The 71,248-nt window shown below is 46.9% G+C and overlaps 4 protein-coding genes and 2 pseudogenes across 8 annotated transcripts in view; 1 reads left to right on the top strand and 5 right to left on the bottom strand.

The window, feature by feature from the left end:
- LOC136520958 (uncharacterized) overlaps nucleotides 1–1,360 on the bottom strand; it is a 4,205-nt gene extending 2,845 nt beyond the window's left edge. For 3 of the 5 annotated variants that reach the window (XM_066514664.1, XM_066514663.1, XM_066514662.1), the window contains exons 1-5: nucleotides 1,188–1,360; nucleotides 976–1,044; nucleotides 633–703; nucleotides 461–563; nucleotides 272–322 (exon numbers count right to left, since the gene is read on the bottom strand). In XM_066514664.1, coding sequence (XP_066370761.1) covers nucleotides 272–322; nucleotides 461–563; nucleotides 633–703; nucleotides 976–1,044; nucleotides 1,188–1,308 — 415 coding nt within the window. In that variant the 5' untranslated portion in view covers nucleotides 1,309–1,360. The remainder of the gene's footprint in view (nucleotides 1–271; nucleotides 323–460; nucleotides 564–632; nucleotides 704–975; nucleotides 1,045–1,187) is intronic. The other 2 variants (XM_066514665.1, XM_066514666.1) reach the window with 2 other exon arrangements.
- A 185-nt stretch (nucleotides 1,361–1,545) lies between these two features.
- LOC136522173 (uncharacterized) lies at nucleotides 1,546–9,701 on the top strand. Its single transcript, XM_066515964.1, has 5 exons — nucleotides 1,546–2,149; nucleotides 2,279–2,695; nucleotides 2,787–3,036; nucleotides 8,918–9,033; nucleotides 9,129–9,701. Exons 1-5 carry the CDS (start codon nucleotides 1,616–1,618, stop codon nucleotides 9,150–9,152), a joined length of 1,341 nt encoding a protein of 446 aa, XP_066372061.1. The 5' UTR covers nucleotides 1,546–1,615; the 3' UTR covers nucleotides 9,153–9,701.
- Nucleotides 9,702–15,445: 5,744 nt separating this feature from the next.
- LOC136523719 (xyloglucan O-acetyltransferase 2-like) lies at nucleotides 15,446–16,831 on the bottom strand (annotated as a pseudogene).
- A 7,201-nt stretch (nucleotides 16,832–24,032) lies between these two features.
- LOC136519957 (xyloglucan O-acetyltransferase 1-like) lies at nucleotides 24,033–25,530 on the bottom strand. The gene has a single exon (XM_066513357.1). It carries the CDS (start codon nucleotides 25,528–25,530, stop codon nucleotides 24,202–24,204), a length of 1,329 nt encoding a protein of 442 aa, XP_066369454.1. The 3' UTR covers nucleotides 24,033–24,201.
- Nucleotides 25,531–43,844: 18,314 nt separating this feature from the next.
- Nucleotides 43,845–45,429, bottom strand: LOC136519797 (xyloglucan O-acetyltransferase 1-like; annotated as a pseudogene).
- A 12,812-nt stretch (nucleotides 45,430–58,241) lies between these two features.
- On the bottom strand, nucleotides 58,242–59,094 carry LOC136522614 (uncharacterized). Its single transcript, XM_066516422.1, has 4 exons — nucleotides 58,927–59,094; nucleotides 58,739–58,831; nucleotides 58,562–58,660; nucleotides 58,242–58,418 (listed from the first exon to the last, which is right to left on the bottom strand). Exons 1-4 carry the CDS (start codon nucleotides 59,092–59,094, stop codon nucleotides 58,242–58,244), a joined length of 537 nt encoding a protein of 178 aa, XP_066372519.1.
- Between the last annotated feature and the right edge of the window lie 12,154 nt (nucleotides 59,095–71,248).

Genomic DNA, 71,248 nt, shown 5'->3' on the forward strand with positions numbered 1-71,248 from the left:
GAGCTCTCTGCACTAGGTACGCCCTTTTTTTTTAATCAAGTAATAAGGATCATAACTGGAATCACACTTCCACAAAGTACTGAATTTGTGATTCCAGCCAAGTTTTCTTATTTCTAGCTGGGACATCTCAAACAAATCTATTTGTCGAACAGAAGCAAAAGGATCAAACTACTATACATATTAGGTTGACATGGAACATGGAATTTAATCAATGACTACAATGTGAGGCAAACAATTTTACCAAATTAAACTCTAAAGGAGAGAAAAGTACCTGTAACAAAAATCCTTCTAGCAACTCGAGCTAGTGCTAAACCTACTAAACCTGACAAACATTGCTAAGTTAGGAAAAGATAACGTAGTGGACTTGTACAGAGAGCTTTAGTAAATATCAAACAAAGCAAGGAACTATCATTCTAGAAACCCATATCCACTAATTTCATGTCAAACCGTCAATTATCACCTGTTCCAGCACCCGTCTCAATGGCAGTAACACCATCAAAGTTGGACGATGAAAAGCTTTTGTGCAAAACAAAGTCACCTAATAGCAAGGCCGCTTTCCAAACCTGCACACGAGTAACAACAATGAATCACACAAGTATATAACAGAAAAGCACCATCCATCTTTTTCCAACCTGAAGCCCAACACTCTTAAGCGAGCTGGTAACACCATGCTGAATAGTGAGCAGATGGCAGTCACTTCTAACTGCAAGCCAAGAAAGCTTAAATGAGAAGCACGCTAATCACAACAACACGACACGTAGCAACGAACAAATGGTGTATCATATTTGTTTCTTCTCCTCCTCCGGTCCAGAACGAGATCCCCATCCTCATCCACGGCGACTGCGTCAGGCGAATCACCTCCTCAACAGAGTAAAACATGTTACCCCAACGAACACATACCCACCAAACTAACCTCTACGACAACACGAACTAACGTAAAGACACATCCACTGATCCACAGTCCCATTCACTTACAAGAACCGCTCGTTGCTGCGGCTAACTCGCTCCCGCCGCCACCAACACCATCGTTGTCCCCAGATGGCCCTGAAAACACCGAATCAAAGTTCAGGAGAGTACAAATCGTGCCATGTCCCGACAATCTCTCCTCCGTTAGCACTAAGAGGCAGTGCAGGGAAGGTGTATGACGAAAAGCGCGCAAAAGAGCGCGTGGCGTGAGGTGCTGGTACCTAGGGGCCGTGAGGAGAAGCTGAAGTGGGAGATATGGAGGCCGGAGAAGTGAGGCGGGCAGCCCAGGTGCACCTCGCTCATCACCTGCTCCTCCTCGGCTCCACCGCCGCCGGCTTCCATCGTGGTCGGCGGTCGGCCCTCGGACGTTTGTCTAAGTCGTCTTCCTCCGTTAGAGAGAAGCCGAGAAGTGATGCAGGCAGCCTGAAAGGTTGGGCCATAAAAATATGGGCCATATTTCTTCATGGGCCCAGCTGTGGGCTTTCCCTCTCTGCGTTAGACAGTCTTTACCCCTCCTCCGAGTCTCCGACTTCCTCCTTCCACCAACCCAACGGCAATCCCCTCCACATCCCCCGCACCCTCCCGCTCACGGGGCCATCGCCACCCCGGGCCATCGCCACCCGTCCACCGCCCTCCCTCAGCAGCGGAGATGGACGAGGAGACCATCGATGCAGCTGCTCGCGCCATCTCCTTTTTGGGCGAGGCGGCTCTCCGCGCCAGCGCCGCCGACCTGGTGACGCGCGCCCGCAGCGTCGCGCTCGCGGCCGAAGGCGCGAACGCCGACCACATCCCGGCTGCCGCGATTGCGCTGAACCAGGTGGAGAGCGGGGGGACGATGCTAGCCGTATCCGGCCTCCGTGGAGCCGCGACCTCGCTGGAGGAGGTGGAGAGCGAGGGGAGGACGCGGGCCGTCTCCGGCCTCCTCGGAGCGGCGACCGCGCTGCAGGCGGTGCTCGGCGTCGGCCTCGACAACCTCCGAGACGCCGCGGCAGATTTGGCGCGTCAGTGCGGCGAACACCGGGAGGCCGCAGCGGCGATAGAGAAGGTGCGCCGCGCCGTGGAGGAGCAGAGCCACCGGAATCGGTCTGCGCCGTGGTGGTTATTCTGGAGGAGTCGGGGACACCGCATTGGGGACGTTGAGCAGGCTCATCTTGCCACCGGGTCCACGCCCACCGCTCTGCAGGTACGCGACCGGTTATTTGGGAAATTCGTGTATTCGATCTGGTCAATTTTTCTCGTCGACAGTTTGGGTTTATGCCCTGTTCTTGGCCTGTTGGGGCTCCTGATGTGTTACCTCTTTCGATGCTAACAGGGCGCCGCGAGGACGGCCATCGACTTCGTGCGCAATGAGGCGGCGAGGCCCGACCATTTGGTAAAGCTAGCCGACGAGATCGTTGTGTCGTCGGATAACCTCGCCGTGCCCCATCAGAGCCTGGTAGCGGCCAGGGACGCGTTGCAGCAAGCGGACAGCCCAAGCAGCGTGAAGGCAGCCGTGAATGGCCTCGAGGCCGCGGCCATGGGTGTGAAAGGAGCAGCCAACTCTCGGCAGATTACCCTCCGTAACCCAGTGGTGCAGTTGGTGGCCGCGTGCCAGGAGTACCTCAAAGCTTATAATGCCATGGCCGCAGTGCAGCACGCTGCTACGGAGCGGGCGCGCCAGAGAGAGAGTGCAGTTGTCCCCGGCCAGAACGCGCCGCCGCCGCCACCAACAGCGCCTGGTCCTGGTCAGGTGAGCCTGCTTTAGTTCTTGGGCGTTGTCTCACCGGCATTCTGCTTGCCATGCGTTTCGCTTTACTAATTGCACTGTATGATTGCTGCAGGGAGACAAGAGGAGGTCCGGTTGGCTGGGGTACGCCTTGTGCGGCTCGCTCACTCTAGCCCCGTACCTGGCAGCCACCAATGGAAATCCAGCTAAGAATCTCGTACTCGTAGGCGATGACAGATGGTACATAAATTTAGCTCTCTCTTTATGGTGGACCACTGTGGCGTCTGGTGCCGTTTGCAGCTCGTATGCGCGATCTTGGATAGAGGTCTGCTATGCACAGCTAGCAGCCCGGGTTGGGATGTACGGTATGTTCTCTGTCTTTGATAGTTCTTTTTTTTGTGTGACCAGCTTGCCTTTCATTTATATTTGAACGGCCTGAGCCTCAGAAAGCATCAAGTCGCGCACACAGGTCGGGGTTTCATGCCACACCTCCGACTGGTTTGTATGCGTGACTTGTTTTGCTAGTACATGAGCTATCTTATTACATGATCGACTAACAAATTTAAACACGAACTCACTAAAGGCAAGCTTCAGCTCATTAATCTCTGTCAGCACCGGATCAAGTAGGGATCGGTGCAGCTCCTTCTTTTCCGACAGTTGAACAAGTTCGAGGCAATCTGTCTCCACCTGAACCCGCTGCAAACCGAGATGACGTGCCAATCTCACTGCATCCCTACAGGCCAAAGGTTCACCCATACCTGCATCAATGAGATTTCCATACCAGATCGCCTGTGCATGAATGAACTCTCCACGATGATCTAGGATAACACATGCAGTCGCCCCGCTGCCTTGATCTGCATAGAAGGCTGCATCTGTATTCAGTTTCAGGCACCCAGGGTCCAGCGGCTTCCACCTTGGCATCTGCTGCACCCTGCCCTGCTGCCCAACCGGTTCCAGGAGATTCCAAAGATCAACAGCCGTATCGCGCGCCCAGATGACTGCCTGTTGCAGGGTTACCGTCTGTTCCCTATGCCTCCTTTTGTTCCTCCTCATCCATAGTGCCCACATTCCGCACAGGATGACCGATCAGTCACGTTCAGAGCAAATATCCAGGAGCAGGTCAGAAGCCCAGGTGACCGAGTTCAGGTTCGGGATTTTCAGTCTGATCGCCTCCCTCACCTGAAGCCAGAACTCTTTTGCCACACTGCATTCTAGTAGCACATGTCTGATGGATTCTTCCGGATCACCACAAATCTCGCAGTAGGCAAGTGGTTCAATGTGCCTTCTGTGTAAGATTTGTTTAGCCGGCAAGAACTCGTGGAGAACCCTCCACCAAAAGACTTTCACCTTGGGCGGTACTGATAATTTCCAAACCGACTTCCATAGTCGATCATCCGATGAGCTCGGTTGGTGGCCAACCATTCCTTCCATTTTCCGGTTATACAGCAACTTGTACGCTGACTTTACAGTGTAGACCCCAAAACATTCCTTCTCCCAGGCCCAAGAGTCAAGTTGACCACGCCCCAAAGGCTGGCGAAGTATGGCCTCAGCATCAATTGGTAAAAACTGCTCTCGCACAAGAGTTTCATTCCATTGTCCGCTCCCTGTAAGCAGTTCAGAAACCATCTCAAGCTGCTGATCGACTCTGGGAGTAATCGCCCTAGCATCAAAGTGCTTGGCTATCCATCTATCTCGCCAAATCCGTGTCGTGTCTCCATTGGCTATCCTTTTGATCAGTCCCATTTGCAACGGTTCCCGGCCCGCCAGGATTGCACGCCAAGTTGAACTGGCACGTTTCTTCCTTGTGGCCAGCATGAAATCCGAATCGTCGAAATACCGCCCTTTTAGGACCCTAGCACAGAGTGAATCCGGTCTCATAATCAGCCGCCATCCTTGCTTGCCAAGCATTGCAAGATTAAAACTTCTGAGATCCCGAAACCCCATGCCCCCTTTGCATTTGGGCATGGTCAGCCGGTCCCAACTCATCCAGTGGAGGTGTTTGTTATCTGCAGAACTCCCCCACCAATAGTTTGCTGTTGCCAATTTGATCTTCTTGCAAATATTCAGAGGCAATAAAAAACAGCTCATCGAATATGTGGGCACAGCTTGAGCAATGGATTTCAGCAACACTTCCCTTCCTGCACAGCTAGCCTCACGCCCACACCAACCTTGAATTTTGCCTTTCACCTGAGTTGGTAGATACTCGAAGGTCCCACTAACATCACGGCCTACCTCCGTTGGGAGACCCAAATACTTCTCAGCAAGAGCCTCTTTATAGATTTGCAAACCATTGCACACCATGTCCCTCATCTGTTGAGAACAATTCTTGCTAAAGAAAATGGCCGACTTCTCTCTATTAACTAGTTGTCCAGAGCCCTTACTATATTTTCTCCAGAATCTCCAGTAATCTGTTGGCCCCTCCATGCGTCGCTTCTGAGAAGACAATGCAGTCATCCACAAAGAGAAGATGCGAAACCCAGGGAGAGTGTATTCCAACTCAAACACCCCTGGAGAGATGCATTGGACCAATCGATTTCAAAAGACAAGAGAGCCCTTCTGAACATAACAGAAATAAATAGGGAGAAATCGGATCCCCCTGTCTAATACCCCGAGTAGGTTTGAAAGACTCAATCAAGGTTCCATTCACTCTAACAGAAAACAATAGTGAAGTAACACATTTCATCGCCAAATCCACAAAGGAAGCATGGAAGCCAAGCTTGAGCATAATGCCCCTCAGGTATTACCATTCCACTCTATCATAATCTTTGGCCATATCTAGTTTGACAGCACATGCCCCGAGTTTGCCCTTCTTCCTCTTCAGATAGTGGATGCACTCATAAGCCACCAAAATATTGTCTGTAATCAACCTGCCAGGTACAAACGCGCTCTGCTCTTCTGCAATAATTTCATCAAAGAATTCCCTCAGTTGTAGTGCCAGTACCTTGGAACAAATTTTATATAGCACATTACAAAGAGAGATCGGTCTGAACTCCTTCATCTCCTGTGGATTCCTTGTCTTTGGTATTAGAACTAATGTCGTTCTATTAAGATTTTCTGGTAAAATTCCACCATTTAAAAACTCCAGCACCCCATCAGTCACATTCGCCCCCAAAAGATCCCAGTGAAGCTGATAGAACCCTGCTGTAAAGCCATCGGGTCTAGGAGCCTTGTTGGCCCCCATCACAAACAGAGCTCTCTCCACTTCCCCAGCTGAGTATGGCCTCAACAATCGGTCATTCATAGTCTCATTAATTTTTCTAGGAACATGCTGCAAAATGAGGTTAGGATCTAAATCATCTTGAGCTGTGAACAAATTCTTATAAAAAGTGGATGCCACTTCCTCAATTTCAGCCTGATCAAGCGCTACCGAACCATCCTCACGTTTGAGAGAAGAAATATTGTTTCGTTTCGCTCTCACCCGTGATTTGGCCTGGAAGAACGCTGTGTTCCGGTCTCCATCTTTCAGCCATTCCATCCTCGACCGCTGTTTTTCCATTATTTCCTCTCTGGACAGCATCTCCGACATCCTACCCATAATTTGAAATTCCCGCCGAGAGGGACCAGAGCCAATAGAACGCCCCCTCTCCTCCTCCAACTCACGCCGAAGGCTGGCCTCCTGCTCCCAGCCTTGGAGACTGGACTGCACTCCTCTCAACTTCGCCTGAACGTCATTCAGAGATGCTGCACCCGAGTGTGGGCTCCAAGCGTCCCTGATATGGGCCATATAGGTTGGATCTCTTTGCCACATATTCTCATATCTAAAATTCTTCTTGCGCCTCCTTCTTGAATTGTGTTCAAGGCATTCCACCACCAAGCAACAATGATCTGACAGTGTATTTTGGACATGCCAGATTTTCACTTGTCGAAAGAGGCTGAGAAAGGACGCATTAGCAAGACCATGATCCAATCTCATCTTGACGTTCCTGTTTCCCTCTTGTCTATTGTCCCATGTGTATGGGAGGCCGATGTAGCCTAGGTCTGTAAAGCCACATACTGACACCGCCTCCCTGAAACCATCCATTTGCCTCTCCGCTCTCCCCACACCGCCAAACTGTTCGCTAGCATGCAGCACCTCATTAAAATCACCAACACAAAGCCACGGTAAGGAAGAGCGAGTATTCAGGAATTTCAAACACTCCCAACTTCTATACCTGAGCTCTCTCTTAGCTTCTCCATAAAAAAGCCTGTAAACCTCCACTTCTCTGCATTAGTTGCCGGATCAGTGATCGAAACATCTATATGCAGTTTATCTAAACTTTGCAGCTTAACAACCAACTCCTCCTTCCAGAGCATCGCGAAGCCACCACCACTCCCTCTAGTTCCAACACCCAGCCCTCTCGTGAAACCAAGCGACCTCAGAAGTCCATCCACTCTGTCCGAAAAGAAACGTGTCTCTGAGAGAAACACGAGAGAAACATGAGCACGGGCCGGTGTAGCTCACAAAGGCTACGAAGATCACGAACTGCCTCGGGCTGCCCTAGGCCCCGGCAGTTCAGGCACAATATTTTCATTGTGCCCGGCGGGGGCTGCAACTCGCAGCCGCCGCCGATCGTGCATTATGTGAAGACGAACCCCTTCTTTGCTTCTTTAAGGTCTCCTCCAAACTCCCCCCACTACTCTCCGTACCACCATCCAGCTGGGTCACCCTTGAGTTTACCTGCCCTGCCGGCACAATGGGACCGACACCCACCTCCGGAGAGTTTAGGTCCGGTGTCTGCAGGGTCGGTGCTATCACCTTCGACTTTCTCTTTCAATGTGGCCGCTGCTCGTCCACGGCCATCTGCTCGTTCACGGCCATGTCAAGTTTCCGATTAGCCTGCCCTTTTGCCCTCTCCACAGTTTCTGCAGCATCCTTCAGTGGCGACTGGACTTCTAGCTCCTCCTCCTCTCTCGGGTTTGAGGAGGAGTGTTCCGATTTGCTGAACTGCGTCCGAGGTGGTCGAGAGCCTGACGACGAACCACTGCCCCATGATTCTGCTACCGCCTCAGCGAAAGACTGCAGCCTCCTCCTCCTCTCTTCAGGCGCTCCTAGTGGTACATCATACGGCAGCTTCCCCAGCTTGTTACGTGGAACCGGGTGCGAGCACTCCACTTCCGAGTGCCCCAAGATGCCACAAGCAAAGCAAAAGAAGGGCAGCCGCTCATATTGTACCCCAAACCATTTAAGATCCTCATTCTTGTTCACCCAAAGTAACACCCCCCTGCGGAGGGGTTTCTCAATCTCAATGGCTACCCGAGCACGTAGGAACGCCCGCTAGCCTTTCCATTTGCATCTACGTCCATCTTGATGCCGATGAGTCCCATCGCCCGGCTCCCCCTCTGTTGGTTCATCCACCCTAGAGGAAGGTTCAGGATCCTCACCTGAATCTCCATACGGTCAAAAACAATTTCAGAAGCACTCAATCTTTCATCATATTGCTGCAAAATCACCGCATGTCTACCCACCATCCATGGGGCGCCTGACAAGACCCTCACCATGTCCATCTTGCTCCCCAGTACGGCAACAAATAAATTATCACTCTTCTCACCAATGGCGCGAAGCTTCAGCCCACAGGGGTTCCCCCATGCCGGTTTCATGGCCGCACGCACCGTATGCACATGAACGGTTGTAGGGGAGAGAACTTTCCCTACCACCGCCAACTCCACCATCGGGATCTCGACATCGCCCTCATCATCACTGAAGTCCAGGACAGCTTCTTCCTCCTCTGTCAAATTCAGCTTCTTCAGGAGATCTGCAATGTTCGGCTTGGAAACTCCATCGCCGGCCACGGTCTCATCTCCCCCTCTTCCACCTCCAGTCGATGCCATAGCGATCAGTCTGGAAGGGAACAAATACGTGATCTGTGAACAAAAGAAGCACAGACACAAGGCAAAGATCCTAAACTACGACCTAAGCGGCGCTTAGACCCTAGTAGGAAATTAGGGTTTGAAAACTCTTTGGTCGTCGGCGCCAAGAGCAGCCAACCGGCGATATGCGGTGGCCGCCGTCAACTGGGGTCGATGGGCGGGGCTTGGACGTCGGAGACCGGAGTGGCCACCGGTGTTGCTGATCTAGTTCGCCGGAGTAGCGTCCTAGATCGGGAGTGGGATCAGGATCGCCCGAGGGAAGCACCGAGTTTCACAGATCGCCTGCATGTCTCGAACCATGGTTTGGTTACCTCGTGAACGCCTCTGTCTTTGATAGTTCTTACTGCTGGCATGTCGCTTATTTAGCTACTCTGACCTGCTTCTCCATGTCCATTGTAGGTATTAACATCTTCGCCATACACTTCTTCTACTGGATGTTGGGCATTGAGGATAGCGATTGCCGTTGCTGTTGTCTGTGGTTTGCCACCGCTTTGCACGTTCTGTTCCTTGTGCTGGTATGTTCCGCAACTACGCTACCATATAATAATACTCATGCTTATATTGGGTTTCCTCTTTGCGATCATAATTATCGGCATACTTTACAATGCAGGCCTGTTGGCGGCGGGACCCTTGAGTCAACGAACCTATTCATGCTATTAGAGATTCGGTTAATTGTAGCCCGCATTTGAAAACATGCTGTTTTCATCATTCAGACTATCATATGCTTGCACATAGAGACTGATACATTTAGCTTTCACATAGAGACTGATACATTTAGCTTTCTCTGGGAATGGTTGTCTCCTCTTGTGCTCTGTTATAGGTTCAACTTTCTCTTGGAATAGGTCTGATTTGGCTGTCCAATTGGCTGCCTTTGCTGTAGTCATGAGTGCTCTGCTAATGATGTTGCCGTGGATTGGCTGGAAGATGTTGCAAATTGACTGGAATGTTGGCAAATTGCTACAAATGAAATGTTGGCATGGGTTGGCTGGAAGATGTTGCAAATTGACCGGAATGTTGGCAAATTGCTACAAATGAAATGTTGGCATGGATTGGCTGGAAGATGTTGCAATTACATGCCTGTACTGGAATGTTGGCAAATTGCTACAAATGAAATTGCTACATCTTCCAGTCAATTTCATTTTCAATATCAGAAATGTAATTGCTACAAATGAAATGTTGGCATGCATGCATACATCAGATTGATAATGTTCTTGTTCAAATGTCTTGAGTGGTAGAAAGGTGTGATCCCTGTTCCTCACCTTATTTCACTATACCATGGCTGATAAGTTCAACTGATGTATACATCCCTTTTATCACTAAACCAGTTCGGCCAACTGGAAGATGTTGCAAACTTGCATTCAACAAAAAGTTAAGACATCACGCAATGATGTAGGCACATTCAGATTTAATTGTATAGCAATAACGCATCACAGAGAGCTACTTTTTAGAATGGTTAGATGGAAGTCTCATAAAATTGGAAAAAACGAATGTACAGCCTATCAGTAGTTTAGTAGATCTACTAAAATAGTAGACATTAAATTATTCAATGGTCTGGTCTCTATATGAAGTCAAAAGTAGCATATACTCAACAAATCTGCCTAGAAACTTCCTTTCTTTGACTAAACAATTCATTGCTGATTTAAGACAAAAAGTGAAGAATTGAAGATACACTACCCTGCAGCAATTTGCCTGCCTAAATCGCTGTCTAAAACCCGTGCAGGCAAGCACATGAAGCAGATAGCGGACATCCCGTCAGTGCGAAAGAAGACAGAGTAGATGAGCATCTGCAGAACGTTCAGCCTCGGGTTTGACACAGCACAACTTCAGGTAACTACATCTCCTCAGTCCTCACGATCGACTATAGTTGGTACATATCCAGTTCCCATCACGCCGAGAGCTATGACGGCACGCGCTATCATCTTATAGGGATCTTGCAATGTAGGATCCTGGTACACGAACCGCGACACAAACACAGAACCCAGCATCATGATGCCCATGACAGTCGTGCAACTCTGCAGAACACACACACGATAAAGGTATGATGAACACATATGGATCCAATAAAGGTATGATGAACACATATGGATCTAGAAAATAAACTGGCATAAATAAAAGGAGTATGCATGCGTGTGGATCCACGAATACAAGAACCCGCCAGTCATCTGGCTAAGAACATCCACCCACGAATTCAAGAACCTGCCAGTCATCTGGCTATACATATACTATTGAGAGAATTGAGAGAGGAAAGGAGTAATAAGCAGAAAATATATGCCGAGGAGCAAGCATACGAGCTTTGGTACCAGCATTGCTATTTTCACGAATCTCCAGGTGGCCTCGCTCATCCCCCGGACGTTTGGTTGTGGTGAGACGTGCTCTCCTTCCTCCAACCTGCGGCAAGCGTCGGCGTCGGCGTCGGCGTGGGCGGCGGTGCGGCGGGCGCCTATCGACGCAAAGATGGGGATGAAGGCGGCCATTGAGGGCGCGCTGGGTGGCAGAAACACGATCCACGGATCCTCTTCCTCGTGGAAGAAGCAAAGCACGGTGCACGAGGGCAAAAATCTTTGCGGGTTTTGCTTGCTTGGAACATCGTGTCTCTATCTAGCACTAGTATATATCTCCATCGCTTGGACGTGTCGTGTCGTACCCGGTTACGATTAAAGGCGTTGCTGCCGACTCGTTTCGGCTGATCATATCGACGTGACAGCATACGCGGACCGACCGACCTATAGGGTGAGCCCCTCAGAAGGCCCACAACGACGGCGAGCTCGCTGAGTTCTGGCTTGGCCGCTTGGAGGCCTGGTGGGTATGCGTATCAGCGTATGGGTATTGGGCCTTCTAGGCTTCTTCCGTCTGGCTGGGCGAAGCCCATTAAGGCCTTAGCCTTAGGAAAAGAAGAAGCAGAGGCGCAGTCGGCAGTTGCGGCGTCGCGCAGAGCGCTGCCCCGACTCCAAGCTAGCCCGCCGCATCGGGCACGGGCAGGCTTGGTCGCTGCGGCTGGCCGTGCCGGCTCCCTCTCCTAATCTATCGCCTCCCGCCCTCCATGAACTGTGGTCACCGGTGTTGCTGATCTAGTTCGCCGGAGTAGCGTCCTAGATCGGGAGTGGGATCAGGATCGCCTCTGGAATCGTCCGAGGGAAGCACCGAGTTTCACAGATCGCCTGCATGTCTCGAACCATGGTTTGGTTACCTCGTGAACGCCTGTCTTTGATAGTTCTTACTGCTAGCATGTCGCTTATTTAGCTACTCTGACCTGCTTCTCCATGTCGATTGTAGGTATTAACATCTTCGTCATACACTTCTACTGGATGTTGGGCATTGAGGATAGCGATTGCCGTTGCTGGTGTCTGTGGTTTGCCACCGCTTTGCACGTTCTGTTCCTTGTGCTGATATGTTCCGCAACTACGCTACCATATAATAATACTCATGCTTATATTGGGTTTCCTCTTTGCGATCATAATTATCGGCATACTTTACAATGCAGGCCTGTTGCCGGCGGGACCCTTAAGTCAACGAACCTATTCATGCTATTAGAGATTCGGCTAATTGTAGCACGCATTTGAAAACATGCTGTTTTCATCATTTGCACATAGAGACCGATACATTTAGCTTTCACATAGAGACTGATACATTTAGCTTTCTCTGGGAATGGTTTTCTCCTCTTGTGCTCTGTTATAGGTTCAACTTTCTCTTGGAATAGGTCTGATTTGGCTGCCCAATTGGCTGCCTTTGCTGTAGTCATGAGTGCTCTGCTAATGATGTTGAATTGACTGGAATGTTGGCAAATTGCTACAAATGAAATGTTGGCATGGGTTGTGAAAGCATCGAGGCCCCTTGTTGGGTTTTGGTGATTAATGATAATACAAGATTACTATGACTAACGTGTATTTTGCAGAGGCAATTAAGTTAGGTCATGGTAATGGACATCGATTGGGCAATCAAGGTGGTCATGCCCCTACGATCACATGTGGAAATGTCTGGGTTTTGGGCATCCGACATCACAACTTGCTCGAAACTTCACAATTTTTTACCATAGCCTCCACATGCGATAACACGACGCCTCGACAAGTTTCGTGATTTTCGGACTTCATTTGCATTTTATATAATTTAAAATCATATTTTCGGCAAGTACCTCGACATGTTATGTCAACGAGATGCTCGAGATTTCATGTGAGTTCCTGGATACGGCCTAAATATACCCTAAATATCATGAGTATCAATTTTTGGATGACCAAAGTCCATTATTCCATGTACCTGCAGTTCAAATTTGAAATATCCCGAAAAATTCGACGAAACGAAATAAACTAATGAAATAAATAAAAAAAGTCAAAATTGCCCCAAATTTTAAAATAAAGTTTGAAATACTGTCACGAGACCCCAGAAAAAAAAATTGGGCCCAAAATAAAAAAAATTTACCGAGTGCCATCGGGGGCACTCGGCAAAGTGGGCTTTGCCGAATGCCGGCCCAGGGGGCACTCGGCAAAGTTGATTTTCAAAAATAAAAAAAATGCCGAGTGCCTGGCGCGGGCACTCGGCAAAATAAGTTTTAAAAAATTAAAAAAAATTGCCAAGTGCCGGCCCAGGGGGCACTCGGCAAAGTTGATTTTCAAAAATAAAAAAAAATTGCCGAATGCCTGGCGCTGGCACTCGGCAAAATAAGTTTTAAAAAATTAAAAAAAAATACCGAGTGCCCAAGGCTTACACTCGGCAAAATATGTTTTTTTTTAAAAAAAATTGCCGAGTGCCTTGGTATGGCACTCGGTAAAATAAGTTTTTAAAAATAAAAAAAATTTGCCGAGTGCCAGCCGTTAGGCGCTCGGCAAAATCTGACGGCAGGTGGCCGCTGTCACGGGCCGGCCACCTTTTGCCGAGTGGGACTTTTGCCGAGTGCCGCGGCACTCGGCAAAGCCAGTTTTGCTGAGAGCCAGGCTTTACCGAGTGCCTGGCACTCGGCAAAGCCACCTTTGCCGAGTGCTTTATTTTGCCGAGTGCGGCACTCAGCAAAATATTGCTTTGCCGAGTGCACCGATAAAAAGCACTCGGTAAAGTCTCAGACGCTTGGCAAAGTACAGTTTTAAGTAGTGTGACTCTTCAAATGATAATTTAAAAAGCGAGTTTAAGAAAGACTTCTAGATATTTAGGTGCTTAGCTTATAAGAACTCGTTGAGCGTCCAAGCAGGCAGAAATGGAGGTGGTTGGAGAACATCTTCTCCTGCACGGCATGCACGAACGGAACGGTCCCAGTTCATGTACTCTCTCCATCACAAAATAGTTATACATCTTTTTTTTTAAAAAAGTTAAGTTTTTTTATGAGTTTGACCGGATATATAAAAATAACTCATATTTACGATGCTTAATAGAAATATTATTATATTAATAGTAGAATATATTTTTAATAAACATATTAGAATATAGAAAAACGTTCGGTGCGTAGTGTATCATTTTTGCACTGCATTTGGGTGCATTTTTAGTCCCTTATTGTCTCAATCATATAGAAACCAGCCCAGCCCATCAGCTCAACAGTCATATCCTCCTATCCACTTGCCTCTCCAATCTTAACCTGCTATCAACATTCTCTACAAGGCTCTCCACCGCAGTGTCCTAATCGTACTCCACCGTGACCATGCTCTGGACGTGAAGCTCCATCGCCGAGCTCGAAGAAACGGAGGGTGGCTCCGCTCCAACCGCCGCCCCATCGCGCCCCCATGGGCGGTCCGCAGCTGCCCCCTGCTCGGTCCGCTCCAAGGCTGCGGTGTCCCTTGGCCGGCCTACCGACGACGCGAGGCTCCATCACCAGGCTTGAAGAAGCAGAGGGCAGCTCCGCTCCAATTGCCGCATTCGATGGCTATCGCGCTCCCTTGGCCGGTTGCTCCGCGCCACCGGTGAACTCTACACGGCGACGAGCCTCCATTCCCAAGCAAAAAGGAGATGTTGCGCTGAAAGCGCATGTTGTAAATATATATTTCAGATATTTCAGAGGTATATTTTTTTATGAAAGTGGAGGAGCCAAAGCCCCTACAGAAATTTTATTAAACAAAAGGTAAAGAGTAGTCCACTACAGAATTTAAGAAACAAAAAAGAGATAAAGAAGAGAAGAACAAGTAAGAAAATTACAGTTTCAGAGGTATATTGTATGTGTTTCGTATCGATGTTGTAAAAGTAGATCGTGATGTTGCACATGTTGCAATGGCTATGAACGTATGTTCCAAGTGTATGTTCCAAATGTTTTATCTGTATCAGATATATATTGCATGTGTTTTCATGTGGATGATGTAAAAGTAGATCTAGATGTTGCATATAACATGCATGTTGTAAGCCTATGTTTCAAATGTTTTAGGTGTTTCGTACGTCTGTTACGAGTGTTTCATCTCGATGTTTTATATGTTTTGCAATGGTTTCAAGTGTTTTCAGGCGTTTTCGCAAGTATTTCACACGCTTGTTTCAAATGTTTTATGTGTCTTTTTTTTTATGTTGCAACTCTGAATGTTTCAAAAGTAAATCGGATGTTGCACTATAAGTGGGAAGCGGCCCACGGCGTAGAGGATGTCTGCGGAGACTGAGATCCCCGTCCTCCGGACCTCCGGTCCGTGCAGCAAGTGTTGCAAGAATCTCAACTTGTCAGTCTCGGAATCACTAAAGTTAATGATCAAGGTCAACTGATCGTAGTCAATCTCGAGCAAGCTGCTCCAAATTAGATCTTATATATACGTGCAAAGATGATAGTCACTGAATCACCTCGTATGGTAATACAAAAATTCGGTTTAATCGTTTCGAGAGTTCCCTTTCAAGTACAAGTATACAAAATTTAACACTAGGATTTGAATGAACAATCCGACCAAAACTTGCTGCCCCACGAGATCAAAACAAACCAGGCCCGGGCCACAATCCAGATTTAATGTGCCACAAGAACCGATCCGTGGTAGTTCACTTTCACCACCTCTTCCTCAGGATCTGCAGCAATATCTCGTTGAAGGTGTCGACCGGGCCGGGCAGGCAGAAGTGGAGTCAGTCGGAATACATTCCCTGCGTCGTCTTACCATTGGCGAACGGGTGGTCGTGCATGTACAGGCCCGGGTGCCCGTCCGGCCGCATGGACGCCAGCTTCGACACGTCCAGCACCTCGATCCTCGTGGCGCTGTCGTTGCCGCTCCTCGCCCTGGCGGCGTTCGCCTCGTCGTAGACGATGTCCCGCACCTCCCTGTACAGCCACTCCATGTCGTTCTCCCCCTCCTTGTACGGCTCCGTCTTGGCGCACGCCGTGGGGTCGTTGGTCGACTTCCCTTCGAAGTGAGACGGCGAGAACGTGGCTAGCACCACGGTCCGTGGCCGCCCGCCGGCGGCGGTGCTCATCAACCGCTCCACCGACGCCCGGTACGCCACGCGCAGCGGCCACGCGTAGCCAACGCCAGTGTAATTCATCTCCGCGGGGGCGTTGTGGGCGCCTATCACCTCGCTGCCGTTGTAATAGATGGCGCCGTTCAGCAGCCAGTGCGCGGCGCCGAGCACCGCGACGTCGATGGTGTCGGCGTCGGCGGCCCACCGGTCGCCGGGCTGGTCGAGGTGCACGTGGTTGTAGGGGACGCGCTCGTCCTCGGCCTTGCCCGTGGCCCTGACGAGGAACGGGTACCAGTAGAAGGACACCCTCACGTCGTAGTCCGGGAACGCGTACCGCCAGAAGTTGTGCTTGCGCGGGCCCGGGCCGGTGTCCCGGTACAGGAGGCGGTACGGGAACGCGGCGCTGAGGAGGCAGATGAGGGACTGCGCCTGGTTCCGCGCCATGGAGTCGCCCACGAACGCCACGTGCTTGCCGCGCACTGCCGAGAGGAACTTTGCGGCGTCGAACGCCGGCAGCGGGCACCCGCCGGCCGGCTGCCACCGCCAGTCGAGGTACCCCGTGTCGGGCCGCCCGTTGCGGATGCAGTCGTGGCTCTCCTTGGCGTTGCACTCGGTTGCGTTGTACCGCCGCGCGTGGCCCGGCGCCCACACCCAGTTCCCCACCGCGTAGTTGCAGCTCCTCTCAGTCTCTTCTGCTGATTGAGGACCTGGACTGCAAATGACAGATCCAAGCGTTCAGACTGTGCACACACGAATGTGAAGATCCGAGCGTTAAGATCACTTACACTGTTGAGACGAAGGAGTAGGTGTTGTTGATGTACTGGAGCAGAGGAGAGAGCGCCGCTCGTTGGGTGCCGGCGGGGGAGCAGCAGAGGAGGTGGAGGAGAGGCAAGGAGAGGAAACCACAGACGAGCCAGGCGCAGGTACGCTCGACGCCTTGTGGCTGTGGGGATCCAGTGGCTGCAGGTACGCTCCTCCCATCTCTCACTAGGAACTAGCCACTGCGCTAAGCTAACTAGCACCAGCAAGGTGGTGGCTGCTTATTAAGGGGTTCCATTGTTCCATGTGTGTGTGTATATATATATTCATTAACCAGCTAAAAAATAAGTTATTCAGTAGCCACCTCTATTTACGATAATTTTATATATTAATTTATGATAATGTCAATATATATTTACGATAGTTGGGTTACTATAACATATATGGATATTTAGCATAATGTTATAGTAAACCACTTAATAAGGAGTTACTATAATCTCGTAAATTAACATAGTAATTATCGTAACTCAAAGTGGCTACAGAATATGTTATTTTATAGCCAGCTACAGGGTTGTGTGTGTGTGTATATATATATATATATATATATATATATATATATATATATATATATATATATATATATGTGTGTGTGTGTGTGTGTGTGTGTGTGTGTAAGAATTGTCTAGTAGACGACCTATGCAAATTAAACAAATTAAGTAAGCGCTAGGACAAGTTTTTTTTTTTTGACAACAGCTAGGACAAGTTAATGGTCTGTCGGTGTGACGGTGTGGAGTTGTATGACCTTCTTCAGATTAAATAAGTAGTAACTAGCTTTAATAACTGGTCTAGGTTGGATGGAGCCTTGTAGTCGTCTCTAAACTCACGGTTTTTTTGGGTTTATCTATAAACTGTGAACTGTAGAAAAATTATTGTGAGTTATGTATTATGAAAAAATTAAATTGTTTGGTCGAGATAATATCAAAACCTACCTCTTCCCTCTATCTCCTTTAACCTATGAAACATCTATATTTCTGGAATGTACCTTCAGGTTCCACCCGTTTGATTGGCGTTCTGTTTTTTTGGCAGCAGAAACACTTTCTAGAAAACTTGACCAAATGCAACCTAAAAGTATGGTTAATAATTTAGCCAACGGCTAGGGGTATACTATTGTTATATATTATACAACCCATTAAGTCCTACCATATAATAGTTGGCTATTGATCTACATAATTCTCTCATAAAGTTTCTCGGGTGCATCAACCAGTTCTTGGTTTTAAGCATACAACCCACTTCTCTTCTCTCTCCTCTATTCATTCTCTTATCCCAAGTTCTCAACAAAAGTACTCCAAGAAACTTGTGTTGAGTATGATGTGGCACCTCATACAATTCACTTAGATCACCTTAGAGCAAATTAAATAATGATCTTATAAGCAAGCTAGTTAGTGTTTTTTCTAAAGTAGAGGAGAGCTTGGTTCTCATGTAAGTAACAAGCTACGCACGGAAGCCAATGTAGTGGTGGGCCTAGACAACAAGCGAATATGAGAAAGAATAGTAAAGAGAATGTGAGACATGAGTAAAAAGTAATGCCATAAAATAATTAAAATCCTTTTTATAGATAAGTAGAAGACAACTGTTGTATAACTTGGCTCTTGTAACTTGATTTATATCTACTAAGCACTTGGTATTATTGTTGAGTTTGCTCTTATTATGCTTGCTCTGGTACATAGCTCTACTTGAGTAAATGCTTCAAGTTTGCGGATAGGAGTTCTAAATGGTTTAGATCGCAAACGTGATACGAGATCGTGCTGGACAACCCTATATATAATGAACAGCCTATTAGCCAATGCCAAAACATATCTATTGGAGCTAGGTTTTTTAATCTTTTCGCTATTGCGCCGCTACCATAGCTTCTCCATCTCAAGCACCTATGTGCACCGACGATTAGGAGAGCATGTATCTAGAACCCTCGTCCTTGTGATACTTGGTTGGGAGAGGATGAATAAGTTTTTTTTTTGTGAAGAAGTGCTCTTCGCATGACTGTACTCTAGACCTCCATGATGGGTTGTCTTCCATCCAAGTCAGGCAGCGTTGCGTGTAACACCCCAAGTGTTAAGCTTGCATAGTTGCACTTGCATTACATGAGCATAAGCATAATCCATTCATTTGCACTCATGAGCATGAAATGATACATTTTCTATTTGTGATTACTTTCATAAAATGCTTAAATTGCCTTGTGAATGCTTAGTGATCATGCTTGTTAATGCAAGTGGTTGTTGTTTGGTCACAAAACAACTTAGACACACTTAGGATGAAAAATGGAACCATATTTGTATTCATGACTTGGTCCAAAATTTGCTTCTAAGTGTTGGTATGACTTGAATGACCTTTTTCATGTTGTTGTTTGACCTATCTTGACTAACTACTTAGAGGGCTTGCATGGCAGTGGAACTTAAATAAAAGTTGTAGTTTAGCTCCTGTAGAACAAACTTTGTTTTATGGTCAAGAGCTGAATCAGTGCCTAGCTTAGTCAAATAGGGCTCACAAAAATCAACTCAATGTTGTTTTTTAAACCAAAAATTTGGCCAAGTCCTAAACTGATTTTCAGTTTTCATGTAGCCAACTTTGGAGCATTCTATTTTGAAAACCATTGGGAATTAGACAAAACTTCTTTAAGCAAACTTATAGTACTCTTGTAGCTCTACACAATGGTGAAATTGGTTTATCAAAACACTGCACAGATTAGGAGATAGAATTGAGGTAAAATTGGGTTTTAGTTGGCTTCGTCAAGCCTGAATCGGCCCTTGCCGATTCAAATCGGCCGCGGCAGTGGCCGACCGCGTCAGGCCGCGTGCACCGCGTGGCGGCCGTACGTCGGCGTCGGGCCCATGCTACCGTGCCAAAAGAGCCAAAGGCCGGGCGCTCGCTCCCTCACGCGCTCACTCTTGCTCTCCCCCTCTCCCAGCTCGCTCTCGCTGCTCTCTCTCGCTCCCGACGCAGAGCAGTTGCAGCAGCGTTGCTATAGTCGAGCTGGCCACCACAACCATAACCGCCGATTCGCCACGCTCACTGCACCACCATATCACCCGCCACCTTCTCGACCTCCTAGCGTAGCCGTTTGAGCCCGGGTGAGCACATTAGAGCCAGTGTGCCATCACCGCGACCACCATTGCCACCGCCGAGCTTGAGCCCACCGTGGCCACGCTCGCCTAGTCCTCTTCCTCTCTTGCTTCTACGTGTTAGAGCTTAGCCATAGGATAGGGAAACTAGAACGGGGCTTGGTTGAGCAATGCCGTCACCTAGCTCACCGGAGCGTCGCAGCACCGCTGTCGTATTCACGCCGCGCCGCTGCCATGCACGAGGTCATGCCTCACTGGCGCCACCACGAGCCCAAATCCTAACCCTAGATCTCTGCTAGGACACCTTAAAGCCGTAACCGAGCTCGTCTAAGCTTGACATGGCCGGAGCGCCACCGTCCAGTGTCATCGAGCCGCCATGAGCGCCACCGCCCTAGCTAGATGCCGTAATAGGTTCAACCACCTACACCATTGGATGCGGGATAAGGAGGGGAAGCCGTTGGGGGTGACCGCGCTGCCGAAAACCTCGCGCGTCGGCGAACTACGGCCGGTCAAACACCGCCCCTGCTTCTATGCCTATGACAGGTGGGGTCACGTTGACCACGGGACCCAGCCGTCAGCGCCTCTAGGTGCAGTGCACCGGGTGTGCTTAGCATTAAACGGGGTTTTGATGTTTTTCTTTAATTGTTTTTCTAGATTTTGTAGCAAACTTGTAAAATTCATATCTAGAGCTAGGAGTGTCCAAATTGAGTGAACCAAATTTTGTTAGCTTCATCTTAGTGAGTACTATCTGTTCAAAACATGAAACTTGGTATTTGCTACAGTTTGGTACATTGTTTAAATTATCTTGTTTATTTCCTATTAATCTTGTAAAATGCATAACTTGAGTAGGGCGATGCTAAAATTGTGATTCCAATTTTGTTGGTCTTGTTTCAACATGCTATAGCTATAAAAAATATTAAACCTATAGTAAGCATGCTTGGAATATGACTTCTTGTTTTAGCTTGATTAAATGCTAGTTTCTTGTGGAATTAATTATGGTAGATTTATGTAACATATGGGCATGAATTAATTTCCACAGCATTCTTGTGTTATGAGGAATGTAAGAAAAATAGGAAATCTGTTGTTTGACACTTTTCACTATGCTCAACCTATTTAAGTTGTTATAAGCCTATGCAACTTGTTATTTTTGTAGAGGTTGCTACACTTATTCAAATGCCATGAAATTTGAACAGTAGACTCTTGGGAGCATGTATAGGCTGCTGTAATTTTCCTAGATTTTTCTGTGCACTGGAAGTAGCAGTTCCAAATTTCACCTTGTTATGCTTATTAAATCAATAAGTGTTTTTAATAAATTGTGTGGGCTTAACCATTATACAATCTAGCATGTTTGTGATGTATATAATCTGATGGTACACTTGGTGGTGTCCAGATTTGATTGGTTGTATGCAGCTAGCTAATTATTGCTCTATAATTCACTTGCATCTAGTTTTTGACTTGTTTGCTTTGTGTGAGCTTGATGCTTGTTGATTTGATGCTTAGGCTAATTAAGGTAAGTTGTTAGCTATAGGTTTTAGGCCTTTTACTGATGATGAACAATTTTACCTTAGGTTGCTAGAACATGGTGAGTGTTTGTTTCTTGAACTAGAGAGGAGATGCACCTACTCAGTAAAATAAAATTAATCTTGTCATCACCTTGCCATTTTGTTGTTAAGAATGAGTATATATATGCATGTATTGCACCCTATCATTCATGTCATCCCTTGTGCATTCTTTATATTTATCTATATACTCATACATATAGGATCAGTGGAGGGAGTGACACCGTTGGAGTCCGAGCTCAAAGGAGAGGAGGCTCCGCAGTAGATCCCACAGCAGGAGGTTCCCGAAGGAGGACAGGTTGAGGAGGAGCTGTGCGAGTGTCCTGATCACAAACCCACGACCTATCTAAAAGGCAAGCCCCAGAGCATTCTAAGTCTCCTATCTTTTATAAATGCCAACTTGAGTACTTTTATGTTTGATACATTAGGTGGTAGGAATTGATTGGAAACACTTGATGCATATGATCTCCTTGTCTAGAAATATATCTTGAAAGCCTATGTAGGTCTAGGATCGAATAAATGCTTAGCCATACCTAGTTCGGTAGAAGTTGGGTGATTTCCTGTCACCAGTGAGCTATAGGTGGATACCTGGTCACGGTTGACTATATTTGGTATCGTGGAAAAGAACCATGTGATGATGTAAATGGAGGTCGAAAGGAGTCTAGGTTGTAGGATGACACTTGTGATTCCGTCGGAGCCGCTTAAGGACCGCATCGTTGTTGGTCCTCGGTCATTTTGAACACAGCCTCTCACTTAGCTGGCCGAATAACTCATTCCGACCGCGAAGCCGAGTAGCTCAACTCAGGCCGGGCTCCGTTCTGTATAAGTGCGCACACTTGAGGTAGTAAGGATGTGCGGGAAGCCAGATGTGAGTCCAAGGGTAGACCAGGCCTGATCGTCCTGGCAGCCTGTCAGTCCTTGAGTGTGTGGCGCTGATCGAACCCATGAAATGAGTCCTGAGTTGTACCAAAGGTGACCCGACGCGACCCTGACGGGGGAAGTGTAGGTTTGTGTTAGGATTTCTGCCCAGCGGATTGCAATCAATTCGAATCATCGTCTCTCCCGGATAGTGAGAAACTTGACTGAGCTTCCTTCTATTGTAGTAAGTTGATGGAAAGTGAAATGGTTATGATTATGATATAATAAATGGCTATGGTTACTAATGTGGTGCTATATATTTATATACAATATGTTTGGCACAAGTTAGTTGCTAATCTAGAGTGAATAGCTATAATTAACTTGATGACCGAATTATAAAATGTGTACCTCAAATAGTGGCTTTTTATGCAAAATGTTGTCAAGCTAGCTCCACTTTTAAAGCCTTGCATAATCCTTGGTGTCACTTTATTTTTGGTTTATGACGGGTAAGTCTAGCTGAGTACATTCATGTACTCAGAGTTTATTCCCACTTGTTGCAGATGGTACTATATATCATGGTTATTGCAAGAACAGCTTCTCTCTAGCGGTGGACGAGGAGTGAGACCGTGGGCACGGTCCTTCTATATTAGTTTGTTCAGGTTGCTTTTGTTGGACTTGATCATGTAACTGGCACGTATCTAAACTGTGTGTGTGAGATGTTTTAAAACTATGTTGCTTTCGCTACTAAATTTGAACTTCGTGTTGTAATAATTATATTTGAACTCCGATGTATATTGAACTACTTGTGAACTTTATGTAACATGTGACATGTATGTTGAATCATGTACAATCATTGTCTGTATGTTGGTTATGAATCGAGGTCCTTCACGACACTCGACGGACTACCGGGTTTATATGGGGCTCAAGTATGACAGTGTGACCGCCCCGGTGGTTGCCATTGTACTTATGCTCTTATAAATTGGTTGGTTATGTGACATCGCGTACCGTCATGTCTGTCGCTAGCTACTTCAAGCTCTTCCTTCACCACTCATCGACAACTTCGTACCACCACAACAATGGTGTCTGCTTCTACAAACGAAAGGTACACACGTTGTGATTTTGATCATGATGCTACTCTTCATGTTATTGTTCAGGCCTTTTTTACATGCTACGCCCTCTGTCCTCAAATATACGGTATCCAAGTAATTTTAGGACATATATGCATATAACTTTTTTTTAATTATCATATTTGGGTTGGTGGTAGACATAAATGGTAGTTATGCATGTGAAGGTTACTTTTTAGAGTGTTTGTTCACCTAGAATCTATTATAATTTGGTACGAATTTTGAACTCTCGATTCCTTATGTTTCTGGATGGAGGGAATAGTATCGGAGATCGTCATGATTTATATTTTGATTTTAATCTTGAAATTGCCTACTGTGTCAACGTTTTCCATTCTTGGAATCCTTTCTTACATACTCCCTCCATCCAAAAAAAAAGTGATGTTCTGTGATTTGAAATTTATCATAGAAAAAATAATGTTATGAGCTTTAGACACCTTTTAGCCCACAGGAAGTCTACGTGCTTCCATGCAGCGCATATTAATTAGGCAAGTAAAGCACGACATCTTTTTTATGCAACAAACAAGGGTATTAAAGATATTTATCTTCTCCACTGATCTGTGTGAAAAATCAATGAAATTAAGGAGGTACTACAGATCAAAAGGACCCTTAAAGTACAGGTCTAAGTGGTGTCCTGCAAAGATTAGAGTAGAAGGTGGTTATTTTACTGGAATCCGTGACTAAATAACTACTTGCAAGCTCAGTCTTCAATGATAGAGATATTCGCGTATAGGGTATTCAGAGCTTCAGACTGCAGCTAATTCTCCAAGCACATCAATTTGTGTCTCGAGAAATTATAGAAACAAAATCACTACTCAACGTACATATCCTCCTATAATAAGCTAAGGTCACGGTTTAGCTTGATTTCTTGGAGAGCTTCTTCCCAAATACAAATTATACAAAGCGTCGCAGAATAACAGAGGGTGTTAGCTTGGTTTTCACCGCCTGTTCCTCAGGATCTGCAGTAATATCTCGTTGAAGGTGTCGACAGGCCCGGGCAGGCAGAAATGGAGGCAGTCGGAGTAAATTTTATCCGGCACGCCGTGCTTGAACGGGTCGCGGTTCATGTACACGCCGGGGTGCCCGTCTGGCCGCATCGTCGCCAGCTTCGTCACGTCCAGCACCTCGATCCTTGTCGCCGCGCCGCTCCTCGCCCTGGCGGCCTCCGCTTCACCGTACACGATGTCCCTGACCTCCTTGCAGACCCAATCCACCTCCTTCTCCCCTTCCTTGTATGGCTCCATCTTCGTGCACGCCGTGGGGCTGTCGGTCGGCCTGCCGTCGAAGTGCGCCGGCGAGAACGTGGCTAGCACCAAGGTCCGGGGACGGCCGCCGCCAGCGGAGCTCAGCCGCTCCACGGCCGTCCGGTACACCATCTTAAGCGGCCACGTGTAGCCAATGCCGGTGTAATTCATCTCCGCGGGGGCGTTGTGCGCGCCTGTCACCTCGCTGCCGTTGTAGTAGATGGCGCCGTTCAGCAGCCAGTGGCCGGCGGCGAGCACGGCGACGTCGATCGTGTCGGCGTCGGCGCCCCACCGGTCGCCGGGCTGGTCGAGGTGCACGTGGTTGTAGGGGACGCTCTCGTCCTCGGCCTTGCCCGTGGCCCTGACGAGGAACGGGTTCCAGTAGAAGGACACCCTCACGTCGTGCGCCGGGAACGCGTACCGCCAGAAGTTATGCTTCTGCTGGTGGCCCTCGTCGCGGTGCAGGAGCCGGCTCGGGAACGCGGCGCTCAGGAGGCAGACCAGGGACTGCGCCTGGTTCCGCGCCATGGAGTCCCCGATGAAGGCCACGTGCTTGCCGCGCGTCGCCGAGAGGAACGCCCCGGCGTCGAACGCCGGCAGCACGCACGACGGTGGCCCCGCCGGCTGCCACCGCCAGTCGAGGTACCCCGTGTCGGGCCGCCCGTTGCGGATGCAGTCGTGACTCTCCTTCACGTCGCACTGGGTGGCGTTGTACCGGCGCGCGTGCCCCGGCGCCCGCACCCACTGCCCCTCCGAGTAGTTGCAGCTCTTCTTTACTCCTTCAGGCACAGATGAGACGAAGGAGTAGGTGTTGTTGATGTAGTTGAGCAGAGGAGAGACGAACGCCGCTCGTTGATTGCCGGCGGGGCTGCAGCAGAGGAGGTGGAGGAGAGCCAACGAGAGGAAGCCGCAGGCGAGCCAAGCGCAGGCGGGTTTGGACAGGAAACAGCCAGGGTTTTTGCTCGACGACGACGACGGCTTATGGCTGTGGGGATCCAGAGGCCGGTACTGGTACGCTCCCATCTCTCTAGGGCTCTAGGCATCTAGGTAGTGCGCCAAGCTCATTGAACTCTGGCAATGGCTGCTGAAACTTTGGCAAGGGCCGGGATTTGTATTGACAAGTTCAATGTGTAATTGTGTATAGGGATGGATTAACCTTGGGAAGAGATTGGGGACCTTCTTGTGTACGACGAGTAGTAGTATACATCATATAGGGATCATTAGCTAAGTGTTGGCTCAAATTAAATAAGTACAAGTGGCGGTTCGTCGGTGTGGTTCGAATCCCGTAAACACATCTTGATAAACAGCTCCTCTTGTGAAAGCTAGATCTAACACGCAACTCCTCATGCCTTCCCTAAACTTTTTCGTCGTGCCAGCAGGCATTGTGTACACACGGGCCTCAAGCCACGAGTATAGCTAAGTTACACATTTTACTTCTTTTACGACCCGAAGCGAGATTTCACAGATAAAAAAAAATGATAATGCTTCGCCATCGGCGTCTGTTCTGTTCGTACCCGGCTCCTCCACTCATCTGCTCTCTCTCTTTTTTTTAAAAAAAAAAAATCTCCACTGCGTTTATCCGCTTGTCTCGGCGTGCACGCATGGCCGCTCATCCGCCTGCCACACTCCATCCCGTCGCGCCCCATTCCCCACCGCGTGCCTGTCCCCCGCGCACGCCGTGTCCTTTCCCCTACCGCGCCGCACCCCATCGCCGGCCGCACCGCGCCACCATTACCCCGGCGCCACAAGGAGGAGGTTGCTGCGGGTCCGGACTACATGTTTCGTGGCCAGCCGAAGACACCGCGACACGAAGAGGAGGCCTGCACACGCTGGCCGTTTGCTCTCGACGTTCCCCGTGGACCCAAGCTTGCTGGCTACCACAGTCTCCCATCAGGTAGGCCTCGGCCACCGACGACACCATGTTTCAAATGTTTCAGTCATTTTAGACTTATGTTTCATCTGAATCTTGCAAAAGTCGATCTGGGATGTTGCATATATTGCAAAGGCAATATACGCATGTTGCAAGCCTATGTTTCATGTGTTTCAGACGTTTGTTTTAAATCTTTCATCTAGATGTTTCAAAAGTTGATCTGGTGTTGCACATGTTGTAATGGCTAACACGCATGTTTCAAATGCATGTTTGAAGTGTTTTATCTGTCTTCAAACGTATGTCGCATATGTTTCGTCTGGATATTTTCAAAGTAGATCAGGTGCTGCATGGCGCCAGTGGCTGGCGGAGAGCGACCTGCCGTAGGGCTTTAGCTCCAACCTCGTGCCTTCCTCACGCGGCGTGCGTCACCCTCACCTTTCCTCTCCCTCTCCTCCCTTCCCTTCCCTCTATCTTGCAGTGGCAGTTCGAGCTTGACTTGAGCAGGTTGTGCATGGGCCGAGGGAGTTGCGCGTGTCAGGTGCAAGCGTAGGAGCTCCTGTCCGACGGACGCTGCCTCCTGGAGTGGGATGGGCACGGGGCGAAGGGATCTGCATGCGTCGTGGTAGGGAACGGGGTACAGCAGGCATGGGTGTCCGGACGTCCGGACGCTAGCACTACCGTAAAAAAATCACGGCATGGTCGGCTGCGCTGACAAGATGAGGCTGAGGCATACAATTAATTCCAAGTCCTTGTGAAGCTTACTTGGCAGTAGAATTCCAAAAGGACTGCTGGTTACCATCGAGGCATGGAAATCGTACATCGCCAGCCCTAGGATTTATGTCTACATAGAGATATACTTTCTTTCCCTATTAAGGGTTGTTTGGCAGAGGGGCTCCTCCAAAACAGCTTTGGCTCCTCTGTTTTTCACTAAGAACGGTTCCTCCTACGAAACTTTTGGTAAGGCATCTCCAGAGAAGCCGGAGCCATAGCCAGGGAGGAGCCCGACCAAATAGGCCCTTATTAGGATCCCTCACCGGCCATCAGTAGCGGAGCGTACTTGCAAAAACAGGGGGGGTCATTTTCAGCTAATATACTGGGCCTCGCTAGCGCTATCAAGCCACATTTTTCATTTAGCTAGTTGGGTCACCAAGGTAAAATCCATTCAGCTATCTCTTCAACATCTCTTGCACTGACTTCGACTCATGTTCATCTTCTGCAACTCTCTAACATTAAAAGTCATCAAACATTACCAGAGCCCAATTTTGTCTTCCTCATTAGGCTTCGCCCCATGTCGACCATCCTTCACTACTAGCCACACCCCGCTGCTTCTTTGTCCTTATAACTATCGACTAGTGCCAGAGCTTGACCATAGAAATAGGGGGGAGGGAGAGGGTAGTTCATAGATATGTGAATTAAACAACAATAAACAGTATTAATTTTACTGTTTAAATAGTGCAAAAATCGCATTGGCAGGGGTGGTGATGGCCCACTTGACCATAACGAAGCTCGGCCCTGCTGTCGACAACGGGGCTGCCCTTCATTCTATCCTCCGTCTCCCCTCCCCACCTCTAAAAAATATCTTTACAAAAAAGCAGTTTTAAAATAGTGATACCTAAAACAACCTGAATTTTGACCAAATTTATATAAAAAGATGATACTAATAAATACTAAATAGTACAATTACAGTCGACAGAATATCGTCGGTAGTCCTCCGAAGGGTATCCCACAAAGATAGATTGATCGGCAGAGAAGCGTGTAATCAAGAACAAAAAGGCAACAGAGACACACGAGTTAGACAGGTTCAGGCCATCAGTATGACGTAATACCCTACTCCTGTGGTCTGTTGGTTTGTATTGGCTATCGTATGATATTGCGTGAGTTTGGAGGGAGTCCCTGCCCGCCTTATATAGTCCGAGGGCAGGGTTACAAGTCGGTTAGATCTGAGAGATAACCAAAAAGTAATAACAGATTACAGGAATCTTGGGGTCATACGTATCCTAACAGATCTCGTAGTATCTTCAGGATATCTTCTCGGTGTCTTGCGGGAGGCGCCGAGCAGAGTCGTGCCCCATAAGGCTTCATCTTATGAGCTGGGCCACCCCTGGGGGCGCAACCCATGTGGTCTGCCGTGGGTATCCAGGGTCGTACCCCCCATAGCTAGTCCCCGAGCGCCTTGTACCCGTTGTGCAATGCCGTCTTAAGCTTGTCCGAGCAGGTGCAAACAAAGCCAAGTAGTCAAACTCATGGTCCGACCACCGTGATGAGTTGTCGAGCAGTTGTCGAGCAGCATGAACCATCGCCGAGCAGCGCGAACCATTGCCGAGCAGCGTTAACCATTGCCGAGCAATGTAACCCAAGTATGGCTTGCCATAAGGGTGTAAGAAGCTCAAGTTCAGAATCAAAAATTTCTTCGCAGTGAACCAAGTGTGCCCACTTAGAGTCCGACCACGAGAAAGGGAGATAGTCTTCTTCAGCTTCAAGAGGCGTGGAGTCTTCCAGTTTAAAGCAAACACATTCACCACAAGATGAAGTGTGCCCACTTAGTCCCCGAGCCTGACAGTAGATGACGTAGTCATATGGTGCCAGGGTCCAAAGTAGTAGAATAGTAGAAGACCAGTCGAGCAGGCAGCTAGCCCCCGAGCATAGCCCCGAAAGGAGAAAAAGCACATTCACCACAAGGTGAAGTATGCCCACTTAGTCCCTGAGCCTGACAGTAGGTGACGTGGTCACGTGGTGCCAGGGTCAGAAACAGCAGTCAACTGAAGAAAAAATCCCAAATGCGGTGAGGAATCGAGACATAATGCTGACGCAGTCCCCGAGCCACAAGAGGAAACCTTGGAGAAAACAAAATCACAGAGAAAACACTGGACTAATGGCTGTACAGTAGTAATTACTGAGTCATAACGGTTGGCGAAGATGTCGGCGAATATTCGGTGAGCCGTAACAAATTGCGGAGATAAATTGGCAATACGGGCCACGGTTGCGTGAAGGACCAGGTAACAGCCCACCTTACTGTTGCGGAGAATTTGGAGAAGCGCAAATCATGGGAACGGTTTCCCAAAAACCCTCAAATGCGAAAAGGTGGGGGAGTGCTTTATAACTGCACCACCGCACCCCATGCTCCCACCTTTCGCCGCAATCTCCACCCAAATACCATTTTGCACATCTCGATCTTCATCCATTTCTATGAGGCATATCTCAGAATCCTCCCCCACTTCAACCTCTTCCGCCACCTGTTCTGGCTGAAGAAGAGAGGTGGCGGTGGTTCCAAGGTAGTCAGCAGAGTGTACCTTCAGCTGCGCGATGGAATGGTGGGCGAGTACCTTACTATGCCGCTGAACACATTGCTAAAGGGGTGGAACGCTAGGTGGTTCTACATGAAGCAGAGCCACCCTGTCATCCGCTGCGACGCCGACCACATCCTAGAGAGACAAAAGAGCTAGTCGAAGATGCCAAGCAGCACTGACATGGAGCAAGTGAGGGAGCTCCTTGGCTTAATAAAGGGCGTGAAGACCAACGGTGGATTAGTGGCGGCGAGCTTTATAGTGCATCACATTTAGGCCTGCAAGGAAAGGGCTCACATGGCCTTTGATTTCAAGGGGGAGACCGACGGTACCCGGGAGAGGACAGAGATGTTGTCGAGGGACGTAGTGCAAGAGCGGGCTACCGAGCTATTCGCTCCATTTGCCTCGTTCAACTTACTAGGGCAGACGAGACCCTTTCACTACAAAAATCTGCCTCCTCGGGTAAATATCTCAATTTTGTGTTCCTGATGCTTTTTATCTTCTGTCGTTGCCGAGCAGTGGACTGGTTCACTTATGTGAAGATCCATTCACAGGAAAGAGCAGTGTACTTCTTGAGCGTGCCGAGGGGTGATTGGCCATAGGCAGTAGATGCCCGGCCACAACGTAGCCTGAGGAGGAATCCATTAGCATCTCATCGTAGAGTCCATCCTCAATGTTGGAAAAATCCAGGGGAAGAGGGCAGCGGCAGACGAGCTGGCCCGAAAGAAGAGAAAGATGGCGGGCGCTGCTCCCCTAAAGTCGGGTGGCATCTCACTTGGTGATGACCAGACCACTCGGACGTGAAGGACCACAGTGTTTGAGTGGTCGGATGACGATGAAGTTCCGGTTGCTCCTCCATCGAGCACAAAGGCGCCTCCATGCAGCACGCACGCGGAGGAATAGTCGATAGGAGGGGAGGAAGTTCCCCAATAGCAGGCGATGGGAGCCCCTGAGCTGCAGGCGAAGGGAGTCCCCGAGCAACAGGCGAGGGGAGTCCCAGAGCGGCGAACAAAGGGAGTCCCCGAGAAGTAGGCGAGGGGATCCCCGAAGCGGTGGGCGGAGGAGAGGCCGACGGTGGAGACCGTGGGACCTCCACCCCACGACGTAGGTGTCGACCCTAAGGCCGCGGCTGTGGGCTCGGGTAGGCAGTGCCGGTTCAGAAAGATCTACCAGAAAAGTGCTACGTAAGTACCCTTGTCTTGGAGTTATTTGGTTGTCATTTCCGTATCCTTTTTTAGCGATTGATGAGCTGGTCTAATGCAGAGCGAGGCGTACGGAGGATCTAGCCCTGCCTGTCCAGACTAACAAGCAGCCGAAGGCTAGCCCTAGGGTGGAGGAGATGCCAGTGGACCCCATCTTAGAGTCCCCGGGTGCTCAGCAGTCGGTAGAGGAGTCAGCCGCCGCTGCTAGCGGACTTGGCAGCAGTGAACAGTTGGCATCGACAACGGATGGCTCAGCGACGATGCCCGGGGCAACGGCGGAAACCGCTGGGTCTTCAGCGGCTAGTGCAGGAGATGCCGATGCTGCACCTGAGTCTAGGGCGGTGAAGCCAATGGCACCCGAGGAGTGACCAGCCCCTCCCGAGGCGTCGCAGGGCGTGGTCGGACCCGCTATCCGGCCACGGAGCCCCCCGGTGGTGCCTCCAGTCATGGCGGAGGAGGACGAGGTTGAAGAGATCGAATGCGAGGAATCTCGACCCCAGGCTGTTCAAATTCTCCACAGACGCGGCGACAAGGTGATGGTTGTTGAGGAGGAGGACACCACTAGGGAGCTGAAAAGACTAGAGTGTGCCCTTGCTGGAGTGATGAAACAAATCAAGGTTCGTACTACATCTGTAATGTTCATCTTTGACGTTGGATATTGGTCTTCTTCATGATCTTGGTGTTTATGCAGGGGATAACTTGGACTGTTAAGCAGCGGTGCCAGCTGATAAAGAGGATGGAGCCCCTCACTGAGGAAAACAAAAAACTCAAAGAGGCGATGAACCTTATGGAGAGAAACATCCAGAGGGCCCAGCACGAGCGAGACCTTGTGGAGTCCAATGTGCGGGACCTAGAATACTAGAAGGGCATCCTGTTTGAGCAGCTGGCGACCGTGTTTGAGCAGCTGTGTGGCAAGTTTGAGCAACTATCGAGTGCTTTCGAGCAGCTGGAGCATAAGTCCGAGCAGCTCAGGAACGTATCTGAGCAGAAAGCAGGTATGGCGTATCGACGAATATGATTTGTATATTTGAATAGCTATATTTTTGGTGATGACTATTATGCTTGTAGAGCAAGATGTAGAGCTCGGCTAGCTATGCCAAACCATTGAACAACTCCAAGAGGAGAAGGCAAAGGAGACAGGGCGAGCAGACAAACTGGCCGAGGAGCTAAAAGGTGAGTACTTCCTGGTTGAAGTTACTGCTGAAGAAGTTTCCTTGCTTGATGGAACCTTGTAATGCATGCAGACTACCGTTAGAGGGTCAAGGCATAGTTTGATGTGCTGGTGTAGGAGGCCAGGACCCAAAGGGAGAAGTTTGACATCGTAGTCGCCAGAGTCAAACCGGTGCTTGATTGCGTCGACCTAGAGGCGGCTCCTCAGCCTGATGGTAGGCCACCACGTTCGAACACCATCATCGAGAGGTGCAAGGCGATGTGGGAAAACTTCAAGAGCTTTAACCATGCACCATTGTGAAAGGTCCTAATGGCTAGAGGGGGGGTGAATAGCCTAATAAAATTTCTACAACAACACTTAACAAAATGGTTAGACAATTATGAGGCGAAGCGAGTGTTGCGCTAGCCTACTTAAAATGCAAGCCACGTACCACAATTCTAGTTTAGATAGTGTCAATTCACACAATAGCAAAGACACTATTCTATGTTAGTGTGCTCTCAAAGACTAACTAAAGAGCCACACCAACCAAGCAAGCAAGCTCTCACAACTAGCTACACTAAAGAGTTTGTCAACTAGTTTGCGATAAAGTAAAGAGAGTGATTATGATAGTTATACCACCGTGTAGATGAAGTATCAATCAATCACAAAGATGAATAACAATGATGACCAATCACCTCGGAATCAATGATGAACACAATTATTTTTACCAAGGTTCACTTGCTTGCCGGCAAGCTAGTCCTCGTTGTGGCGATTCACTCACTTGGAGGTTCACGTGCTAATTGGCTTCACACGCCAAACCCTCAATAGGGTGCCGCACAACCAACACAAGATGAGGATCACACAAGCCACGAGCAATCCACTAGAGTACCTTTTGGCGCTCTGCCGGGGAAAGATCAAGAACCCCTCACAATCACCACGATCGGAGCCGGAGACAATCACCACCTCCACTCGACGATCCTCACTGCTCCAAGCCGTCTAGGTGGCGGCAACCACCAAGAGTAACAAGCGAAACCCACAGCGAAACACGATCACTAAGTGCCTCTAGATGCAATCACTCAAGCAATGCACTTGGATCACTCCCAATCTCACTATGATGATGAATCAATGATGTAGATGAGTGGGAGGGCTTTGGCTTAGCTCACAAGGTTGCTATGTCAATGAAAATGGCCAAAGATATGAGCCACAGCCGGCCATGGGGCTATAAATAGAGTCCCAATCAAATAGAGTCGTTATACCCCTTCACTGGGCAAAACGCGCTCTGACCGGACGCTCCGGTCATACTGACCGGACGCTGGCCCTCAGCGTCCGGTCGCCCGATGGACGCCACGCGTCACTAGCTTCAAACGCTGTTCGTCAGATTCCAACGGCTACAAAGCTGACCGGACGCTCCGGTCAAAACCGATCGGACGCTGAAGCCCCAGCGTCCGGTCGTTTCCAGTAAGCTCCCCGAGGCATGTTTTTTTTTGACCGGACGCGTCCGGTCCACCTTGACCGGACGTAGACCAGCGTCCAGTGCTCAACCCTACCCACTATGCCATCTGACAGCTCGACCGGACGCAGCCTTTCAGCGTCCGGTCGCTGAGTGACCCAGCGTCCAGTCAGTAGACCGACGCCAGCATCATTTCGACCAACTCCATTTCAACTCTAACTTCTTCACCCTTGCTCAAATGTGCCAATCACCAAGAATTTTGCATCTGGTGCAATAGAAAGTAGACATTTCATTTTTCCAAAAGCGCCTTGTGCACATGTGTTAGCATATTTTCACAAATATTTTCAAGGGTGTTAGCACTCCACTAGATCCTAAATGCATATGCAATGAGTTAGAGCATCTAGTGGCGCTTTGATAACTGCATTCCGATACAAGTTTCACCCGTCTTAATAGTACGGCTATCAAACCTAAATGTGATCACACTCTCTAAGTGTCTTGATCACTTAAAACAAAATAGCTCCTATGGTTTATACCTTTGCCTTGAGCTTTTTGTTTTTCTCTTTCTTCATTTCAAGTTTAAGCCCTTGATCATCGCCATGCCATCACCATTGTCATGCTATGATCTTCATTAGCTTCTTGTACTTGAAGTGTGCTACCTATGTCATGATCACTTGATAAACTAGGTTAGCACTTAGGGTTTCATCAATTCACCAAAACCAAACTAGAGCTTTCACATTGTTACCGCCATTACTCATGCCCTTGCGGTGGTTCGGTCCCACTACCTAGCCGTGGACCTTCAGGCAATAGGGGCCGGATTCGCTGAAGGGATGGATGAGGTGGAGGACGCGGTGAAGAAGCTGGTCGGCAACATAGACCTGTTCGGCGAGATGGATGGCGATGGAGGAGCTCGGTGATCTGCTCGGAGAGTACTATCTATAACATCTGGAGAGGGTAGTTAGAGCAGGTGAGAGCGCAGAAAACATTTATGTATTTGTATAAATGTTATAAAGTGCATGTTTATGTAGCATGCTGGTATTTATGGTGAAAATTCGTTGTAGTAATAACCCTAACGCAATTATACGTAGTATAAGTAGTGTACGAGCAGTTAGTTTGTTACTGAACTCTTTGGTCTTAGCTAGTCCATAGTCCATAACATCGAGCGCGGAGCCCGTGCACGTGTAGGAGGAACAGGCATCACCAAGGAACCGCAGCCGACCACTCATAACACAGAGCACAGAGCCCGTAGCACGTGTAGCGAGAGATCGAAGACTGGGTCTTCTCCATAGAGCATAGAGCGGAACGTGTGCTGCTCGGCGGTTGGCGAAATAACTTGTAGATAAACGTAGTATAAGTGGTGTTCGAGCAGTTAATTCTTTACTAAGCTCTCAGCCTTGGCTAGCCCATAGTCCTTAACATCGAGTGCGGAGCCCATGCACGTGTAGGAGGAATAGGCGTCACCAAGGAACCGTAGCTAACCACCCATAACACAGAGCGCAGAGCCCATAACACATGTAGGGAGAGATCAGAGATTGGGTCTTCTCCATAGAGAACAGAACAGAACATGTGTTGCTCGGTGGTCGGCGAAACATTTCAGAGATATGGAGAAACATGGCCAGCGATTTGGAGAAACTTGTTCGACAAAATACGTTGTAGATTTGGAGAAACGTGATTAGTGATCTAGCAAAATACGTTGGAGATTTGGAGAAACGTGGTCAGTGATTTGGAGAAACCTATTCGGCGAAATACGTTGGAGATTTGGAGAAACGTGGTCAGTGATCTGGCAAAATACGTTGGAGATTTAGAGAAACATGGTTGGTGATCTGGCGAAATACGTTGGAGATTTGGAGAAACATGGTCGGCGATTTGGAGAAACCTATTCGATGAAATACATTGGAGATTTGTAGAAACATGGTCGGAGATCTGGAGAAACTTGTTCGGCAAAATACGTTGGAGATTTGGAGAAACATGGCGGAGCAGTTATGGCGATCTCATACTGGAGTTCATTAAGGAGTAGCTTAGAGCTCGGCGATCGTAAGTGGAGATTAAATCGTAATGGAGAAAAAATGGAGACAAATTATGGAGACCAAAACTTTAATCATCATAAAGTGGAGAATACATATCTGGAGCGTTTCAAGGATAGAAACGTATAAGGTGCTCGATGTGCCATGAGTTGGGTACATCGATTCCATCTAAGTCACATAGGCGATAAGACCCTAGTCGGGTAACCTCTTTGACGACGTAAGGCCCTTCCCATGGGGAGGAGAGCTTGTGCATCCCTTCAGTTTTTGTTTTCTACGAAGAACGAGGTCACCGACAGCAAATGAACGACCTTTGATGTTGCGGTTGTAGTACCTCCGCAAGCCTTCTAGATATTTGGCTATGTGGACGCAGGTGATGAAGTGTTCCTCCTCGGCCCTGTCGATGTCCTCTGTCCGAACAGCCGCGGCTTGCTCTTCATCATAATTTTCCACCCTAGGTGCTCGAAAGGTAATGTCCACTGATAGTATGGATTCTGAGCCATAGACCAAGAAATACAGAGACACATTGGTGCTGTAACTAGCTTGAGTGCGCAGTCCCCAGACCACGGCTGATAACTCTTTGAACCGTCTGCCCAGATACTTTTCCTCTTTCTGATATAGCCTCTTTTTGAGGTCATCAAGGATCATGTTGTTCGCCCGTTCGACCTAGCCGTTAGCTCTAGGATGGGCAATGGAAACATATTTGATGGAGATGCATCGATCTTCGTAGAAGTCCCAAAAGTGATGGCCAGTAAATGTAGTTCCGAGGTTGGTGATAATGCTGTTCGGGAGACCGAATCTGTGGATGATATCTTTGAAGAGCTCGACTACTTTCTTTGCAGTAGCCATGACAAGAGATTTATACTCGATCCACTTGGAGAACTTGTCGATGGCGACGCATACGTACCGAAAACCACCTGGCGCTGGCTTGAAAAGGCCCGATTATATCCAGTCCCCAGCATGCGAAGGGCCAGGAAGCTGGGATGGTCTACAATTCTTGGGCCGACACGTGTATTTGCTTGGCAAAAAATTGGTATCCTTCACAATGTCGGATGAGGTCTTCTACATCAGAGATGGCTGTGGGCTAGTAAAAACTAGCTCGGAAAGCCTTGCCGACCAGGTTTCTCGAGGCCGCGTGGTTGCCGCAGGAACCAAAGTGAATTTCGAGAAGTACCTTCACTCCTTCTTAGGTGATACATTTCTACAGTATCCCTTCCTTGGTACTTTTCCTCATCAAGTTGTCGTCCACCAGCACGTAGTGCTTGCTTTGATGGATTAGGCATTCGGTTTTAGTCTTGTCGGCAGGTACTTTGGCACTGGTGAGGTACTTGATGAATTGTTCCCTCCAATCGGTGGCCGGCAAAGGTACTGTAAGTACCAGCTACTAGGCGGGGGGAACTTCCTAAACTTCCTTATCTTCCTTAATGGATGGCGCCAGAAGATCTTGAACGAAGACCCCTGTGGAATTACGGCACGAGAGGAGCCTAACTTGGATAGGTGGTCGGTGAGCTAATTTTGATCGCGTACCACGTGGTGGTACTCGATACTGTAGAACTTCCCTTCAAGCTTCCTGATTTCAGAGCAGTATGCATCCATCTTCTCACTAGAGCAGGACCAGTCTTTATTGAGCTGGTTGATGACCAGCGCAGAGTCCCTGTATACCATGATGCGTTTAACGCCAAGCTCAACGGCTATACAGAGTCCGTGGAGACATGCTTCATATTCGGTGGCATTGTTGGAGGTCGGAAAATGTATCTGGAGAACGTATCGAAGCTTATCCTTGGTCGGCATGATGAACAAAATGCCTGCACCAGCACCATTGATGTTGAGAGCGCCGTCAAAGTACATCACCCAGTGCTCGGGGCAAGTAGTGGTGATGGGCTCTTGAATCTCAGTCCACTCAGCGACAAAATCAGCAAGCGCCTAAGACTTGATGGTAGGCCTGCTTCTGAAATCGATGGAGTAAGTTTCGAGCTCGATAGCCCACTTGATGATGTGGCCGTTGGCCTCTTTGTTGCGCAAAATGTCCCCTAGAGGGAACTCAGTGACCACGGCGATCTTGTAGTACTCAAAGTAGTGGCGGAGCTTGCGCGATGTAATCAGAATGGCATATAGCAGCTTTTGGATCTGAGGATAATGAGTTTTGGGCTCATTAAGGACTTTGCTGATAAAGTAGACTGGACATTGCTCCTTATAGGCGTGCCCGGCCTCCTCACGTTCGACCACAATGGTTGTGCTAACAACGTGAGAAGTAGCGGCGATGTAGATTAGGAGAGTTTTGTCTGGCCGTGGCGCCGTCATGATCGGAGGCTTTGTTAGGAACAACTTGAGCTGCTCGAAAGCTGTATCTGCCTCCTCCGACCAGGAAAAGCGCTATGAGGCCTTGAGGAGTTTGAAAAATGGTAGCCCTTTTTTGCCGAGGCGTGATATGAAGCGGCTTAAAGCAGCCAAGCAGCCTATAAGTTTCTATATATCCTTGACGCATGTTGGCCGTTTCATGTTGGTGATGGCGGAAGACCTTGTCGGGGTTGGGCTCGATGCCACGTGCGCTGGCGATGTAGCCCAGGAGTATACCAGATGGAACTCCAAAGATGCACTTTGAAGGGTTCAGCTTCCATCGGTACCTTTTTAGGTTGGCAAACGTTTCCTCGAGGTCAGCGATAAGATTGTCGGCGGTCTTAGACTTGATGACCACATTGTCGATGTAAGCTTTGACGTTGCGGCCGATCTATTGATCGAGACACATCTAGATGGCCCTTTGATAGGTTGCCCCGGCATTCTTGAGTTCGAAGGACATGGTGGTGTAGCAGTACGCACCGAAGGGTGTGATGAACGATGTCTTGATCTGGTCTTCTTCCTTGAGGGAGATCTAGTGATAGCCGGAGTAATAATCGAGGAAGGAGAGCAGTTCGCAGCCGGCGGTGGAGTCTACAACCTCGTCTATCTGAGGCAGACCGAAGGGGTCTTTAGGGTAGTGTTTGTTAAGATCAGTAAATCAACACACATTCTCTAATCTTTATTCTTTTTTTGAACGAGAACAGGGTTTGCTAATCACTCAGGATGATACACTTCTTTTATGAATCCAGCAGCTAGGAGCCATTTTATTTCTACCCTAATAGCCTCCTTCTTGTCTGGCGCGAATCGGTGGAGCTTCTGCTTGATCGGTTTGGCGGTCGGTGAGACATTCAAGGAGTGCTCGATCTTCTCCTGTTGTACCCCCGACATGTCTGTAGGTTTCCAAGCAAACATGTCGACGTTGGCATGTAGGAAGGAGATGAGCGCGCTTTCCTATTTGGGGTTGAGGTGAGCCCTAATCTTCATGGTCTTGGAAGGGTCATCGAGGCCGAGGCCGACCTCCTTGGTTTCCTTGGACTTAGCGGAGGCACGAGGAGGCTCCAGCGATGGGATCTCTAGGTCGTTAGTGGGCACCGTCTTGGTGTCGGTGACCACACTGGCCATCTAGATGGAGAGGTCGGTGGTTTTGGCGAGGGCGAGACTCTTTGTCTCGCAGGCATAGGCGATGGAGAGGTTGGCCCGCAGGGCCAGGACTCCTGTAGGCGAAGACATCTTCAGCACTAGATAAGCATAGTGCGGTACAACCATGAACTTGGCCAGAGCTGGCCGACCAAGTATGGCGTGGTAGGCGGTGTTGAAATCGGCAACATAGAAGTTGATGTGTTTGACGCGGTAGTTGCTTGCCATGCTGAACTATACTGGTAGGGTGATCTCTCCAAGCGGTTTGGATGCCCTGCCAGGTACCACACCCTAGAAGGAGGAGTCTGAGGGTGTGAGATCTATTATCCCGAGGCCCAACTCCTTTAGGGCCCCGGTGAAGAGGAGATTCAAAGCGCTCCCACCATCGACGAGCACTTTTTTGAAAAGCACTTTCTGGACTGGTCGTGTTGAGGACGAGGGGGAAACGCCCAGTGTAGGGGATATCCGCCCACTGGTCGGCCATGCTGAAGGTGATGGGGACCTTGGACCATGGGTGATAGTTGGGGTTGGCAGCAGCGTCTTCCGTAGTAACGGCGAGCACCCACCGGGCGGTGAGCTTCCGTTCTCTTCTGCTCTCGGTGGAGGCGAGGCCCCCGAAGATGGTGGTGACCACCTTGTCCTGATCCTGGAAGGCATTGTTATTGCCCCTAGGTGGTCTATGGCCTCTGACTCTATCGTTGGTGTCGTTGTCCAGCTTCTTGTCCTGGAACTCCTTAGCCAAGCCAAGGCAGTCCTTCATCTTATGCTTGGCATTCTTGTGAAGAGGGCACAGGCTATCTGAGGATCTTTTTGTACTGCTCATTGTAGTTGCGCTTGGCACGAGGTTCATTAACCACGACGACGATGTGGTCTGGCCAGTGCAGCGGCGATTTTGACCAGACTTAGGGTCCTTCTGGCCGATCGTAGCCGCTATCACTGATGGTAACTAGCGGTCAGTCGTAGCTGGCGGTTGTTGTGGTGTTAGGTCAGTCGGGGCTGGTCAGTCGTAGCGACATGTTGGGCAATGAGTGTCCCGCATCCTCATTGGAAGCGCACCTCGGCTTCATCAGTGTCGGTGTACTGGTTGGCGGTCGTGATCATCTCAGCCAATCCCTGTGGGTGGCTTGCGGTTGAACTCACTGGTGATGGAGTCCTCAGATGAAGGCGGTGATGACCTCAGCTTCCGTGATGTTGGGAATAGAAATTCCTCATCTCAGGAAAAGCATCTGATATAGCTATGGAGGAGCTCGGACGGCTTCTAGGTTGATGCAGGTTGAGATCATGCTTGGTGCCCGGCCAAGTACACGTAGCCATATAATTGTCGGTGAAGACTTTTTTAGCTCTTCCTAGGATCTGATGGAGCCTAGGGGCAAGGCTTGTGAACCAGTTCATGGTAGTTGGCATGAGCATGACAGGAAGATAGTTTGCCATGACACTGGTGTCTCCTCCGACAGTGCGAACAGTAGTGGCGTAAGCTTGTTGCCACTGTGTTGGGTTAATCCTTCCTTCGTAGGACTCGACCCCAGTGATTTTAAAACCATGGGGGGCACTGAAGTGTTCGAAGTGCCCTCATGAATGCTGGGGGCCCTTTAGGATTATCGACGCCAATGTCTGCAGCGTTGCCAGCATTAAGTGGCTCGAGAGCTAAGTTCAAGTTACCGTACTCTTGCTCGTACTCCAAGTGGCGGCGTACTTCTTCTTCATGGTGACCAAAGCGGCGTTTGTCGATACGTCGTCGTGCATCTCAGAGATTGTTGAGGTGCACTCGGACGTCCTGGTCGACCTCCTGGTCGTGTTGGCGGTGATGTTCAATGCGATTGCCCCTAGCTCCGCCCTGGTGGAGTTGCCTGTCGTCGCAGTGCTGGTCGGTGAAGCGACTTGGGCGGCGATCGGATCTTAGCGCGGCTTATCGGCGAATCGACGTTGTGGAGTATGAAGGTCTCTGATCCTGGCGAATCTCATTGACCTGATAGTGTGCCGCTTTAAGCATGGCGACAACCTCGGGTGTCTGCGGGAGCCGGGCAAGCTCATTAGCAACCACTGCCAGATTGGCGCTTGGAGTCTTGTAGACGTCGTGGCCGTCAACAAGGACAAACTCGTCATCGAGATTGCATTGGAGTGACCTTCCTTGCGGGTCAAGCTGCTGCTCGGCCATCGCAAGGGCGACCTCGTTTGCTCGGCGCTGTGCTCGGTTAATATTCCGGTTCTTGCGAGCGGCGCGTTCCTCCTCGGTTTTGCCATTCCGAGGGGGCTGTCGACGCTGACATTGAAGATTGCGCCATCGCGGAAAGGAGGGAGAGGAAGTAGCTCGGTGGTGGTTTCGGCGATGGTCTCCATGGAGCCCTGGGACACAGAGTCTGGATTCTCCTCTAGTATGGTTTGGAGGGATGCTTCGGGGCATCGGCCGACGTGCAGCATGTTGATGGCCGGAAGAGGCTGGTCGGCGATCTGGTCGGCGAGAGGATGGACATCTCCAACCTGGTCGGCGAATTTGCCCCTTAGGGCATCTTGGTTAGCGACGGCGGCGTTGGTGAACCCGAAGGGTAGGGCCGTAACCCCTGGAGTTTCCCGAGCAGCCTCCAGTAGATCTAGATCGGAGGGTGGTCGGCACTGAACCAGAGTGTCCAGAGCCGATTCGGCGATGGAGAGGCAATCGGAGAGCTTCAGACCAACCTAATTGATGGGCGCGATCAGATCGGCATTGTTGATCTACCTCCTCTGGTAGCAAGGAAGCGGGCGGCGAGTTGTTGATGAAGACGACCTCGGAGGCGGTTCCGAGATCGGATCTGCAGTCGCAGGTGTTGGGGTGATCGGCGCATCATTGATCTACACCAGCTCGATGAGCTCTCTGACTCCATCAGCGTTGATGATCCACGAGATGGATCTGACCGTGAAGATCTGGCCGAGCTGCGGGAGGGACGAAGAGCCTGTGAAAAAAACCATCTTGTTCGACAAGGAAACAACACGCACACCCCTACCTGGCGCGCCAACTGTCGACAGAATATCGTCGGCAGTCCTTCGAGGGGTATCCCACGAAGGTAGATTGATCGGCAGAGAAGCTTGTAATCAAGAACAAGAAGGCAACAGAGACACACGAGTTAGACAGGTTCAGGCCGTCAGTATGACGTAATACCCTATTCCTGTGGTTTGTTGGTTTGTATCGGCTATCGTATGATATTGGTCTCGTTCGGCTTACCCCATATTCGGCTTGTTCGGCTTGTTTTTTCAGCGGGAACAATGTTTTTCTCTCACAACAATTCAGCCGGAGTAGTGTTTTCAGCCAGTTTTAGTTCAGATTCAGACCAGCGAACGGGGCCATTACGTGAGTTTGGAGGGTGTCCCTGCCTGCCTTATATAGTCCGGGGGCAGGGTTACAAGTCGGTTAGATCTGAGAGATAACCGGAAAGTAATCACAGATTACAGAAATCTTGGGATCATACGTATCCTAATAGATCTCGTAGTATCTTCAGGATATCTTCCCGGTGTCTTGCGGGAGGCGCCGAGCAGAGTCGTGTCCCGTAAGGCTTCATCTTGTGGGCTGGGCCACCCCTGGGGGCGCAACCCATGTGGTCTGCCGTGGGTATCCGGAGTCGTACCCCACAATTACAATCGTAGTGAAATATATTTTCAACAGTATATCCATTTGGAGTCATACATATTGATATTATTTTCTATATATTTCATTAAAATTAAGATAATTCGACTTTGATTAGATTTAGAATTGTTTTTTTGGGACCGAGGTATTGTTAATCAAGATTCAGTGGTTAAGATCAGTTAGAGAGGAAGTTCATAAATGCATTATCTGAATTAAGACCTGTTTGGATCCATGAAACTAACAATTAGCTGCTAAAAATTAGGTGAGGTCTTGTTTAGATCCATAGCTAATAAGGGGTTGTTTGGTTTCCCGCCACATTTCCCATGCCACACATGTGGCTGCCATACCAGGTTGGTTGGTGTTTGGTTTGCATATAGACTGTGACAGTCACAAGTTTTTTCAGTGTTGATTCTCGCCACACCTGTAGCGGCCATTTCCTTCGCCTTGCCCTTGGCAACGCCACAACTGTTGTGGTAGGAGATGGCCATAAACCAATAAGCAGCCCCTAAGTAAACTAGCATCAGTATCTATCACCCAGCTAACAATTTACTATTAGCAAATTTCTCTTAGCGACACAATTGACTGGTATGATTCAAACCGGGCCTTTATATGCAATGTGGTATACTTGATCTACTCAAAGCATTTTCCACTAAGCTATTGCCATAGAAAACAACCCCAACCCCACGAAACACGAGGCGGAGTGTTTGACTTCATTAAGATTGATAAGACATCGCCATTTGAGCAAGTACTACAGTAACAAGATTGCCACTGAAGTCGGTTGTGCATTGCTTAGCGGACTGAGCGTCTGGGCCTGCACTATTTTCCTCTAGTAAATACCCAGTCCTTTGTTTGACACTATAGTAACAAGATCGTGGGCTTGATAAAAATCACCGGTCAAATGGAACCTTGAGCGGTTCAGTTCAAATCTATGACCTAATTAAATGCTCAACGAGGGACGAGACGCATGGAGATCTACGTGAGTGGACTCTATAATCATAATGGAGCTAGTAAGATCTATGGATCCATATTCGTCCAGCTACCTCACCACAAGAATCTCAAACATGAGAGATACGGAGTAGATGTCTATGATAATCGTCCCGCTGATTAATTTACGATCCATGTCAACTATTGCTGGTAGTCAGACTCAACTGTCAATTAAGCAAGTTATTGCTTCGAGATACGAGTAGGCGCCAGTAAGATACTGTTGGTTTCCATGCCCAACGTACGCATCGCACAAGTATTTGAAGGTGGGAAACAAAAAGGTGCAACAGTAGTCTGCAGCATGCTTGTATCAACAACAAAAAAAAGGTGCATGATCTACACATCTAGTAGTGTCCTGCGATCTGAATCTGCCATGATTTCACCGCTTCGTCCTCAGGATCTGCTGCAGTATCTCGTTGAAGGTATCCACCGGCCCGGGCAGGCAGAAGTGGACGCAGTCGGAGGACATCCACGGCTGCGGGCCGCCGTGCGCGAACGGGTCGCGGTGCATGTAAAGCCCCGGGTGCCCGTCCGGCCGCATGACCGCCAGCTTCGTCACGTCCAGCACCTCCACCCTTGCCCCTTGCCGCCGCCTGCTTCACCACCACCACCATTCCTCGCCCTCGCCGCCTCGACCTCCCCGTAGACGAGGCCGACCAGCTCCATGTCGAGGTGGCGCGGCTCCTTCTCCCCCTCCTTGTACGGCTCCTTCCTCGGGCACATCGTGGTCAGCGTGTTGCCTTCGAAGTGGCCCGGCGAGAAGGTGGCAATCACCACGGTCCGTGGCGCCACCCGGCCGCCGCCGGAGCTCGTCATCAGCCGGTCCAGCGCCATCCGGTACGCCACCTTCATCGGCCAGGCGTAGCCGATGTCCTCCTCCGGGCTGAGCTCCTGGTGGGCAGTGGTGTCCGATCCGCGCGCTGCCGTTGTAGTAGATGGCCCCGTTGAGCGGCCAGTGCGCGATGGAGAGCACCACCACGTCCATGTCGTCGGCGTCGGCCGCCCACCGGTCGTCCAGCGCGTCGAGGTGCACGTGGTTCATGTTCTGCGGCAGGCTGTCGTTCAGCGCCTTCCCCGTGGCCCTAGCGATGAAGGGCGCCCAGTAGAAGGACACCGTCACGCCGTGCGTCGGGAACGCGTACCGCCACAGATTGAACTTGTGCGGGTCCGCGTCCCGGTACACAACGCGGTGCGGGACGCCGGCGCCCACCAGGAGGCACACCAGGGACTGTGCCTGGTTCCGCGACATGGAGTCGCCCACGAAGGCCACGTGCTTGCCGCGCACCGCCGACAGGAACGCCCGCGCGCTGAACGCCGACAGCCGGCACCCCGCCGCCGCCGGCTGCCACCGCCAGTCCAGGTACCCCGTGTCCGGCCGCCCGTTGCGGATGCAGTTGTGGCTGTCCTTCACCTGGCACTCCGTGCCGTTGTACCGCCGCGCGTGCCCCGGCGCATACACCCACCGACCCTCCGTGTAGTTGCAGCTCTCCGGCCTGCATTATGCAACGATTAGTAACAAATAATACAAACAGTGATCGAAGTGACTGAAGATCTAAGCGGTGAATGCAATGCAGCTTTTACGTACCCAGATGAGACGAAGTTGTATGTGTCGTCGACGTACTGGAGCAGTGGAGACAAGACGGATTCTTGAGTGCCGGGGGGAGTGCAGCAGAGGACGTGGAGGAGAGCCAAGGCGACGAAGCCGAAGACAAGCCAAGTGCAGACGGGTCTGGGCACGAAATACCCATGGTTGCCGCCTTTGGAAGAAGACGATGTCTTCATCTGCTTGTGAGGATGCAGTGGCTCGTGCGCTCCTCCCATCTCGAGCAACCTAGCTACCTATAGCTCTAGTGTGCTAAGCTCACCACCGGCCAGTTCGATCGATGTGTACATATAGGTATCAGTGCGTTGACATCGGTAAGATCAATTTACAGCCTTCGTTACGTATCTGGAACCTGAGTGTGTCTCGGGCTCTCGGACCAAGTTAAATAATCAAGTGTCTGTCGGTGAGAGCTTTTATATACGATCTCTCTTTTCTTCTTTCCCTCTCATTTTCTTCGAAATTCTAAACAGTCTGTAGCTGGTTAAGATTCGCGAATCTATACTGTATATGTGAAGCTCGGGATGACTGTCAACTGTAATTGGGTAGAATCACGGGATAGCTCGAGATGGCTGCAAACCTGAATGGTATTTTCTGGTATGATGTTTCAAATAGATTTGACCTCATTCCTGCCGAGGATCATTTGAAGGTCACTGGGCGTGTTTGGATCCCTATAGATAATAGCTATCTGGCTAATAGTTGTCTCTTTTAGATCTAAACAGGTGCAGCTAATAAAATAGCTAATTATTAGCTGAATCTTTAGATAATAACTATCCTACTAATTGAACCAATTTAGATAATAGCAGGTAATAATTATCTTAGTAGCATTTTTCATTATCTGTGAATCCCACACCCTCTAGCTAATAGATAGCTAATAGTTAGCCAAAAAATATATGAATCCAAACAAAGCATCTATTATATGCATATTTTTTTTGTGAGGATGCTATATGCAGATACTTGTACGAGAGTAAGGATAAGTGGACACATGTTGAAGTAGAAATAGAGTATCCATATTTTGGGTTTACTCGTAGATGCATGCAATTTATAGAAAACTGAGTTTTGTTCAGGCGACGAGCTCATCCGTGCAATCTCCATCCAGCGGCTTGGGGAGAGAGAGGGAGCGGCATGAGGAGAGAGGGAGCGTGTCGCCTGAAGCCGTTACTCGTTTTCAGTCACCTGGATTATAGAAAGCGTGCAATTTATAATACTCAAAAGTTACATTTTCCAGAGACCGGCTTGGTCCACAACTCTAAGGGCCTCTAGAAAAGGATGGTTTAACTAGTAGTATAATATTGTAATTTTGTGCACACTTAACACTACAAGAAATCCTTTAATCCGTCAGGGATTCACGAATGCTGCTTGTTGATGGTTTTTTAGCGATCTGTGATGGAATGTAACCGCCATGTATTAACAGATTTGTTGTAATGTAAATAAATTAATTGTTGACAACTCCTATTGCCATCAGCAACGATTTTGTAGAGGAATTGTATGGCCGAGCCAGGGGGGCCATGCCCCCCCCCCCCCCCCCAATATCAAACCAAAAATGTTTACTAGTATAACTTTATAATTTTTATTTATATTGGGAGATAATTCAAATTGACCTTTAAATTTGTGTATAAATTAATCGCATATATCATTATGAAAGAAATTCAAAATAACTCCTAAAATTTGCATCTAAATTAGCTACATCTTCCATTATGAAAAGATAATTCAAAATAACTACCTAACTTTGTATCTAAATTACCCACCTCTATTATTTATAAATGTAGCACCCGATTTTAAGAACAAAACCAGATATACACCATATGTGAGTTTAGGAAGTCAAATCTCACATATAGCTACAAATAAAGGTAATATCGAAAGACAATGCTCAATATATAGCGTACTTAGTATAAAGGATATAACCCTAGACAACAAACAGTAGAAAGACAACTCCAATCTTCGGGTGAAGACTTCAATTCCACAGAGATAACTGACGGGTTGATCATAAGCCTAGCTTCTTCAACTCTAGCAATCTGGTACCCATCCAGGATTTTTATCCAAATAATTAAAAAAATAAAGCAAGCATAAGTACATGTCGTACTCAACAAATATAACATGGGGTTGATGAGACTCAAAAGGTTGACACTGATTTAACTGTCATTAGCTTTTAATGAGCCATGATTTTAGCATTTGAGTAGCAACAACTTTATCACAAACCCATATAAACACATGATCAGGTAAACATGAATAATAAATAGTATAAACAGTAATCATTAGTGAGCATTTTCATCATTAGTATCATCAGTGTTCATCATCTATTCCGTAAGGGTCCAAGGCCACTCGTGACCGTGAGCACGACTGATATACTAGTTTTACACTCTGCAGAGATTGTACACTTTCACTGTGAGTCGTGATTTACCCTTTCGCCCGAGGTCGCGAGCCTCTTAACCCACTACCAAGGAAGGTCGGCAGGGTTCACTATGAAGCCTTTCAAAGGTTCGTCTAACAAATTAGGGCTATTAGATTCACTCGGCAAACAGATATAGGAACCCCCTGTTGAATGGCACAATTCCATCACGGCTATACACATAAGAGTAGAGGCTGTCATATACCCAATTCATCAAGTGATTCTTATGCCATAAAAGTAACCTCTAACAAGCTAGAAAAAGGTCCTCATACTGAGCTAAAGCCAGAGCCATATAGCCCTCACAGTTATACTGTAAGTCCCGAATGTTCGCTTACAGATAAGTCCTTAGGGAGAGGAATCTAGAGCACCATAAAAATAGTCCAATGCTCTAGCCCCCTTGTTCAATGTTGCTAAAAAGCATCTTTTAATGTTTATTGCATATTCCATTAGTTAAGTTATATGATCATGGTCTTAAATTGAGCACTATCATCATACTACCCAATGCAATAATCGATAGGTGATAAGGAATCCAAGATATCAAATAGCTAGGGAAATTTACTATGGTTGCCAAGGTAGACACATGCATATGATTAAAGTGATACTAAGGTGAATAGGACAACAAGAAAGATCCCATGCCATACTTGCCTTAAACTCAGATCCTTTTTCTAGTCCAACCCTTCAATGAATTGCTTCTGGATTCACCGCGTATAGCTCACCGGCCGGACATGATCATAAAACACCACACAAGCGTCCATGCAATCATACACGAAGCAAACAATAGAAATAAATTAGAACAATACACCAAATATAATAAACAAACAGGTAAAAAGGTTTTAAAGATGTTCTACACGTTACTACGAACACACATACGCGAAAAGCACTCTAATCGAAGCTATAACGAAAAAGTTATATCTACCGATAGATTTGCTTTAAAAAGAAACTATAGGCTTTATTTATTTTAATTACAAAACATATATAAGATACTTCAGAGAAATATCTAAATTGTTTTAAGCCAAATTATATTTGTATTAGAAAACCAATATAAGATTTAATCTTATTTTATTTACAAAAGACAGAATTAAAAAGCCTAAGTTGCTTTTAATTGAAAAAGTAGCTTCATATAGATTAATCAAATTACTATGTTATTCAAAAGCTCTAAACATGCTAAACAATGTTACTAACATATAGATTACATCGTTACGAACCTAACACAACTTGAATGGGTCAAATTGGAGTTAAAACAGAGAAGATATGACTTAATGAAGATAGTGGCAATTTTGTAAATAGATGGAACTTTAATTTTTGAATTTAAAATAAATAAAATCTAATTTTAATCCGGCCAAGGACTACGGGTTCAATTCCATGAAAAGGCAGGGGGTCTTTAGCAAAACTGCAGGCACGATGGGTTCTATATTAAAAATCCGAGGGGGCTTTTGGCAAAAAAGGCAAGGCGAAGGGGTACCGGTGATCTTGGACTATTGGATTGAATTCGGACGGTGCAGATCAGATGAGAGGGGAAGGAAAACGGCTGGTGTGGCCGACAACGAGCCTGGCGGCGGCACCATGGCCGGCGACGAGCGGTGCACGTAGAAAACGACCTATGAGCCTTGGTTAGACGAGCCGAGAGCACGGGAAGAAAGAGAAGAACGAGGCGAACTCACCACGACCAATTACCGCGGCGTAGAGCAGACGAAGGCGGCGCATGGTTCAGGACAGCAGACGGTGATGGCGGTGGCGCAAGGGTTTACGTGGCGTGGCGTCTCGGCAAGACGGTTGTGGCTCAAAAACTCAGGATAGGAGGCGGCTCGATCGTCGGCTGTTATTCAAGAGAGCAGGTGGCTTAGGAGGCATGGCAAGGCGGCGAGGCGTGGGTGGAGCGGGCTTCAATGGCGGCGATGGAGTCCTGGGTGGCCATGTCGTGAGGAAGATGAAGGCATGCTGACACGTGGGTCCGGTCTGGCAGAGAGAGGAGAGGGGAACACGTGGGTGACGCGGTGCTGGGCCGCCTGCTGGTATGGGTTGACGCGCGGGGTGGGCCGCGGGAGAGAGAAGGAGATGGGCCGCGCGAGCTGAGTCGGAGCTGGGCTGAGAGAGAGAGAGACCGGGGTGGGTCAGACCAAGAGAGAGGAGAGATGGAGCAGGCCTTCGGGCCAGATTGAGAGAGGGAGTGTTTTCTATTTTCTTATTTCCCTTTTTCAATCCAAATTCAAATATGATCCAAATCAAATTCAAATATAGTTTCCAATATACTTTTCAATTCAAATAAAAATGAGCAATTTTGGTAGGCTTCCCAAAAATAAATTTTACAATCCTTTTAAACTCTTTTATTTTCCTATTCTCTTTTTCTTTCTTTTCTTTTACTTCAAAGCCATTTTTAATTTATTCCCAAAAGCAATTCAAACTATTTTGAATCTTGATTCGAACCACTCAAGCTATAAATCAAATGCAGCGGCATGTATGCACAACCAAGTTGCTACTCCTTATGATGAATTTTAATATAATGAAAAATATTCTTTTTCTATATTTCATGAGCACAAAATACAAAATTAAATCAATTTATATCTTTTTCGAAAAGAGCAAATTTAAGGGTGTTACAATAAAATACTCACATTTTTTTAGAATTATAAATTACTCACATATGCCATTATGAAATATACAAATTGGCTTGGATGCTTTACTTGTCAGTGTGAAAACATCATTGTGCAAATCCCCCTTATTCTCTATGAATAAACGTTGCATAAAAAATTAGTAGGTTGATATATATATATATATATATGTGTGTGTGTGTGTGTGTGTGTGTGTACACTGTCATTTGGAACCTGAATGCATGCTAACACATTTTTGTTACTGAAACTAGAGTACAGTCCAAATCAAATAAGAGCTGATTGTTCCCGTCAGTGTGGAAACATCAATGTGCCATTCCCATTCAGCTTAGAAGAGGGGTACCCGTTAGTGTGGAAACATCAATGTGCCATTCCCATTCAGCTTAGAAGAGGGTTGCTTGGCTAGGAAACAATTTCGCCTCCTCTGCACAAATGCAACATCCTCAGGCGTCCTCAAATTGGAAGACTCTAGGGTGATCAATTTGAATGTTAATGAAGGGACAATTAATTTCACCAATCTTAACCAGCAAATGGGAGCCGTTTACGCCATTACCGGAGGACACAATCTTTTTGTCGGTTATGATTTATCCACCTCTCTGCGACGGGTTGCTGCAAATCTAAGTTGCACCAAAACAAAACAGAATATGGTCCTGTTTGGATACCATAGCTAATCACTAGGTAGCTAAAAATTTAGTCCAAATTAGCTCTAGCAATCAGCGGGCCATGCCCCCCCCCCCCCCCCCCCCCCCCACACACACACACAGTGAAAAAATGTAATACTCTATAAAATTTCAATTGCATAGCATAAAATATTATTATTTCGCCCATTTTTATGACCTAGGTGCAAAAAAATATTTATCATACACTTGGTGTATATATTTATGATACTCCATAAATATTTTTCTATAAATATATTATCATACTCTATAAATATTTTTCTCAAATTGCTTTTTGTGAACCTGATATTTTAGACAAAGACCTTGGTCCCACTTTTGTGAACCTGCTATAACAACCGGATGCTAAAATTATATAGCTGGGAATTGATATAAGTTTCTGTGTGACTTGACCACTTATATAATGTCATAATTCATCTATACGAGCCAGTATTGTGAATTAATTATTCGTGAACAGCTGGGGAAAAAGCGTGCATGAAAAAGGTTCGCGGGCTCTCGGCCTACATTCCAATTGAGGAGCAGGCTCAGGCCCAGCTTGTCAGCCTAGCTGGACCCGTTTGGCTGGTTCCATCAGAATAGCGCGTTCCATTGCTCGTGGGCCACAACATCAGAACAGCAGACGCGCGCGCAAGAAGCTCTACAGCCCCGGAGCCCCGGACGGCCGGAACCCGGTAAACCGCGTTGCGCCGCGGTTCTCGCAGTCTCGCTTGGCTAGAGGCAGAGAGCTAGGACGAAAACGGTACGGATATTTTCCGACCGTATTCAAAATCGAATCCGTTTAGACCGAATCCGTTTAGAGGGGTTGAGATCTATTTGTATCTGAGTCCGGATATCCAACGTCCGATACCGTATCCGTATCCGAATACTCAAATCGTATATTTATGATGTCGATATCCAATCGTATCCTATCCGACATAGTTGACACTATCCGTATTCGAATCCGAATCCGGACAGAAATATAAAAACAAATGTAATATCGGTGATATCCGTCCGTATCCGATCCGTTTTCATCAGCGCACTGCAATTAACACGACCAAGCTGCCACCACGCCAGTACCACGATTGCCGGCCGCTGAAACTAACAGCCTCAACGGGCTTTCAAACACAGGTAAGGTTCGGTTTTGAGGCGGATGGTAGGATCTAGATTTTTGTAAAAATATTTTGCATCTGAATTTTATTCATAAATATTTCAGAAAATCAATCAGAACCATTTTACAAGACTGCTTGACTAGCAGACTAGATTTTGGTTCACAAGAGTTTTTTTAAATGTATAAATAAAAATACGTTTAAAAATCTATTTTAGGCAAAGGACAACTTCTATTTTAACTTCCTGCATTAAAAATGATTATAAGTAAGAAATTAAAATTGATAGCAGCAAAAGAAACAGAAAAAAAAACGTTGTGAAACCACCCTCTAGCCGATTCAGGAGCAACATGAAACTATTGTGGACCCAAACATTTAGATCCTAAGCCGTTTGGCGCCGTTTCTCGTGATTCTTGAGAGAACTAGAACTGATTCAAGCAACCAAACGGCTCCTTAGCCAAGAGAAATTTAGAATGGAGTCATCCTATAAGAAAATATTCCTCTATAGGTCCACAACCAACCTAACTCTGAAAATCGGTGCGACGGGATGGGATGACAGATTTCTTTCTTTTTTAAATATTGTTTCGACCATTCCATGCGCCACTATGCTGGTACTGCATGTTGGCTTCCCATGACAATGTCATCGGTTTGGTGTCCTATGGCCCTGCCGCTGCCTCACCACCCAGCGCGCTAGCACGGGCAAGCTTAATCCTTCGGTGGGCAGCATGGGGAGGGCAAGATCTTGTGACTAGAACGGGTTCGGTGGTCGATGCGATGAGGCGGGCGAGGTTGGGTGGTCGGTGGCGCAATCGAGAGATTAGGTGGGCTGGAGGTCGGTGCTTTGGATCTCCAGAGTAGACGGGTAGACGGTAAATCCATGAAAAAGATGAGGATGGGACTGATAATGTGGCCCTATGGCAATGGTGCCTGACAGAAGAAAAATCCTTCTATCCTCTCGCTCCCATCCGTGCTACCAAACCCTCTCTTTCCCATCCCTCATACTAAACACGAAATAATAATGCCTTCAATTTTCCTCCTTAATCAAAAAGCAACATGGGATCATCCCATCTCACAAAAGTAGGATGAACCAGCATCGTCCGTCCTTATGCCCAAACTAAATGCAAGCTAAGATAGCACTCAAGATTCAGATGGTCTGACACAAACGTTCTTGTGATGATGCCGGCTTAGGAGAATAATGGCCAATATAAATTGCGAAGTAAACGTCACTAGTAGTATATGAACTCTTCAAGCAATCAAATGGTTTGCTAGAACTTCTACCAAATAAGAGCAATTATAACAAGACCGACTTAATTAGCAAGGCTAAGGAGGTATTTGGATCCCTGGGCTAAAGGTTACTCAATTTTGTAATAATAGACTAAACATACCAATCATGAGCTAATGAGCTCTAACCACTAGCCAACTAGTCTCATTAGCCCTTATTAATCCATAATTATCCTGAGTTTAACCCTCTCTTGTTTGGCATCCAAAACCTAGGACTAATTGTTGGCCCATATAATCCAAGCATCCTGTAAACAGTGTTGACGTAAAAAATATTCTAATATGACAAAGGGAGAAAACGAGAGAAAATGGGCTGGTGTTGGACTACCCGCCTAGCTAAATTGTACCATATATACATCCGCTTCTAGGCAAAATCTTTATACAACGCGTGTGTGCCACAATAACAAATGACGCACAACGACATTCTTCCTCTCGACAATTAGGGTTAGGGCTTTGGGTGTTCTAGGGGGTCTCCATGCCCGACGACCTTAGAAGGGGGAGCGACCTGGCATCGGTGGTCGTCGGCCCAGCGGTGGAGGCGGTACGGCAGGCGATGAGCGAGGCCATGGGGGCACTGCCCAACAGACAATGCTAGACATTCAGCGGGTAGGGCAGGTGGTGGGGGCAACCAACCACAACGTTAGGGGAGAGTGGGGCCACGACGACAATGATAGGATGTGGGCGATGAAGTCACTGGTGACCTAGATGATGGGGCAGCACGGCCTGGTAAAGAAGAGTATGGAGATTAGGGAAGGGCAAGACTATGGCGACAATAGGTGCACTACTACAGATTGACTTATCACTATCGCCACTTTCACTGCCATAGCAATAGAAGCGACTGTGTTTTACTTCCACCACCGGTTGGACCGATATCGAGGTCTCCTGCTAAAGGAAACCGGCAGTTGAGACTTCTACCACCGATGGGTTTAACAGTAGATGCGGTAGTGGTATTTTTTCCATCGCATGAAAAGTCATTCTTGGGTGATGTTAGTGGAAGTTTTGCGACGTCGCAGTCGAGTATAGGTTATTTTATGTACTCGATAGGTCTTTATTATTGTACACCCAGTAGCCTTCGATACAAATCTTTGTTATTGTACACCTTTCGAATGTACGTAACCTACTAGACTTATGAATAAAGATTTACTTTTTAACAAAATGTTGGCTCATGTCGTTGTGGTACTCAATTCCTATTTTTATTCATAAATATTTCAGAAAATCAATCAGAACCATTTTACAAGACTGCTTGACTAGTAGACTAGATTTTGGTTCACAAGAGTTTTTTTAAATGTATAAATAAAAATACGTTTAAAAATCTATTTTAGGCAAAGGACAACTTCTATTTTAACTTCCTGCATTAAAAATGATTATAAGTAAGAAATTAAAATTGATAGCAGCAAAAGAAACGGAAAAAAAACGTTGTGAAACCACCCTCTAGCCGATTCAGGAGCAACATGAAACTATTGTGGACCGAAACATTTAGATCCTAAGCCATTTGGCGCTGTTTCTCGTGATTCTTAAGAGAACTAGAACTGATTCAAGCAACCAAACGGCTCCTTAGCCAAGAGAAATTTAGAATGGAGTCATCCTAGAAGAAAATATTCCTCTATAGGTCCACAGCCAACCTAACTCTGAAAATCGGTGCAACGGGATGGGATGACAGATTTCTATCTTTTTTAAATATTGTTTCGACCGTTCCATGCGCCACTATGCCGGTACTGCATGTTGGCCTCCCATGACAATGTCATCGGTTTGGTGTCCTATGGCCCTGCCGCTGCCCCACCACCCAGCGCACTAGCACGGGCAAGCTTAATCCTTCGGTGGGCAGCGTGGGGAGGGCAAGATCTTGTGGCTAGAACGGGTTTGGTGGTCGATGCGATGAGGCGGGCGAGGTTGGGTGGTCAGTGGCGCAATCGAGATTAGGTGGGCTGGAGGTCGGTGCTTTGGATCTCCGGAGTAGACGGGTAGACGGTAAATCCATGAAAAAGATGAGGATGGGACTGATAATGTGGCCCTATGGCAATGGTGCCTGACAGAAGAAAAATCCTTCTATCCTCTCGCTCCCATCCGTGCTACCAAACCCTCTCTTTCCCATCCCTCATACTAAACACGAAATAATAATGCCTTCAATTTTCCTCCTTAATCAAAAAGCAACATGGGATCATCCCATCTCACAAAAGTAGGATGAACCAGCATCGTCCGTCCTTATGCCCAAACTAAATGCAAGCTAAGATAGCACTCAAGATTCAGATGGTCTGACACAAACGTTCTTGTGATGCCGGCTTAGGAGAATAATGGCCAATATAAATTGCGAAGTAAACGCCACTAGTAGTATATGAACTCTTCAAGCAATCAAATGGTTTGCTAGAACTTCTACCAAATAAGAGCAATTATAACAAGACCGACTTAATTAGCAAGGCTAAGGAGGTATTTGGATCCCTGGGCTAAAGGTTACTCAACTTTGTAATAATAGACTAAACATACCAATCATGAGCTAATGAGCTCTAACCACTAGCCAATTAGTCTCATTAGCCCTTATTAATCCATAATTATCCTGAGTTTAGCCCTCTCTTGTTTGGCATCCAAAACCTAGGACTAATTGTTAGCCCATATAATCCAAGCATCCTGTAAACAGTGTTGACGTAAAAAATATTCTAATATGACAAAGGGAGAAAACGAGAGAAAATGGGCTGGTGTTGGACTACCCGCCTAGCTAAATTGTACCATACATCCGCTTCTAGGCAAAATCTTTATACAACGCGCGTGTGCCACAACAACAAATGACGCACAACGACCTTCTTCCTCTCGACAATTAGGGTTAGGGCTTTGGGTGTTCTAGGGGATCTCCATGCCCGACGACCTTAGAAGGGGGAGCGACCTGGCATCGGTGGTCGTCGGCCCAGCGGTGGAGGCGGTGCGGCAGGCGGTGAGCGAGGCCATGGGGGCACTGCCCAACAGACAATGCTAGACATCCAGCGGGTAGGGCAGGTGGTGGGGGCAACCAACCACAACGTTAGGGGAGAGTGGGGCCACGACGACAATGATAGGATGTGGGCGATGAGGTCACTGGTGACCTAGATGATGGGGCAGCACGGGCTGGTAAAGAAGAGTATGGAGATTAGGGAAGGGCAAGACTGTGGCGACAGTAGGTGCACTACTACAGATTGACTTATCACTATCGCCACTTTCACTGCCATAGCAATAGAAGCGACTGTGTTTTACTTCCACCACCGGTTGGACCGATATCAAGGTCTCCTGCTGAAGGAAACCGACAGTTGAGACTTCTACCACCGATGGGTAACAGTAGATGCGGCAGTGGTATTTTCTCCATCGCATGAAAAGTCGTTCTTGGGTGATGTTAGTGGAAGTTTTGCGACGTCGCAGTCGAGTATAGGTTATTTTATGTACTCAATAGGTCTTTATTATTGTACACCCAGTAGTCTTCGATACAAATCTTTGTTATTGTACACCTTTCGAATGTACGTAACCTACTGGACTTATGAATAAAGATTTACTTTTTAACAAAATGTTGGCTCATGTCGTTGTGGTACTCAATTCCTATTTTTATTCTACTCCGGCAACGGGCGACCGGGTGGACGAGACCCTTCAGACGAGCCACGTGGTGCAGTCAATTTTCTCCATCCAACTTCCAACGTCGTTTCGAGGAGAAGCGTGCTCCACTAAGATCATGGGAGACATGGCCTCGCCTTAACTCCTGCTCTCGCTTGGTGCAATCGTAGGGAAATCCAATGGACACCTAGCTCGCCTATATATCCTTCGATAAAAGGGTTGCGTATCCTAACCCAAAAGGTGCCTCATGATCATTGGTGAGCCGGCGGCGCATGAGTCCAAACGCCGACAAAAGCTCATGGACAGGGAGATCAACAAGGCCACCCTAGGTGACGTCGTCCCAGCTTTCCTAAAATGATCGAAGACTGTGATCACTTTAAACAGAAAGGATCACTCCGACCACATTCCACAGCCGAGACGTTTTCCCCTTGTCATCGACCCAATCATCGGCAAGACCCGCCTGTCTCGTGACCTCATGGATGACGGGAGCGGTCTCAACCTCCTCTACGCCGAGACCTATGACGCAGTGGGACTATCCCGAGCGGCGATGCGACAATCCAGTCACTACAAGAGAAAAGTGGTATTAACAATGGGATATGTGGCCGTTAAAAGTTGGTATGTGGTCGCTAAAAGTTTCTAACGACCACAAAAATGTGGTCATCCATGGTCGTTAAAGGCTCCGTCGTTAATACAATTAACAACCACATACAATTTCCCATCGTTAACTTTTCAACGACGTGATAATATGTGGTCGTTGATACTATAGCATTAATGACCACGTTTATAGTAACAACGACCACATTTGTCATCGTTAATATCATAGTGTCATCTTAGCATAATGCATTAACAACCACATTTGTGGTCGCAAATTGTTTCTACAAGGTACTATGAAGGGTATTAGTGACCACTTCTATAGCATTAACAACCATACATTTATCACTAATAATTTTATATTGGAGTGGCACTTCTATAGCATCAGCAACCAATATGGGACATAACAGCGACATGCTTTCACAATAGGCAATTTATAAATAAATTAATTTTCAACATTCCACAAATTCAACTTCACAATGGTCCTAGATGGTTCATGTGACCAAGGCGGAAAACACAATCCAAAACATGAAACTAATAGTGGCGGACATGAGACCAATCCTACAAATAACAAGGTAGTACTAAGCTATGCTTGAAGGGATCCACCCATCAAATGTCTTCTCATGAACAATTGTGAGGTCATGCTAGTAATGTGTTGCTCTTCATCTTGCTCCCTGCAATATGCAAATTTCATATCAGCAACAAACAAATAAAATCGACTAAAGATATCATGTATAAATAATTAATCTTTCTGGGTGTAGATGCTTACAGATGATCACTCTTTATTCATGAGCTAAACTAGCACTCATATTACACTTTAATTCTGCCTATTCTTCTTCCATTCGGCTAACACAATTGGTAATCATTCTATTTTCCTCATGAAGTGATCTATTATCTTCTTGAAGTTCTTTCTTTCCTTGTTCAGACTATGTAAGCTTTTCTATCAGTTCAGCTTTGGTAACAACCAGACTCCGTAAGTCTCTTGCTTTTACTCTGCCACCATAACCAATAACACGGTCATGCCTATTTGATTCGAAGCACTTATCCATAAGTTCCACATTAGAAAGGGAAGGGTTCAGTAGCCTTTCCACCTCAATCTCTGCCTGTGAACAAAGCAATTAGAATTAGGTGCTTCTACCATCACATGTGTATTTATTCTTGTGTAACACGGATATCTCCAAATACAATTGTCATTAATCTACAATAATGTCCAGCAAAATGAATTCGAAGGCAACTATAAACTTACGTGCTTGGTAGAGGTTTCAGAATCCACAAAAGTGACATCCTTCATGTGAGTGAGAGAAAATAATTTATCCAAAGTTGGAGGATTATTTTCCTTGCCACCCTATTACAAGTAGAACATCAGAACACAAGTAACGAGAGGTAATAATTGAAAAAAGTGAGCGCAGAATACTATACATACATTGTCCCATATGATCTGTCTACATGGTTTGCTGCCACTGTGATGAAGAATTTTCAAGTATGATCTATTTTTGGAGTTTCTCTTGCTCTTATCCTACAGTTCCATGAAATAATTTTACTAACCATGGTCACCAGGTACAAAATGTGCAACAATGTTGTCACTATGTATGTGAGAAGATTAAAACTTACTATGAAATCCTTGTTGTAGAAATGTTCCTTGACAAGCCACTCCCAATCAGGTTTTTTAATCCCTTTAGGGCAATTCTTAATAGCTTGCTGCATATTCCTTGCTGGCTTAACAAATTGCCGATTCAAGTCCCCAAGCCAATTATTCCATAGATCTCTAGCGTGCTCCATGATCTCAGCTTTGTATACATCAATTTCAATGTCCAGATTTGCATTTTCAAACTTGTCCTGCATAGATATTCAACCAATGTTTCAATATGAGTACAAGATTCTTGAAGAAAAAAACTAAGTATGTAGGACTTAGATATGTAAGGAAGCGTGTACCTTAATTGCATAAAAAATGTGCTTTTGAGCTGCTGGACTTATATCAGTCCATTTCTTCACTCTGATTGGAGTAGTGTTACAATCACGAACTATTTTACCCAACTGTCTTGGGAATGTTTTAGATAAAACCCGATTGTTGTAGAACATTACTTTAATTTTCTCGCATGCCTTTAGTTTTGCAACCTTCTTACATTTATTTCTTCCACGGCCTTGCTGTTTCTATACTGTTTTGCCACCTAAAACATATACAGAAGAAGAGTCAAATTCATTTTGGTAAAGAAAAGTATTTTTTACTTGATTTAGTGTCTAGACCATTTGATGTATCTGCAGGTCGCTGCTGCTCTTGTACTTTCTCAGTTTCCATTTTGTCATTATTTGATAATTCATCTGAAAGCAAATGGTTCAAATGGAGTATCTATCAGTAAATGAGTATTGTAACATGTGCACTAAACTCTTATTCCTGAATATGTTATTAGCACCTCATTATGATTTTTCTTCATCTATGATTGGTAATTTTTGTCGCAACATGCATTGTCAAAAAACAAATATTCATCTACAAAGTGTTTAACATGAGTATTTTTTCCATACCATCTTGCATTGAACATGTAGAACTTTGTGTAATCCGTCTCCTTTCAGCATGCGTGTTTTCTTGATCAATGGCCCTGTGATCATCGCTACTCCTTGTAGCACGTGCCCTGTACTGATCATTAGGCCTGTTGTCATCTCTGCCCCTTCCAGAAAGCATCCTATCTTGATCAATATCCCTACAGTCATCTCTACTGAAGGTGGCTGCAACACATAAGTGCTAATTGTAAATAATGAAAAATTAGTTCGATATAGATTTTCTACTCATTTAAGATGCCAGAGTCTAATATTTGAACTTCTTTGTTTTCATGTTCCATTGATGCCATTCATATGTTGCTTCTTCATCATCTGAATTTTCGCTAACATCCGAAGAACATGGCTGACTTGCATATTTGGATTTCTTTGCTTTTACTATCCTATCTGATGCACCTCCATGTTCTGAGTCGTCTACAGGAATACAATGTTAAGTGGAACAACAGGTTATGTAAACTATTTCTTAGACATACATTGTCATGAACTTTCAGTTAAATAGAGATAACTTATATATAACATCCTTAACCTACTTCTGGTACTTGAGTAGTTTTTCTGACTGATGTATGAACATTATTGGTGTCTTCATTTAGACTGTTGTGGATTGTTGTGTCACTACTAATGTTTGGGTATGTTCGCTTCACTTGCTGTTGACGAAGCAATCCATGACTTATGAATTGTGACCTTTTCAATGCTGCGGGTGTGAGATTTCCATACCTGCACCATTGCATTGTGAGGACCTACACAAATAGCAACCATATCAATTAATTTATAATTGGTGTGATAGTACAAGAGTAACATCAATGTGGTAAGCACTGAACCTGTAATTGCATTGAAAATTGAAGAAAGATTATGGAAAAAAATAAATCACTGAATATTATAATAGTTGTTGTCTAACTTAACTAGCAAAAGTTCCAAAACTAATGCAAATCTGACACATGGACATTTAATTTCAACATCCCCACAAGTCCTACCGAAGGCATAGTCCAGAAACTTTTTAACACCAGCCAAATAAATATCTTTTTTGAGGTGTTTCCATCTAAACATTCATCACTTATACGATCATCAACTAGGTCCATCCATGCTTTACTTGGTGCCATATAGTGTATATATGAATAACTATAAGACTACCTGTGAGAATAAATATGGACAGAGTCAAAACAAGGGTATCACCCCAAATGTTAACTTGGCTCTGGCTTTGGCTAGGGAGGAGGCGCATTGGTGGAGCATGGCAGGAGCCAAGGGACTTTCCATGCTCACTGCAGGAGGTTCAGCCTAAACGACTGATGTAGGGTCGTCTTTTTGGTCTGTCTTAATTGGTGATCTAGTGTCTGTGTAATGGCAAGGGGTGTGTGTGGGGTTTGGGTCTATGTATGACTCTTTTTTCTTCTATTAATACAATGATACGCAGTTCTCCTGCGTGTTCGAGAAAAAAAAACAAGGGTATCTACCAGCCTGAGTGAATGGAAATCAACCACCAGGCAGCAGTTTCAGATTCCACGTTCTTTCAAATTTTAACAGTAAAGAGGTTTTGATAATAAAGAGCAAATACATACTGCCTTTTTAGGATCAGAGGATGCACTGTCGTCCAGAACACCATACACCCTTCGTAACTGCAGGAAAAAAACAAAGAACTATGAGTAATCAAAATGTGCCCTCAATTACAATCCCTGCATCCATGAATTTTTAACACAAATGCCTTAGTTAGAATCCTTGAATCAAAATGTACGCTTGTTTAGATGATCTTAGATTGATACAGCAAAAGCAAGTAAACAAATGCAAATGTGAATAGATATGGAGTCAAAACAGAGCCATCTATCATCTTTGTCTAGATCAATTAAGCCTACATCATTGTCAAAGCTTAATAAAAGGCAAAAAAAAAATTGTAGAACAATGAATTAGGTAATGAAGAGAGGATACATACTGCCTTGTTTAGGACCACAGGATGCAATGTCCACAATAACCTTCTTCTACACAACTGCAGCTTAAAAGAAAAGAACTATAATCAAGCAAAACATGCAGGGTTTGGATCTACACAACTACAGTTTGGATTTCTGTAACAAGATGGTTATCAACATAATATATCAGAGATATCTATCATCTACATTACAAAATTATGAAATTAATTTGTATCTACAACTGCTGCATGTTCAGTTGATTGCACAATATCAGATCGGTATAGCTAATTTCAGGTGAACAAAGGGGCGTCAGATCCTAAGGTGTAGGGCTTTGTATCATATCAATGCAGAGAAACAAAATTAGGGAGATAGAAATTGAAGCTAACTGACCCCAGGAGGCGCCGGTGGAAAACGATGGGGAGGCCACTGTAGTACGAGTATAGAAGGGAAGGGACTGCACAGGGACGGAAGGGCGGCAAGGACGGCCGCTGCAGGAAGGGCCGGTGAGGCGGCGGCTCTAGGATCCACGTCAGGAGGAGGTGCAGGGAAGCGGTGGACTGCTGCGGCAGGAGGCACAGGGACGGAAGGGCGGTGAGGACGACCGCCGCCAGAGGGGCCGGTGAGGCGGCGGCTCTAGGATCCGGGCCGCTATAGAAACCGTCCTTGTGGATCGCTAGGCTCTGGAGAGCTGAGCGGGTGGGGCGGTGGGCAGAGGTTTGACAGATATGAGATTTCTCATTTATATATGTACCTGCAGAAAAATAAAGTTTGCGCCAAAACTGAAGAGATGCATTCCGCATTTTTTTAGCGTCAAAACAGAATGGATCAGCATCCCACATTTCTTTTAGCGCAAAAAAAAAGAAGTACATACTATTTTTTAAGGAGGGAGACCAAAATATATGAGTGGAAAGTTTTTTCATAATATAACAAAATATATGCACATAGAATTTCTTTTGTTCAAATCTCACTTCATATATTCAAATACATAAATCATAGTATATGAAAAATAATGTAAGCATGAATTTAATCATCTCGGGATTTGACATTGTGCACGGCTTGACATTTTGCAACTTGAAACAATGAGAAGACAATATTATATTATAAATGAGTGTTTTATAATATCTCAAGACATTGACAATGCATTTGTTAACTAGTAGCCCAAGGTAAAAAAAAGTCCCTTAGAACACCATCTGATCTACAACATTGTGCTATAACTAATACTCACATTCGGCTAGGCCGGCCACACAGCGCCCTCAGAGCCCATCCCACTCTCTAACGATGCCGCTCACTCCCTGGCGATTTGCCTGACGAGAGTGTGCTTGGGAGACCGAATGTGCCGCCTGGCACCGCATTCGTTGTCCTTGCCATGGTGGAAGGAGACGTCGAGCATGCATATAGCGTGGAGGTGCGTAAGCGCGAGTGCGAGGAGCTCGAACTCGCAGTTGCAGAGGTCAATGAGGCCAAAGTTTAGGGTGGGGGACATCTGGAGCCACGGCCACGAGGTGGCGAAGAAGACGTGGAGGATGCGCGTAGTGTTGGCGCTCCACAAAATCCTAACATGTGTGGTGCGCCGATTCACGTCACACGCACAAGAATCGCCCAATCCAATTCGATGACTTGGTTTGGTTGATTCCTTTTGTTAACTTCTGTGCGTATATGCAATGCAGAGAGAAGCGCGACACGCTCAAGCCGGTCACCATGCCACGTTGCTCATAAGTGTCGCTGCCTGTAATGCCAAGAGATGGAAGATGACTGCATGGATCAGAGGTAATATGGTCTATTCACCCGTCTTTCTCTCTCCAGGAACATAAAAATAAAATAGTTTAATGGATGGGATGTCCGGTGGTAAAGAAACATGGTTTCATATGGTTCGGCAAATTTACGAGTTGGTGGTGTATGCCAACAAATACCACTTATGAGCAGTGTTCATGAGCAAACATTACCTTTAACATAGAGGTGTCATTTTCTACAATGCCACTCTTTTTGGGATGAATAGATAAATATTTGAAATCGAATGGAATCGATGATTTAGATCTACTTCATTCTTATGAAACTACTAGATCAAAGCTTCTATTAAACAAAAAAAATTCTACACTTGGTGTACAAAACAAATTAACTTCCTTGTGTTGAATCAAAAGGGAACACAGCCAAGTGGTTGAGTCGCCAACCAGAACTCAACAGTTAACTTGTTCGATCTCATATCCAGCATATTTTCAACGTGAAAATTTTTATATTTTTATTTCATCTCCTCCCGCTGGACTCTGTGAAAAGTGACCGAGCAGCTAGGAAAATAGAGCAGGAAAAAGCATCGTAGTAGAAAAATGAAACCCCGGCGTCAAAATGGATCGTGCGGGAGTATAAGAAAAATATAAATAGCGACCACAGGCAAGTCTGGACAATGACCACCAAAATTGTGGTCGTCGGGCAATGTCGAGAGGACCTAGAAAGCTAGCTAATGGCACCCGACAACCACATATTGGACGTGGTCGTTAGAATCTGGTTGTTGATGTTCGGTTTTCTTGTAGTGAGTGCTCCGTTCGACGGAGTCATACCTAGACTTCAGGCCATTCCCCTCGGGCAGGTCGACCTAAAGAAAAGAGGTCGATGGAGGGCGCGATGCCGCCGGATCTGTCCTACAACACTTCGGTCATGAAAATGGAGTTGCACTGGGCTAAGCCTTGTGGGTCAATCCCCAAGCAAGGTCGTGCGACTACGGCATTCGAACGATCAGATCATCGACAAGCACGGCAAGACGGCAGTGCACAAAACAAAATAAATCAAGAAACACGAGCTGAGAAGATTTCTTTATAAAAAGGCCCTAGCTAGGTACAACCTAAGGCCCTTGGCCACCACCACAGAGGATGTCCTCCACATTCACGGCGGCCACAACGACAGCCACGTCGGCGGCGAAGTCACCGACCAGCTCGGCCCACTCCGCCTGCCCGGCGTGGCCCGGGAATCCGGGCTCCACCCGGCGGAAGTCCTGGGTGGTGCGCAGCTACATGTCATGCTCCACTAAGATCGCGTGGGAGACGCAGCCTATTTAATGAAAATAAAGTCCCACTGAGACTGCCCTTTAGATAGTTTGAAATGTGCAAGTGAATGTAAACCGCCTCGTTTTCCACTTGCCGTCATCTTCGCAAAGCCGTCGCTCTTGACCTGCATGGGTGACCGCACAAGTCACGGATCTTGATGGTTCCTTCCCCGCTCATGTCTTGAGGTGGGGCTATTTAAGCAAAGGTAAGGCGAGCCTCTTAAGCACACTCCGATGCCAACCTTCTTCCTCCCTTACCATCGGACAAACCAGAGAAACCCTTCAGTTGCTCCTAGTCTCCTGTCGCCATGGCTACCCTAGACCTCCATCGGATCTAGCATCGCTGGGAGATGGCCTTCAAGATCAGCTTCCACCATCACCTGGCCATGGCTATGTCCACTCGTCTTGGGTGTTAGAGGATGTTTTGTGAAGGTAGGGAGGAACGCCTCCATGGTACAGTCCCACTACTTATCGCCATCCATGGTTAGAACATGCGGAATCAAAACCATGGAGAGCTTTCATTGGAGCAAGGGCCCTTGCGCCGATGGATCTTCTGGATCTTTCACTAGAGCAAGGGCCCAAGCATCATATGGATTGGTTTCATGAGCTGGAGCAATTCTGGCTCACGAATCCAATCCAAAAGTGGGAATAGATATCCTCGTTGCTCTGCTTCTCCTCTTCCTCTCACTGCTCCTAGGGGGATGTTAGAGGAAGTTTCACGAGACTGTTCCCCATCTCCATTCTCCTATTTAGTCGGGTATGGGTTACCCCCATACTTGTAAGGTCTTTGCAAATGGAAGAATGTTGTTGCATCTAGATCCATCATTGATTGAACGTATTAAGGAGATAGATGCAAATGACCCTTATCCAAAGCAAAGCAAGTTATGAGGATCGTTGGAATACCATATTTCAATTCCTAGACCTGTAGATTGTATGTAGGGTATAATATATTAATCGAAGATTTATTGTTGAATGTTAGACTCAGTTCTAGTTTATTTCATACTTAGGACAGTCTCAGTGGAGAGTTTATTACGTTGTTTCCAAGATGGCTATATCGTGTAGAATAAAATAAAATATGGATGAAACACCCCTTCTCAATGGAGAGTTTCGTTCTAAACTTTAGCAGGTGGAAACCAAATAGGCCCTTAATCTAACATTTTTCTAGTTATAGTCGGGTAGAACGAGTGATGGTTTACAAACAGGTAAAACGAGTGATGCCCTCAACTAGGTAGCAGTCGTCGCCATCCACGGCGACAGTGGCGCGGTGGCTCCTGGAACATCTTTGTAGGACCCATTCACCACCACTAGTAGCCTTCACCACCGCCTATATACGGTCTGGTTGGTAATACTTTTGTCAATTTCCAAGCCCATGAGTTTTTTTAAAAGTTGTGCACAATTTCCATTGTGGCGTTTGAAAGGGTTGCTTACAAAGCACTTTCCCCACCCTGTGTCTTTCTCCTCGCCCAAAGCTTTTGTTCCTCATCGCCGCTCCTTGCTCCCCAGTGCTGAACTACGCGACCGCCCCTACTCAACGGGCTGCAAGCCGCCACTCACCACCAACAAGCTAGTACCCCACGGCGGTATGCCTCACCGACAGGGCCCGCATAGATCCACCAGTGATCGGGCTGCTACTCATCACCGTTGTGGCCGCTAATCTCGCAAGATCCAAAGGCAATGGTAATTCTTTCGCTCTTCCCTCCATCTTTCTTGGATTTTGATTCCCCTCTTCACTCATCTGAGTACGAAACAAGCTTCCATCTATTTACTAAGGAGGTCATGATCCAATCTCCATAGGCACTCCTTCTCTGATTTAGGCGACAACGCAACCGCTTCCATTGCCGCCCCTGCTCCACTAGATCCTAGTCAAGAACTAAAGATGGAGGAGGAGGCCCCCAATAAGAGGAACAAAGTGACCGTCCTCATGGACCATGTATTCATCCTCATCCTCCAATGCCTCACCACCCATACCTTGTGCAGCTGTAAGTGTGTCTGTCGCTCCTAGAACCGCCTCATCTCTGAATCGGAGTACCGTAAGGAGCTGCCCCAGATTGTCGCCGGATTCTTCTATCGTAGCTGGAAAGGCAAATGCAAGTTCATCAACATCAACGGTGAATACCCCTCCTTGACCTTCTTGCCCTTCCCCATTGAGGATGTTGTGATCTCAGATTGCTGTTGTGGGCTCATCCTATGCTAGTGCGTTGGGTTTTGCTATGTTGTCTACAATCCGGTGACTAACAAATGTTGGTTTGCCGGATAACAACCATTCTTTTGGTTCAGCTCGCTTGGGGTTCGATCTGACAGTCTCCTCGCACTTCCATGTGATTGAATATGGGAAGAAGAGGGCGGGTGAGTCCATAGGTGTGAGCATCTACACATATAAGAGTGCAACATAGATGTTTAAGGAATCTAAATGGTGCGAGGGTGTTGTATGCACATATTCAACAAGTGTGTTCCTTAATAGTTCTATGCATTGGCTGGAGTTGTCCTAGATAGTTGCTGTTGATATGCAGGGAAAGACATGGAGGAAAATTTGTAGGCCATGTGGTGAAACAATCTCCATCCATGAAGTTCAGGGCCAGTTGTGTTTATGTACTACTAGTATTTTTAGGAAGTATCAGCTTTCATTCTGGATCCTAGAAGACTATGGTACTGATAATTGGACACTGAAGCATACGGTGACCACGCTAGAGATATTTGGATGGGACAATATTCAATTTGGTTACAATGTTTGCGATGCGAACTACAGAGTGATTGAAGCTCACCTGGAATGGATTTTGATTTTCCTTGTTGGCGAGGACAAAAAACTGATCGCATATGACATGAACCTCAGAAAAGTTCTTATCCTCCTTGCCCAGGTCATGCGGTATTGTAGACCTACCTAGAGGCTACGTCCGAAGGGACCTCACTATCTTTTTTATGTTCCCTTGTTCATGGAGTTAGTAGGAGAGCAGTAAAGTTGCATATGCCGTTCTTTCTTTAGGTAGAGAGTTATTTTGATTCTATATACAGTCCAATTTTGCCTTGGTAACTAAAGCAATTATATGTTGAATATTATCAATGCTGCTGCTTTGTGCAGGTTGTGGAGTCTAAGTGCTTTTGAACGATTGGGTCCATGGTGCACTGGCTACCAAGCTAAAGGAAGGTTTGCCTTGCAAGTAGGAGTGCCAATCTGAAGGAGCGGAGCACATTTACCTTGTTTTCATTATGCAAGTCTATAGGGAGCAGAACATTTATTCTCCTATCTAGGTACCGCTTGTGTTAATTCTTGAGTTGACATAGTTGTTATGTTAGTGTCGCTTCTTATTATAAAAAGTACTCTTTGTTGTGGACATGATGAATGGTGTGTAATGATTATATCTATATGGTGTGTGTTCAGCAAGTTATTAAGGCCCATCTGAATTAGTAAATAAATTGTGAAAATCGGATGCAATTCTATCACTGTCGGATGTAAGGGTCGTTGTCTGTTTTATCATCACCGTCGTAACACTCATCGTTGGTGAAGCAGACGGCCAACACCACCACTATTCGTCTCATGCAGCAGGGGTCAATAGTGTATCACCGCCGAATCGTACTGTAATGCGACGGTGACCATTATTGATGACCAGACGGTTCATACGTTGAAGTGATGGTGATGTCCACCTTGACATAAACGCGTCAGGCGCCAAAGCGATGGTGAACATGCACTGCACACAATTGGGTCATTGTGCAAGGCGATTGTGATCCTGATCATTGGTTAAAATGGCGATGTTAGTGTACACCCACATAAGCGAGTCGTGGTACAACATGACGGAAACAATGACCTAATCACGGATGGATCATAAGCCAATACAGCGGTGTTAGTGTACACCAACAAAGGCAGGTCATGCTCCAATGTGACAGAAACAACGACCTGATCACGGACGGATCATAAGCCAACATGATGGCGTTAGTGTATACCAACATAGCCGGGTCGTGCTCCAATGCGATGGAAGTAAGGACCTTATCATAGACGGATCATAAGCCAATATGGTGGTATGAGTGTACACCACAGACAGTCTCAGATAGGGACAGTGATGACTACAACTATCACTGCCGATAACTTACTGCCGAGGATAAAATTGGACTACGATGGGGGTTACGACGTGGCTGTGAAAGGTACGAGTGTAGTAGTGGTGGGTGGTCAATATTGCTAGTGCTCTTGCTAGCGGCCTGGGCAGCGATGGAGGATGGTTCAAGGATGAGAACATGATAGATATTTCTCGATATCCATCCATCCCGAAAAGGGTCAAAACCTTATATGGATAGTCTGTATCTAAATATGAACATTTATATACATACCTATCTAAATCCGAGTACTCAAAATCAGATTTCAGATATGTATATGATATAGGTATCAATATATGACATGATCCATATCCGATTGCAAGATTCGAAAAAATATGGGATAGATATCTGATCCGGTTTCATCCCTAGGCTAGTGGTGGCGGGGAAAGTGGAAGATGTAGAGTACAAAGGGAGGAGGAAGAAGAACACCTAGATCAAGAAGGAGAAAAATCACACGTTGCTACTGTTCCTAATGCTCGCGCATTGATTAAGAGGTTTACTTCTAGGCTCTAGCTAGTTGCTGGTGCTAGCCTCGATGCTTTGCTCAACATCCTTCCTCTACCTTGATCTAGTGCGATGCCCACACTAGCCCGCTCAACCACGTGCCAAATCCTACCACGCCTCCACCCAAACGCACCAAAATTGATTCCTCTCGCCCAAAATGGAAGCCATGCATGCCAAAATGAAGGATAAAGCCCCATACACTCCCAAAATCTCCACCTCCCAAATCCTAGCCGTGAAGCCCGCTTCCAATACAATGCTAGATGGTTTGCAAATCCAAGAAGACGTCTGCACCGGCGCCTACGTAGATCCCACCGACTTTAGGAGATGTACCTTTTTAGATTAACATTAAAGGTCTCGAAGCCGTTTTAGGGTCAGAAGTCAGAGCTGCAATTTGTGGCTCCTCACTCCTCTAGAGGAGCACTTGAGAGCAGCCCCAACGCGACTTGCAGAGGCTGCAAGTGCTTCATCTAACGAAAAGTTGAGGCCACCGCTGAGTCTCGCGTTGGACAGGAAGGGTGGTGTCCCTGGCACTTGCACATCATATGAAAAAGCTGCAAGATCATTTTAAAGCTGCTATAGAGTTGTGTGTCTGTGTTGGGAGGATGAGAATTCTCTATTCTATTTGCTTATGTGTACTGTAGTTTTTTTATGAGGCTAACAACTTGATTAGCCCATGTTGGTGGTGCCCTAATGAGGGGGCCATGCCAAATAAGCCTTAAGTTAGAGCAGGCCCAACGCTCTAGGGTGTACATATGCCTTAGTGTGACAGCTAAGCTTGGATGCCACTCTAGAGCAAAATAAAGTGGTGGCTTGCAGATTATCAGAATGACTTGTAGAGGTCACCGGTGCCTCAGGCAGGAAACGTTTGGTCCAAGCCTTTGGAACGAAAAGCAAGGCAAGAATAGAAAAGAAACGGGTACTTTTGGTGCATTGAGAGAGGTTGATGGGACTAGAAGTCTAGTAGCTTCACTGATTTGCGTTGGAAGACCATATGCCTCTACCCATCCAAATCTACGTGTAACCTGAATTTTGAACTAAGACCACCATCAGTAGTACGTGTGTTGGTGCTGCCCTTAGCTGACATGGCAAAAGCATATGTCTTCCATCAACCTTCCCCAACGCACCAGCGTGGAGTGCTGCCCTAGAGTCCACGTATGTATCACTTGTCTAGGTCATCGCAAACTATAGTCCCGTAGGGTGGTAGAGTGTCTTGCAGTGGGAACAACATCTTCATCTGACAATAGCTGCGGGGCAGCGAAGGAGACCGTGATGTGGCCTTGTGTGTAGCCTCTCCACGGCATCTTTCTATGCATGTGACAGAAAGTAACACAGGAGAGGGAGAAAAGCTAGTGGACCATGTCATGGTCTTCAGCAGGAGGTGGAGTGGTCTGTGTTGACCTAGCAATTATAGCCCTTCTATGTCTAGCTGTACAGTCTACTTTAGACTCAAGCCAACAGGCTTGTTAGCCTGCGTTGGGCCTGCTCTTAGGGACTTGCGGAGGAGGTTAGGTATAAAGGTTTCTGAATCAGACAATGCACATGGCCCGTCGCTACATCAAAAGACACCTTAATATATGAGGTTGGCTCTAAGCGGATATGAAGTCGGTGGTGATGGTTTTGTCGAGTGCAAATGCATATGAAAACAAAGGACTAAGGGTACGGGACTAGTAGTAAAAGTAAAACTTCAGATCGGATCAAATACTTAGCCCACTTTGACACGGCTCCCACTGCCATGGTAACAGCAATCTATTTGTCTCCTAAAAATTAACTGAGAGCCGATTTTTAGGCACCGTTTAGATCCAAAATTTTTTGGATTTTGGCCCACTGTAGCATTTCGTTTGTATTTAGTAATTAGTGTCTAATTATG

This window comes from Miscanthus floridulus, chromosome 18 (genome assembly GCF_019320115.1).
Source record: "Miscanthus floridulus cultivar M001 chromosome 18, ASM1932011v1, whole genome shotgun sequence".
NCBI classification, from domain to species: Eukaryota; Viridiplantae; Streptophyta; class Magnoliopsida; order Poales; family Poaceae; genus Miscanthus; species Miscanthus floridulus.

Coding starts and splice junctions, on each gene's coding strand:
- LOC136522173 (XM_066515964.1), top strand. CDS start 1,616: ATGGACGAGGAGACCATCGATGCAGCTGCTCGCGCCATCTCCTTTTTG. Junction 2,696..2,786: donor CAGCGCCTGGTCCTGGTCAG/GTGAGCCTGCTT, acceptor TGATTGCTGCAG/GGAGACAAGAGGAGGTCCGG. Junction 9,034..9,128: donor ACGTTCTGTTCCTTGTGCTG/GTATGTTCCGCA, acceptor TTTACAATGCAG/GCCTGTTGGCGGCGGGACCC.
- LOC136519957 (XM_066513357.1), bottom strand. CDS start 25,530: ATGGGAGCGTACCAGTACCGGCCTCTGGATCCCCACAGCCATAAGCCG.
- LOC136522614 (XM_066516422.1), bottom strand. CDS start 59,094: ATGGAGCACGCTAGAGATCTATGGAATAATTGGCTTGGGGACTTGAAT. Junction 58,661..58,738: donor GACAGATCATATGGGACAAT/GTATGTATAGTA, acceptor TACTTGTAATAG/GGTGGCAAGGAAAATAATCC. Junction 58,419..58,561: donor CTGAAACCTCTACCAAGCAC/GTAAGTTTATAG, acceptor CTTTGTTCACAG/GCAGAGATTGAGGTGGAAAG.